The following is a 62,701-nucleotide window of genomic DNA, read 5'->3' as shown; positions in this document are numbered from 1 at the left end:
AATAAACTGGCCACAAGCAGAAATCAACAGGCTAGATATGAAAACAAGGAAATCTCTCGCTCTCCTTAACCTATTCAACAAAATAATTGCATCCCGAGAATACCTGCCGAGACAAGAAGGGGGTAGCAGCCTGAAGGAACTAATTCAAATGCACAGAATTACACACTGCAGGATTGGCTGAGTATGTGAAAAGTTCAACAGACTACCAAATCCAATTTGTTTGCAAACACGAAGACAGCAAGCAAGAGAGGGTATGGATAACCCACCAGCAAAACATTTCCAAAGACAGGTGCGAGCAGAAGATTTCACGCATGAACCCGAAACAGCAGCGGATACAGCCCTGACTATTGCAAAAATGACAAAAGAAAAATATAAAGTGAAATACCAACAGATATACACCCACAACTGGGAGAACAACAAAAGAGCAGGAAGGTCGAAAAAAGTAATTGGACAGAATGGGCATGGACAAACAAGGCTCATTGGAACGGCTAAGAAGAGGTCAGCTCAACTGGGATGGAGACCAAATCATGAGAAATGCCCAAGACCAAGGACACGAAACCAATGGCTTCAAGAAAATGGCAGGACTGAGTCAATTGGATATGTGTAGATTCTGTAAGGTCGAAACGGAAAGAGTAAGCCACCTTCTATCGGGATGTAAAAAAAAACTTGTATCAGAACAGCTGTTCACACAAAGGCACAACAGAGTTTGTTAAATGATCGACTGGCACATCTGCAAAAACTTTGATATCCCAGTTCCAGAAAACTTGTGGAAATATGAATGAAAAGCAATCATTGATAATAAAGAAGTAACTCTCAAATATAACCATCGAGTGTGAATAGAAAAAAGAAAGCATTGTGAAGTACAAAAAACATATTACCTTGATACAAAAAGAAAAGACTGTATTGCTAATTGTGGTGTCAATACCCAGTGGTTTTTGCCTGAACTCCTCAGAAGTCAAGAAGAGGACCAAATACCAGGATCATATAAAGGAAGTCAAAAGACCCTGGAAGCTGAAGAGTGCCAAAGTTGTCCCAGTAGTAATTGGAGCAACAGGAATGATGAAGAAAAACCTTATGGAGATACTGTATTAGAAAACCATATCTGGGAATATTACTATAGATGAACTACAGTTGGAAGCTCTTCAGGGCTCGGAGGCGATCCTGAAAACACCCCTCGGCACAAAACTTTGAGAACAAGAAAACTTCACAGCTTATTCCACAAATCGTGTCCCCCCTTACTGAAATGGAGGTGGATATTTCGAGATCTCGGAGGGCTTCGTTCCACCTACTTAAAACCGCATGTAGAGATAACAATTAATGACGCGCGCGCGCGTGGGGGATCGGGCGTGGGGAAAAACACAGACAATTCCAATGAATATACAGTTCTCAATCCCTCTAAGGCGCCAAGCGCGCACACACACACACACACACACACACACACACACACACACACACACACACACACACACACACACACACACACACACACGATTCATGAGAGACGTACCGTGTCATTTGCAGGCATAACCATTATTCAAAGAAATGTGTTGGGATAGTTTCACATAATAACTTATTGGGGCCATCGCTACCTTGTTCACATACTCTTTGGCAGACTGTCCCAACATCCTTTGGCATTAAATACATATATTTTAATTATGGTTTATTTTAATACACAAAAATGCTTGAATTTTGACCACACCTCCCCTTTTTCATTCTTCCCTGCCTGCCCTTCCTCACCCATTCTGTTTCCTGTTTTCAGTTTCCCATTGCCTTACCACCTTCCCTTTCCACATTGTATACTTATGTATATGATCCTTCATAAACCAAATTGCCATCCTGCCAAATGAGTGCAGGCTTTATGAAACTAATGGCCTCATCCTGCATTGAATTTCCTTATATATCTTTGTATAAACGTCACATTTGGGATTCGTAGCATTTTCTGCACTCAATTAAACAATGAAATGTCTAATCATATGAACCTATCCGTGTGGATTGTCTTATTCCTGAGCTGTGCTCTGCCTGAATGGATGCAGGAGAAGAGATGGTTAAAGTTGGCGAGTACCACGCCGTTGCAGATACCTTGGAGCTAATAAATGGCACAGTTCGCTTTCAAGGTGTGTTATGCTCTGTATTTCACCGAGCCACCCTTCTCACTGGGTTTACATAAGATGTCTGATAAAACACGCAATGTACTTTGCTACAGCTTCTCGTTTATTGTCTATCAAGTGGCACCGTGTATATCCTAATGCTTTAATAATTAAGAGGATGAAACTTCACTGGAACAGGTGACAATCTGTATGTATAGTGGCAAAAGAATAATAATCCATATTTGTTCTCATTAATTCTATCTGTGACAATGTAAAACAGTAATGATGGGTTATTTGAGTCAATTCTATAACAGAACATGTTTGGTGTCCAGTCATGTGATTTGATAATTTTTAGTAATTTAGGTCACGTATTGTTCACAAATAGATACAGGTTACACTGTTTTTATCTAAATATCAATTTCAATAACAGCGAAGTCTATAACAATCATCGAGATTAATAACACGACATACCGGGATACCATCGAAGACATTTGAATATTGCCAGCACACACAGAGAAAGCAACTTCAAAAAGCTTTTGTGTGCTGCTACCTTGTCCAGATTATAAAATCCCATCCTAATATACGGGGTGCTGTTATTTCATATGCAGCCTTGTGAGTGCTAGTTGTATCATTTTTCTGAAAGTGCAGCTGTGCCGCTGATGCAGTGCGCGTTACCAATAAGTTGGTACTTATTTTGCCAACCTCGGAAGGATGACAGACTGAGTCAACCCACCTGGTGTTATTTCAAAGGAACAAAAGGAGTTCAAACTCAAGACCCTGAGATTTTAAGCCAGCCACCTTAACCGTTAAGCCAATGCCAGGCTTACAGGAGTATGAGTGGCATATGTTGACGACAGCAATGAGCTTGGGTTTTTATTTCAGGAAAAATCGTTTGAATACCATTCAAATGAGCAGTCACAAGATAAATTAATTGGTGATGCAAAATGAACAATTGTGTTTGTTAAATGAGTGAGAGTAATTCAAGCAATTATAAATCAGGAGGTCCTTGTAGTATATTTAACATTTCCCTAATGCTGACTTCTTCTTTTTTTAATACAATGACGAAGCTTGTATGAGAGCTAACACACAACTTACAGCAAGGGGGGCATGAGACAAGAGGGGCGGTAGAGGGAAGGACAAAACAGTGGGGAACAGAGACATTAGGAGATCTGTGGAAGGGAGAGGGATTGAGCGGGGAACACGGGGAAACATTCTTCTTAATATCGCTTTTATAATCAAACCTTTGACACTTAATTACAAAGAACAGGAAGACAGAACAATCCCAGACATAACCACAAAATGTGAACTGCTATGTTGGAAGTAAATATTTCTCACAACAGTGGTAATGCATACTCATAAATGGCAGGTTGTGTCATTCAGTGTATCAGTCAGTCAGTATGTGTGTCTCCTCCATCACTCCAAAACCATGAAACCTAGCAACCTGAAACTGTGCGTGAATCCTAAGAAAACTCCAAGGCAGTGCTTGATTGAAAATTGGGTGTTTGGCTTAATTAAACACCCCTTTTGAAGATAATTAACAGCTTTATTTTATTATATCCTTTATCAGGCGCATCCTCAGACAGCTCACTCTCGATGGGGTCTTAAGACACACCCTGGGTAACCTCGCTGGGTTCTTAATTCGCCATTTTGTTCGGCCTGCTCAGCAATGCCTTGAGTTGGAACAGGCCACAACGATTTCTTTACGATAAAGCGCTCAAGATGTTTGTTCCCCCCTCCCCCCCCCACATTCTCTCTCTCACATCATCGAATACCTCATCTACATACCTACAAATTGATGAATGCATTGCTTTTGTAAGTGTTCTAGTTTTCAAATTAGGAGCTTGGAGCGATTTCATGCATTATATGATACAATTTTTCATGACCTACTCTCACGGACAAATTCAAGTACACAACAGAAATCTAATTTGAATTTGGAGGATTGGATCATGTGCACAAAATGACTAGAAATCTGGAGTGAAATCTGAAAATGTTAAGAAATCGGCGATGTTTTTTTTTGCAGGTAGGTGCCATTACCAATCAGCTTACTATTGCTTGCCAAGCCACCCGTTCCTTATCAACCATTTATTTGGAGTGTTTGCTTGAGTGCTTAAGCCACTTGCCAAGCATACTCCAGTCGATAGTGGTCCAGCTCGTGTCCTGATCGGGATGTACAGTCGGCAGTTGCTTCAAGGTAGAGGTACATATCGTTCGATTTGGATCTGTAAAGGGACTCTCCACAGTTGTGTGCATGCCTGCATGCTTCGTTACGGGTGCTCTGGTGGAAAAGTTTCATCCCATATCTTATGTGGATGATGACATACATGGCAATTGACCCATGTTTTGTGGGTTTGACCCGTTTTCTTTCTTTAAACCCATGGACCTGTTTCAGTATTGTGAAAACTCGTATTGGATGGGAAGTACGAACAATTTCAAAAACTCATTGTTTAGCTTCCATTCCACTCACATGGATTCACACACAGAGTGACAGATCTGTAGTGATCTCTAACTGACATGCAAGGTACCGCTCAAGTCTGACGCTTTTGGCTCGTTGACGTCATGAACTTTACCCAATCAACCAATTCCTTCAATCCTCATCTCTATGCATTTTCACTTCCTCTCTCCCTTTTGTCATCACCCCATATCATTTGGTAGGTCTATTTGCTTTCCAATTCACTCTTCAACTTTTTACTATGATATCTTTATTAGTACTTTCGAGTATTTTGAATGGTAGGATTCAATTCAGATCATTTTCATTCGTATACAGGGTGTCCACAAATTACCATTCCAAATTCAAACCATAAACACAGGAGCAATACCCTTGGGTGCTCACCTGGTCGTAGCTTTCTAAGATAACCAGGGAACTACTGGTAGGCATGAATGAACCACTAAATATCTAATCGAGAAGAGAGTAAATACCTATGGATTTTTTTTTAATGCCATGAACAAACTTTGGTGCATCACTGGTGATAAAGATTGTGGTCAAGTTTAATTGCAATTGTGTGTGTGGTTTCGCAGAAGAAAGCAAATACATATTTTGGGGAGCAACCCCATCGAAGACCACCCCAGACCCCAATTTTTTTTAATGTCGTGAACAAACTTTAGTACATCACGGGTGCTGAATGTGGTGGTCAAGTTTCATGGGAATTGTGTTTGTAGTTCCTGAGAAGAAAGCAAATACTCATTTGGGAGCAAACCCCCCCTTCCCCCCTCACCCCCCCCCACCGTTAACGCCTCTAGACCCCGATTTTTTTCATGGTGTGAACAAGCTTTGGTACTTCACGGGTGATGAAGGTTGTGGTCAAATTTCATTGAAATTGTGTGTGTGTGTGTAGTTTCGGAGAAGAAAGCAAATAAATATTTTGGGGGGCAACTCTTCTGACGTCCCCTTCGACCCCAATTTTTTTTTATTGTCCTGAACAAACTTTGGTATATCACGGGTGATGAAGGTTGTGGTGAAGCTTCATTGGAATTGTTTGGGTAATTTTTGAGAAGAAAGCAAATACCTCTTTTGGGGAGCAACCGCCCTGTTGACTGCTTGAGACCCCGATTTTTATCTCACCTGGAACATCGTTCCGGCGAGTTTATGGGATGGCATGTCGTCGGTCCGGCCGTCCATCCACAAATACTTGCAACTTCTTCCCTGAAACTACACGTACAATTTCAATGAAACTTTCCCACAACCTTCATCACTGTATGTACCAAATCTTGTTCATGGCATTAAAACAATTACACCCTAAGGGTGTCTATGGGGGTTGCCCCCAAAATAGATATTTGCTTTCTTCTCAGAGACTACATATGCAATTCTGTTGAAACTTTACCACAACCTTCACCCGTGATGTTCCAAAAGTTTGTTCATGGCATGAAAAATAAAATCACGATCTGAGGGGGTGTGTGGAGGGGGAGTCCATGGGGCGTTGTCACCATTAAAGAGGTATTTGCTTTCTTCTCAGAAACGACACACACAATTCTGATGAAACTTCACTTCAACCTTCATCACCAATGATGGACCAAAGTTTATTCATGACATTAGAAAAATCAGGGTCTATGGGGGCATAATGGGGGGTTGCTCCCCCCCCAAATATGTATTTGCTTTCTTCTCCAAAACAACTCACAATTTCAAACACAACCTTCATCACCCGTGATGTACAAAAGTTTGTTCACGCCATGTTGGATTCAACGAAAATCTTTTTGAAACGATTTCTCTGAATCCGCTTCATCAATCAACGTGAAACGCCACCGTTATGATGTAGTAGTCCTGGGGAATATATATGTTTTAAATTTCGACCTTATTGGATGTATGGTCGGGCAGCCAGAATTATTTAATTTTTGAATCTGGGTTCAGCAATTTAAATCAAACTTGGTGCCAGTATGTGTAATGATGTGATAATGTGGGCGGAGACATATCTGTCGACATCGAAGAGTCTCGTTCTCATTTAAAATCGATCGATGTCCAAACTGGCAGGCAGGGAAACTCCAAACTCCAGGTAATGCACAAACGACAATTGCAGCCTCTGGTATAGCAAGCCGCCCTTCCATTTATGCATTGCAAAGTGCACTGTGCATTGCAAAGCAACTGATGACTGGCTTTTCTTCGTCCCTTCTTCATTTCAAATGCTGTTTTCCCATTTATATGTGCATGGAGAGAGACCCCACCCCCACCCCCATCCCTTTCTACAAACTGCCTTACAGTGCGTGACTTTCCAAATGACGTATGAATGCTTACTGAGGCCTTTTTCCAATGCGCTGTGTGTTTATAGTGACTCGGTTTTACTCACAGTGCATTCACATGCCATCGCTGGTGTAATATCTATAATTCAAATCGTCATTTAAACGTAATTTTCAGCATTTTTTTAACATATGGTCAAGGTTCGTGGAAGAGCGAGGACATGGAACACATCAGGACACAACATAAGAAAGGGAACGACAGGGAAAAGGGGAAACACCAACAACAGTGTGGAGGGAAAATGTAGACTGAGATGAAAAAACAAAGGATGCAGGTAATGATGATGGGTTAGTGAGAAGGCAAATGGTGGACAATATAGATACATTAACAAAATTGTGTTTGACCAGTTTGTGATTCTGGAAAGGTCTGAGGAGAGGGAAGACGCTGCCACCTGTCTGATGCCGTCCAGTCCAGTTTCAGGGTCAGCTTCGAGAGTTGCCAGAAACTTTTCCACCTTCTCAAACAAATATTTTTTAACTTGAATCTTAAACTTCATTTGCTTATAAAAATATAATATCACGATTATTATAAATTAATTTGCAAAGGAAACGTTTGCATTGTGATTGGTGTAAATCATGACAACACGGCAACTCGCGTACTTATCCTCAGTTAAAATAAGCCTGTTGCTATCGTGACGCGTGATGAGGTGTTTTGAATTGCAAGGCAAGAATTGTTTTGAATTACGTTGAGGTGAGGTGTTTTTACTAACATGGCGGTCACGTGGCAGTGAGGTATTTTTAATGATGTAGCAGTTAGGTGTTTTTAATGACGTGGAAGTGAGATGTTTTTAATGAAGTGGAAGTGAGATGTTTTTAATGATGTGGCAGTGAGATGTTTTTAATGATGTGGCAGTTAGGTGTTTTTATTGACGTGGCAGTGAGATATTTTTAATGATGTGGAAGTGAGGTTTTTTTTTTAAATAATGTGGCAGTGAGGTGTTTTTAATAATGTTGCAGTGAGGTGTTTTTATAATGTTGCGGGGAGGTGTTTTTAATACCGTGGCGGCGAGGTGTGTTTAATACCGTGGTGGTGAGGTGTTTCTAATGATGTGGAAGTGAGGTTTTTTTGAAAATAATGTGGCAGTGAGGTGTTTTTGATAATGTTGCAGTGAGGTGTTTTTATAACGTGGTGTGGAGGTGTTTTTAATACCATGGCGGGGAGGTGTTTTTAATACCATGGCGGTGAGGTGTTTTTAATGCCGTGGCGGTCAGGTGTTTTTAATACCATGACAGTGAGGTGTTTTAAATAATGTGGCGGTGAGGTGTTTTTATAACATGACGGTGATATGTTTTTAATAACATGGTGATGAGGTGTTTTTAATACCGTGGCGGTGAGGTGTTTTTAATGCCGTGGCGGTCAGGTGTTTTTAATACCATGATAGTGAGATGTTTTTAATAATGTGGTGGTGAGGTGTTTTTATAACATGACGGTGATATGTTTTTAATAACATGGTGGTGAGGTGTTTTTATACCGTGGCAGGGAGGTGTTTTTAATACCGTGGGGGTGAGGTGTTTTTAATACCATGGCGGTGAGGTGTTTTTAATACCATGGCGGTGAGGTGTTTTTAATACCGTGGCGGTGAGGTGTTTTTAATACTGTTGTGGTTACCAGATTCGCAAACCACCATTCAGGTCCCTTAGGTGAGGTATCTCGGTAAGTGCATGTGTAGTTAGGCCCAAACCCGTTGTCTAGTGGGAATACATGTCATTTATGCGAGCTGCGACTCTTCAGGATAGCCGTTTTTCTTTTACTATCTTTATTTTGGACCAATCGCCATCACCACAACCACAACATCAACCACCAACCACAACGCCGCTTCACCACAACCGCCACGACCTTTACCGTCACAACTCGCCACCATCGCATCACCGTCATCTCGCGCCACTCATGGGCACCGATGCTGGACTCGTGTAGGGCGCACGTTGAACAGCGTGTACAAAATCACGGATTTTGTGCTTCAAAAACGGATCAAAAACGACACACGCCCACTTTTTGCCGTCCAATCGGTGAGCGAGGGGCGACTGGCCCGCCCCAGGGCGATCGATATATGCAAATTTGTGGATCAAAAAGCCTTCACGCCCACTTTTTCTCGGGCCAATGGGGAGCGAGGTGAAAGGTCAAAGGGAGGGGGTCAAAGGCGAAGTTACGGGGGGATAAAAGGACGGTGTTCGTCAGTCAGAAGAAGGAGAACGAGAACGAGAAAGAACGAGAAGGAGTCGAAAAGGAGAACGAGAACGAGAACGAGAAGGAGTCGGAACGGAGGGGACGAGTGTGGAAGTCTGGAGCCCGAAGCCTGCAGTGGCTGGAGAAGCTGAAGAGAGTCGGACGAGGGGGTGCTCGCGTCGGTGCCGGGAGCTGCACGCCCGAGGGAGGCCGGCAGCGCGACCTGGCCGAGGTGGAGACGCACACCAGGGATACAATAAAGATCCTCTATACCCCGAGCATCAGCAACCCCTCCTGTTTCCCCCCCGCGCTGAGATAGTGCGACCAAGGGGGCCCTGCCTCCCACCCCCTACCAGACACCGTCCACGAGGCCCGCGGGTTGCGGGGCCATCGCGCGCTCCGCGTCTCATCACCAGACGGGTAGGCGCGACCCGGTCTCGGCCTCAGGCCCGCCTCATTCTTGGGGATTTCTTTTTCCTTGGTTTTGGGTATGTGTTGTCGGCGCCTGTCTGTGAAGTAGAATTGTATAAGTGTTGCCGTGTGCTCGGTAGTCGGTATTAGCTCTGCACTGTGTTTTCACTTTTATATTTGCTTTTTGTGTAAATGGAATTGTGTTTTCTTTTTTTGTGTGCATTTGGTGGAATTGTATTTGTGTGCTTCCCGTGTGCCGCGAATAAATGTGCTTTTTATTGTTGAACTGTTCTCCCGCTCGCTCGTCTTTTCCCCCCATTGAACCCTCATCTTGCTTCACGTAAAGGGTTGGTAGTGGGCTGAATACGCCCGATAATTAATCGAACCGTCAAGGTCGACGATAACACCGCTCGGTTATTCTGATAGTACGGAACGGGTCGCTAAGTGGCTCCGTGTCCGAAGTCGACCTGCGGCGAGGTGCGATCGCCCCGGTCTACCCTCCGCGTGGGTACTTAGGTAGGTCGAATTTGGCGAGCAACCCTGTCCCACGCGGGGGCTGAGTGGCTCGATCGCGGTGAGACCGAAAGGTCCACCCGTGACTGGTTCCCGGCGTTAGTCCGAGAGGGTCACGACTGGATTGTCCGTCCGGTGGGCGACGTGCCGCGATTCGGGAGTTACGTGGCCGGCCAGCACGCCGGCGGGCGCGAAACCGCAACACTGGTGTCAGGTCGTGCGATACAAATTCATCGCCCTCCTCGCGGCACTGGTATCGGAGAACAGGAAAACGGGCTCTCCTGTCTCCGGCCTAAACCCACGGGAATCGGTCCAGGGGTGAGAAGCGACCCCCGATTCCCTCCAAATTACGAGCGATTCAAATTAACCCTTCACGAGAAGCAAGATGGCGTCTCAAGGCGAGCGGGTGCCGGTGGATTAGGTATGTGTAATAGTAATGTAGAATCCATGGTCCAGGATGGAATCCCGTGCAGGAAATGTTGATTGTGCAGGAACACGGACTCGCCCAACTGAACCCAGGGCCTGAGGTGGGTGCGGCAGCGGCCGCGGTGTATGACACCTCCCCCCTCTCCACCAAGACCCTTCCTCAACCCTTGCCGAAACGGCTCAGCTGAGTGCATCCAACATGGCCCAGCTTTAGCCATGCTGGCGGCAATGAACAAACAAATGAATGAAGTGAAAACGACGATGGATGCGAATACACAAAAGATGGATACAAATACAAATGAAATGAACAAGCAAATGAATGAAGTGAAAACGACGATGGATGCGAATACACAGCAAATAAACGGAATGGAAGCAAACATGAAGGAAGAAATGAAAAAGCTGCGGGGTGAGACGCAGAACATGGGCCGATGCCTGCAGGCGGGCATGAAGGCCGTGAGCAGGGAACTTAAAATGGCGACTCCACGTGTCGGAACAAACGAGCTGGAAGGGGGTGCAACGGCTGACAGGCCCGCGGTGGAGGCGGGTAAGGAAAAAGTAATTCGGGAGACAAGAGACGAGGTGAAAGTAATTGCGAGGGAGAGAAAAGAACAATTAATACGGAGAGCAAGGATGAGGTACGCGGAGATCGTGAAAGAGCAAGGAGTGAAAAACAGGGAAGGACGGGAGCGACTTAAAGAGAAAGCAAGGTTGACCTACATAAAGATAAGGGAAAGACGCCAGAAAGAAGCAGAGACCAATAAACACGATGAAGACGGGGTAAGTGACGCGCACACACACACGGAGGTAGTGGAGGATAATGGGGGTGAGCTGGCGGACTGGGTGGAGACCCAGTGCGAGCACCTGGATGGCCTCCTCCAGGAACGAGGGGAGGGAGTCTGCCCCCTTGAGGTGAGTCACGACCAGGTGGGTTCGGTCGTGCTTTGCGAGTTCGAGGGGAGGAGTGCTGTGGACAGGTGCACGGAGAGCTTGGGGGGTATAGAGGCCCCGGAGACCCTTGTGGGGACACAAATCCCCAGTGTGGTTGTCCCTGTGTGTGTGGTGCAAGGTGTGAGTGCGTCCCCGTGTGTGGAAGCGACCCCGTGTGTGAGTGGTGTGGTGGCGATGGTGCCGGAGTACGTGCTTCCCAGCACGCCGTGTGTGGATGAGGCACCGTGTGTGAGTGTCGCCATGTGTGTGAATGAGGCACCGCGGGTGAGTGCCCTCGCGTGTGTGGATGAGGCACGGAGTGTGGATGAGGCACCGCGGTTGGGTGCCCCCGCGTGTGTGGATGAGGCACGGAGTGCGAGTGAGGCACCGCGGGTGAGTGCCCCCGCACGCGTGAGTGAACGGCCGTGTGCAAGGTCGCTGTGTGCAAGGGAGACCGTGTGTGTGAGAGAGCGGTATGTGAGGGAGATGTCGGTTGGCATGCGGGAGCACGCAGCCGCGTCTCCCGGAGTGAATGTGATGGAGTGGACTGTGTGCGTCGTGACACGCAGGTGTGCGTGGGTTGAATGGCGACGACGGCGACAGAGGAGAGAAAGCCGGGTAGCGGCTGTAGTTGTTTCGCGGACCGTACCGGGTTCACCCGGCAGTGAGCACGCGGTTCGTGCTGTGCAACGCACGAGACCGCCACTGTTCGCTTGCGAGAGTGAAGTCCCGGTCCGGAAACGCACGCGGTGGATTTGCCGATCCCGCGGACGGACAAAGTTTAGGCAGGACTACGGATTTGGACCGGACGGGTTCTCCACGCGATCGTGTGTGTGAAGCTCCAACGGGCAAAGCACATGTGTTCGCGTGGGGAACCCCTCGAGACGTGTGGCTTGTGTTTTTTTTTATGCGCACGGTGACGCCATGGCTGCACGTGGGGTTGGAATCCGGCAGGAGGGGTATCTCTGCCGCATGGTCCCGTCCAAGGAGGGACGAGGAACACGTGCAGCTGCATGACGTCACGGGCAGTTGCAAAGTGCAAAGAGCGCGAGTTGCCGCGCAGGTGCTGCGCATGGAAAAAAAAAAAAAAAGCAAGCCTCACTTTCGGGTGCAGAGGATTCCTGGGCAAGGGGTGGAAGACCCCCTTACCTGGGCACAGGATGGAAACTAGTTAGGGGGAAGGGTTAGCTTAGTTAGACCGACTTCATGGGGCAGGGGTAAGTCCTCATGGAGTCCGTGGAATGGATTAGTTAGAGGGATTGTAGCCAGATTTAGGTTGGGAAATAAAATGAATTTTTGAGTTAGGAGACAGTGACAGACTTGTGAATGTGTAGAGGGGACGTAGTTTAGCTACGTAGTGTTAAATGGAACGTGCTGTAGTTTAAGGGACGACGTGGGAGCACGAGTTAGTTAGGGGAGGTAGTTAGGAGGATGGCAGAGTTCAGTGGTGTGGGTGTTGAAGAGTTGGTGAGTTGTGAGGTGGAGACATGAGTGAGTGAGGCCAGCGGGTCTGTGTGTATGGAGCGAATGGGGAATGCATGGTGCGATGAGTGATTGGGGGGAGGAGTGACTCCCGCCCAAGGGACCCCCGGGGTCAGTGTAGAGTGAGTTAGCTGGGTTAGTCAAATTGAAAAATGGAGGTCGTATTGTTGTTGGTGGGAAAGTAGGCTCGAGACCCATTTGGAGGGGTGCAGGAGCCCTGTTGACGGGCTTGGGAGCGTGGCTGCGAAAGGTGAGTATCGCTGAGTGGGTACCCCGGGCACCAGGCTAGTCGGCCGCGGTAGGCTGCGGGCCCATGGGGGGCCGGGATAGAGTAGTGGGCACGGGTGCGCCTGCTTGGTGCGGGGGGCCCGGGGCGCCATTAGCCGCGTGGGCAGTGTTGTGGGCACGGGTGACCTCGGAAAGGGGCCCGGGAGGCCGGCCTGCCACGTGTGCGTTTCAGGGGAGGTGCCATGGGGGCACTCCCGGTGTTAGGGAGCTGGTAGGCTCGGAGGCAGTGTAGTGCCCGGGGTGCCATAGCGGGAGAATCGGCAGAGGGTCGTGCCTGCCAAAGGGAGCCACGTGTCCCAGCCAGGAGACCGTGTGAGGGCACGGAGAGAAAATTGGGGGGCGAGGCCCGAAATTGTAAGGACACCAACACAGGCGACGGGAATCTGGGTTGTTAGAACCAATAGTTTAAGCGAGAGGCGCTTGTTGAAAGCCCCGGGGTAGTTTAACAGTTAAATGGTTAGGTAGATTCGGGAGATGGACCCCTCCGCACCATCCATCCCCTCGTTGTCGTTGTGGGCCTCTGGACCCACTTTGGTTATAGATCGCTGAACTCTGGGGAGGCCATCCTGAGGCTTCGTTGGGCCTCAGCACAGGACGTTAGCTCTCCCTTGTTCCCCTCCGGGAAGGGAACGTAGGGGTTGGGAGTAGGCTAGGTGACAGGATAGGTTAGCCGAACAAGGACGATAAAGGGGGTTGGGGGGACGATTTATAGTGGGGAAGTAAAAATAAAAACAACAGAAAAAAAATAAGTTGGGGCTAAATTGGGGTTTGACAAATTAAGGGAGTGGGTATGTACAGTGACAGGCAAAGGCGATAGGTTGGGAGGGAGACAGGTAGGTAGGTCCGAGCCCGCCTTCCAAGTGGCCAGCACCACCGCACTCCCTCCACCAACCTCCACGGAACGGCAAAGGCTGGCCAACTTCATCTGCAGCTGCTGTGCTGCAAGGCCTATGCCGGCTGGATCGTGCCTGCAGCTGCTGTGCTGCAAGGCCTGTGCCGGCCAGTTCATCTGCCGGCTGCCTGTTTTTCTTCAAGGCCTGTGCCGGGCCAGTTCATCTGCCGGTTGTGTTTGCCTGCAGCGGCCTTCTTCTGCAGGCTGTGTTTGCCTGCTGCCTTTGCCTTTGCCATGCCATGCCCACTGCCCACGTTCACCAGCCCCGTTCAATTTTGCTTAACCCCCCCCCCCCTGTTCATTTCCATGTGCGCCAGGATCCGCAAGGCAACAGTTTGCAAGCTGCGAGAACTGCCCTGTTGGCAGCTACACGACGGGCCTGCAGTGGCGTCTCGTGCTCCTTGTTTGTGTTCATGCATCCATTCGTTGTGCTCATTGCGTGTGCCACTTGAGCTGGCACGGAGACTGCGTTTGTGCAGCCCATGCACCGTTGTGGTTCACTGCGTTCAGTTCAAAAGGGAAGGCCTTGGACTGCGTGTGAGCAGCCAGCCACGTTCCCTGTCACCTGCATTGTTTTGAGCCAGAGACTGCATGTGGGCAGCCTGGCTCCCTGCTAACTGCTTTCTTTTTGCAGAGTCAATGATCCTGGGCCATGGTTTAGTGTAAAATTTGTAAGTTAAGGTAAGATGTACTGTAAACATGAGTGCGCCCCCGGCATGTTTGTCTTAGCGCCGGCAATTTTATTTAAGTCGTCTGTGTGAGTGAGTTTGTTTAGATAGTTACGCAGCCCTTAGGTTATTTATTTTGGGGACACGAATACCATGAATGTCGCACTCAGGGATCCGTAGGTAAAATGTACTAGGGGAAAACCACATGATGGCACACGAAAATTTGACGACTCGGGACGAGTCTGTAAAAAGGGAAGGGGGTAGTGTTGTGGTTACCAGATTCGCAAACCACCATTCAGGTCCCTTAGGTGAGGTATCTCGGTAAGTGCATGTGTAGTTAGGCCCAAACCCGTTGTCTAGTGGGAATACATGTCATTTATGCGAGCTGCGACTCTTCAGGATAGCCGTTTTTCTTTTACTATCTTTATTTTGGACCAATCGCCATCACCACAACCACAACATCAACCACCAACCACAACGCCGCTTCACCACAACCGCCACGACCTTTACCGTCACAACTCGCCACCATCGCATCACCGTCATCTCGCGCCACTCATGGGCACCGATGCTGGACTCGTGTAGGGCGCACGTTGAACAGCGTGTACAAAATCACGGATTTTGTGCTTCAAAAACGGACGAAAAACCACCCACGCCCACTTTTTGCCGTCCAATCGGTGAGCGAGGGGCGAATTGGCCCCGCCCCCAGGGCGATCGATATATGCAAATTTGTGGATCAAAAAGCCTTCACGCCCACTTTTTCTCGGGCCAATGGGGAGCGAGGTGAAAGGTCAAAGGGAGGGGGTCAAAGGCGAAGTTACGGGGGGATAAAAGGACGGTGTTCGTCAGTCAGAAGAAGGAGAACGAGAACGAGAAAGAACGAGAAGGAGTCGAAAAGGAGAAGAGAACGAGAAGGAGAACGAGAACGAGAAAGAACGAGAAGGAGTCGAAAAGGAGAACGAGAACGAGAAGGAGTCGGAACGGAGGGGACGAGTGTGGAAGTCTGGAGCCCGAAGCCTGCAGTGGCTGGAGAAGCTGAAGAGAGTCGGACGAGGGGGTGCTCGCGTCGGTGCCGGGAGCTGCACGCCCGAGGGAGGCCGGCAGCGCGACCTGGCCGAGGTGGAGACGCACACCAGGGACACAAAGATCCTCTATACCCCGAGCATCAGCAACCCCTCCTGTTTCCCCCCCCGCGCTGAGATAGTGCGACCAAGGGGGGCCCCGTTCCCACCCCCTACCAGACACCGTCCACGAGGCCCGCGGGTTGCGGGCCATCGCCGCTCCGCGCCTCATCACCAGACGGGTAGGCGCGACCCGGTCTCGGCCTCAGGCCCGCCTCATTCTTGGGGATTTCTTTTTCCTTGGTTTTGGGTATGTGTTGTCGGCGCCCGTCTGTGAAGTAGAATTGTATAAGTGTTGCCGTGTGCTCGGTAGTCGGTATTAGCTCTGCACTGTGTTTTCACTTTTATATTTGCTTTTTGTGTAAATGGAATTGTGTTTTCTTTTTTTGTGTGCATTTGGTGGAATTGTATTTGTGTGCTTCCCGTGTGCCGCGAATAAATGTGCTTTTATTGTTGAACTGTTCTCCCGCTTCGCTTCGTCTTTTTCCCCCATTGAACCCTCATCTTGCTTCACGTAAAGGGTTGGTAGTGGGCTGAATACGCCCGATAATTAATCGAACCGTCGAGGTCGACGATAACACCACTCGGTTATTCTGATAGCACGGAACGGGTCGCCATGGCCCGTGTCCGAGTCGACCTGCGGCGAGGTGCGATCGCCCGGTCTACCCTCCGCGTGGGTACTTAGGTAGTTCGAATTCTGGCGAGCAACCCTATCCCACGCGGGGCTGATTGGCTCGACCGCGTGAGACCGAAAGGTCCACCCGTGACTGGTTCCCGGCGTTAGTCCGAGAGGGTCACGACTGGATTGTCCGTCCGGTGGGCGACGTGCCGCGATTCGAGTTACGTGGCCGTCAGCACGCCGGCGGGCGCGAAATCCGCAACAATACCATGATGGTGAGGTGTTTTAAATAAGGTGGTAGTGAGATGTTTTTAATAATGTAGCAGTAAGGTGTTTTTAATAATGTTGCAGTGAGGTGTTTCTATAACATGGTGGTGAGGTGTTTTATAACTTGGCGGTGAGGTGTTTTTAATAACGTGGCGGTGAGGTGTTTTTAATGACTTGGCAGTCAAGTGTTTATAATGACGTTGCAGTAAGGTGTTTTTCATTGTCGCATGGAGGTGAGGTGTTTTAATAATGTGGAGGTGAGGTGTTTTTAATAATGGGGCAGTGAGGTGTTTTTACAAATGTGGCAGTGAGATGTTTTTAATAACATGGCATTGAGGTGTTTTTAATAACGTGGCATTGAGGTGTTTTTAATAACATGCCAGTGAGGTGTTTTTAATAACGTGGCATTGATTTTTTTTAATAATGTGGCAGTCAAGTGTTTTTAATAACGTGGCATTGAGGTGTTTTTAATAACGTGGCATTGAGGTGTTTTTAATAACATGGCATTGAGGTGTTTTTAATAACATGCCAGTGAGGTATTTTTAATAACGTTGCATTGATTTTTTTTTAATAACGGGGCAGTCAAGTGTTTTTAATTACGTGGCATTGAGGTGTTTTTAATAACGTGGCATTGAGGTGTTTTTAATAACGTGGCATTGAGGTGTTTTTAATAACGTGGCATTGAGGTGTTTTTAATAACGTGGTATTGAGGTGTTTTTAATAACATGGCATGGAGGTGTTTTTAATAACGTGGCATTGAGGTGTTTTTAATAACGTGGAATTGAGGTGTTTTTAATCACGTGGTATTGAGGTGTTTTTAATAACGTGGCATTGAAGTGGTTTTAATAACGTGGCATTGAGGTGTTTTTAATAACATGGCATTGAGGTGTTTTTAATAACGTGGTTTTGAGGTGTTTTTAATAACGTGGTATTGAGGTGTTTTTAATAACGTGGAATTGAGGTGTTTTTAATAACGTGGCATTGAGGTGTTTTTAATAATGTTGCAGTGAGGTGTTTTTAATAACGTGGCATTGAGGTGTTTTTAATAATGCGGCAGTTAAGTGTTTTTCATAACGTGGCATTGAGGTGTTTTTAATGACTTGGCATTGAGGTGTTTTTAATAACGTGACAGTCAGGTGTTTTTAATAACGTGGCATTCAGGTGTTTTTAATAACTTGGCAGTCAAGTGTTTTTAATAATGTTGCAGTGAGGTGTTTTTAATAACGTGGCATTGAGGTGTTTTTAATAATGCGGCAGTCAAGTGTTTTTAATAACGTAGCATTGAGGTGTTTTTAATAAGGTGGCATTGAGGTGTTTTTAATAACGTGGCAGTCAAGTGTTTTTAATAACGTGGCATTGAGGTGTTTTTAATAACGTGGAATTGAGGTGTTTTTAATAATGTGGCATTGAGGTGTTTTTAATAACGTGGCAGTCAAGTGTTTTTAATAAGGTGGCATTGAGGTGTTTTTAATAACGTGGCATTGAGGTGTTTTTAATGACATGGCATTGAGGTGTTTTTAATGACATGGCATTGAGGTGTTTTTAATGAAGTGGCATTGAGGTGTTTTTAATAACGTGGCAGTCAAGTGTTTTTACTAACGTGGAATTGAGATGTTTTTAATGACTTGGCAGTCAAGTGTTTTTAATAATGTTGCAGTGAGGTGTTTTTAATAACGTGGCATTGAGGTGTTTTTAATGACATGGCATTGAGGTGTTTTTAATGAAGTGGCATTGAGGTGTTTTTAATAACGTGGCAGTCAAGTGTTTTTACTAACGTGGATTTGAGATGTTTTTAATGACTTGGCAGTGAGGTGTTTTTTTATAACGTGGAAGTGGGGTGTTTTTAATAACGTGGCAGTGAGGTATTTTTAATAACATGGAAGTGAGGTGTTTTTATAACGGGGAAGTGAGGTGTTTTTAATAACGTGGAGGTGAGGTGTTTTCAATGATGTGGCGATGAGGTGTTTTTAATGACATGGCGGTCAAGTGTTGTTAATGACATGGCGGTAAGTTGTTTTTCATTATGTGGCATGGCGGTGAGGTGTTTTAATAACGTGGCATTGAGGGGTTTTTTTAATAACGTGGCAGTGAATGTTTTCAATGACGTTGCGGTGAGGTGTTTTTAATGACATCGCGGTCGTTTTTTTAATGACGTGGTGGTGATGTGTTTTAATAATGTGGAGGTGAGTTGTTTTTAATATTGTGATGGTGAGGTATTTTAATTTTTTTCAATATTTATCATACCAACGCAGCAACTCACGTTCTTATCATCGGTTAAAACAACCCTTTCTCGAACGCAACGTGTGGTGAGGTGTTTTTATAACGTGGAGGTGAGGTAATTTTAACAACGTGGTGGTGAGGTGTCTTTAATAATGCGGTGGTGTTCATCCCACTGTCACAACATGTAGTAAGGAAAGTGCAGTAAGCCGATCCATGATCATATACAGTACACAGTGCCAGTAGAAAGTCTACACCTCCTTTCAAAATTTTCACCTTTTGTTGCCTAATAGCCTGGAATTAAATTGCATTAAATCAGACTTTTTTTCACCTTTCTTTACACATCGTTACCCACAACTTCCAAGCGAAAAACAAATTCAACAAATTCCAGATAATTAATTAAATATACAAAACAAGAATATCTTGTTTGCATGTGTCCACCTCCCTTATAGCAATTGTAAATTGGCTCAGGTGTAACCAATCACCTTCAAAATCACACAGCAAGTTAATTGGCCTCTATATGTGTTAAATTGCAGTGATTTTGATTATTTCAGAATAAAATCAGCTGTTCCTTTAGGTTTCCTCTGCTGGGTAGTGCATTTCACAGCAAAAACTCAACCATGAACACCAAAGAGCTTTCAAAAGACCTCCAGGATAAAGTTGTGAAAAGGCTCAGATCAGGGGATGGGTATGAGAATATTTCAAAGGCCTTGAATATCCATTGGAACCCAGTCAAGACAATTACTTGGAAGTGGAAGGCATATGGTCCCACCAAGACCCTGCTCAGATGAGGCCGTCCCTCCAAATTGGATGACCAAGCAAGGAGGAGACTGATCAGAGTGGCTGCCGAAAGGCCAACGGCAACTTTCAAAGAGTTGCATGCCTTTAAGGCAAAGACTGGTCAATGTGTGCATGTGCCAACAATATCCCAAGTCCTCCACAAGTCTGGCCCGTACGTTGGGGTGGCAAGGAGGAAGCCATTACTCAAAAAAGCCCACCTTGAGTCCCGTTTGAGGTTTGCAAAAAAACACTCGGGAGATTCTGAAGTCATGCAGCAAAAAGTATTTTACTCTGACTAAACCAAGATGGAACTTTTTGGCCGAAATGCAAAGCGTTATGTTTGGCGCAAACCCAACACGGCACATTATCCAAAGAACACCACCCCTACTGTGCAGCATGGTCATGGCAGCATCATGTTATGGGGATGTTTCTAATCAGCAGGGACTGGGGCACTTGTTAGGATTGAAGGGAAAATGGATGGAGCAAAATACAGAAAAATCCCAGAGGAAAACCTGCTGCCCTCTATAAGAAAGCTGAAATTGCGACGGCAGTTCACCTTTCAGCATGACATCGACCCGAAGCACACAACCAAAGCTACACTGTAGCAGATAAGGAACAAAAAGATAAATATCCTTGAGTGGCCCAGTCAGAGCCCCGACCTAAATCCAATCGAAAATCCGTGGCATGACTTGAAGATTGCTGTCCATCAATGCTCCCAATGCAACCTGACTGAGCTTAAACAGTTTTCTACAGAAGAATGAGCAAATATTGCCCAATTAAGGTGTGCAAAGTTGGTAGAGACCTATCCCAACAGACTCACAGCTGTAATTGCTGACAAAGGTGCGTCCACCCCGTATTAACTCAGGGGTGGACACTGATCCAACCAAGATATTCTAGTTTTGTATTTTTTTGTATCAAGGCCTTTGAAATATTCTCATACCCATCCCCTGATCTGAGCCTTTTCACAACTTTATCCTGGAGGTCTTTAGAAAGCTCTTTGGTGTTCATGGTTGAGTTTTTGCTGTGAAATGCACTACCCAGCAGAGGAAACCTAAAGGAACAGCTGATTTTATTCTGAAATAATCAAAATCACTGCAATTTAACACATATAGAGGCCAATTAACTTGCTGTGTGATTTTGAAGGTGATTGGTTACACCTGAGCCAATTTACAATTGCTATAAGGGAGGTGGACACATGCAACCAAGATATTCTAGTTTTGTATTTTTAATTCACTTTCTGAAATTTGTAGAATTTGTTTTTCACTTGGAAGTTGTGGCTTATGATGTGTAAATAACGGTGGAAAAAGTCTGGTTTAACGTAATTTAATTCCAGCAATAAGGCAACAAATTATGAAAATTTATGAAAGGTGGGGTAGACTTTCTATAGGCACTGTACGTGTATATCTGTGCAGTGTCTGTGTTGTGTTGTGACTGAGCTACTCCCTCAAACTTTTGTGAAATCGTACCAAATTTCAAGGCTGCACCTACCTCTCCCATGTGTACGTCCGAAGGGTATTTTTTTTCAGAAATGTTTTTAGGAATTTTTTATTTTTATTTAAGTCTTCAACTTCAATTGCTTTTAAGAATGCATTTTCACGAATATTACAAATAAATTTGCAAAATAAATGTTTGAATTCTGCTTGGTGTAAATCATGACAACAACAACTTGTGTACTTATCCTCAATTAAAACACGGCTGTCTCTTGAGCAGCGTGTTGTGAGGTGATTTGAATTGCACAGCGGCAGTTGTTTTGAATTGTGTGGAGGTAAAGTGTTTTTTTATAACATGGCGACTATGTAGAGGTGAGGTGTTTTTTAACAACGTGGCGGTGAGGTGTTTTGAATTCCTTGGCGGTGAGGTGTTTGTAATAACCTGGCGGTGAGATGTTTTTAATTACGTGGAGGTGTTTGCCCCGATGCAGCGATGTGTGCTGAGGCTGGAGTCGTGAGCTGATCCACACTAGTAGATGTAGATATACTCGCATGGGTCTCCCTCTCATCGGGAAAAGGGGGAAAAGGGGAAAAGGTTAGAGCAGGTGTCTCCTCGGGGGGAAAAAGGGGGCAGGGCTTTCTCTTCGGCTCCTCCATTTGAAATTCGATTCATCATCAAGAATTGAACCACTTGCATAAAAATATTTGTATTCCATCTGCAAAGTGGAAAATTTATGTACAAAGGGTCGACATTCTCTACCGGACGACACTGAGTGTAACGAGTGGTCGCATGATGCTGTACAACCTCAAGCAAGGAAATTAGGCCAACTGGCCCTTCATTGCCGTGTTGCACTCCGAGTTATTATTTTTCTTGAGCTGTAAACAGCAATCTTCTTCCATGTTTTAGTGAAGTCTAAATAACCTGATCTTTATCGGGTGACCCAACTTGTGAAATTATATTATTGGTACAGCCATTTTTAATTGGGAATGTTGCAAAAGCACGAGGGTCAAATGTGTCATCTCAACTTTCTCTGCTTTTGAAATACAATGACAAAACTGGAACGGATGAATTCTAAACCGAAATGCTTCAACAGGACAGTTACATTTCATGTCAAATTATAGTTTAATTGAAACAAACTGCATCCATGACACTGCCAATGCAGTGCTGGCAAAGCACGTTGAAAAAGTTACGATGGTATCTTTGAGTCCAACCCACTCAAATCCACCTTCACGACCTTAAACACGAAAGAAACTTATAGTTACACAGGTATCAACCAGTGCAGTCTTCACTGAGCTCCCATTGCAAACACTAATGGTTCTGCTGACACACAATATATCTAAATGTTTATTTTTCAGAGGCTGAATCATTTTTATGTATTTGTAACAACAAACGTGGTTAAATAACCACAATTTGATTGCTGGGTGCAGCAGATAAAATGGCATAGCCAGGATTTTTTTATTCCTTCAACACTCACCAGCAGTTTCACTGCACGTCTCCAGCTGAATCCTTCCCTCCTGTGTCTCACAGGTGCTGGACCTCCAAGAGATCGTACGATCATAGAGCGCAAACTCCGAGAAGTGTCTTTACCCCTGTACAGCTGCCTGGCTGTGCTGACCTGCCTCGGCATGTTCGTGGCTTCAGCTTTTCTCTTCTTCAACATAAAGAACCGCAATCATAAGTACGTGACTAATTATTAATCATTTGTTTGAAGTTGAAGCTGCTAATTGTAAAATTAGTTGCAAACTTTTAATGTTCATGACAAATCTCGATGAATAAAACCATACTTTAATGGGGATGGATGAAATTATTACGGTCAAGTTGATTCTTCCTTGGAGATAAGAACTAAGAGGAAGCATAGTTCAGATTTTTTTGAATATTGGGTGTGAAATGAGTGGTTAGCATAAAGAAGGATACACCTGCTCTAACCTGGTACCATTATGGAACCATTTCCACCAGACTAGCTCAGTTGAGCTGGCAATAGAGGTTGAGTGTTTTCCTCCAATCAAAATCCAGGATACATGGTTTGTTGGGTCTGTTCTTGGTTTTGATTGGTTCAAAACACTTAGCCCACCCAGCCACCCCCAGCAGCCGGATGCAGTGGAAAAGCCCCAAAAGGCATCCTCTTGAAGCACGGCTAAAGTGTAAACTTCCTTTCCTCTCTCTTTCACTCAGGCTCATCAAGATGTCAAGCCCATACATGAACAACCTCATTATTTTGGGAGGAATGTTTTCCTACATGAGCATATTCCTTTTTGGTCTGGATGGCGCTCTCATTTCACCTGGCACCTTTGAATCCGTCTGCACGGTGGGATGCTGTTCAAAGTCTTACTTGCTGTGTTTCTGGCATTCTTGTTGTGTCATTCCTTATTGATACCTGACTAACTATTATGAGAGCTTGTACAGGTTTCGGGAATAATTGCGGTTAACAATCACTCCATAGACATTTTGTTTTGACCATCCAGTGCTGAGCCTTGTCAGATTAATCTGTTTGATTGCTGGCAATTTTGCACTCCTGACCTTGATTCAGTGCTTTTACACAACATGTTACACATGATCAGGCTGCTAAAAGGCCTATTTTACTTGCATTTATAAACACCAATGCGACATGATATTATATGGGCATTGAACTGCGATTATTTCCATCACATCTAAAGTTATTAATGAATTGAGCCAAAAACTACAGAAACAATATGCTGTGTAATTTCAGACCCACATTTTGTTCAATTCTGTCAAAATTATGACTTTCACACAACATCATGCTATATTTGACACTCTTATTAGAAACAGAATGTAGGGAAAGATTGCAACGGTGAATAATCCTTGAAATGACAGCATTATACTTCCCAGTGGAAGATCTGTATCTTTACATAACCGCACAATGATATGTTCACACTGATACAATTCTACGCTTATTCAATGATGAACATGACCAAGGGCTAAACTGAAAGGTTATTCAAAGCTTCACATTTGTTAGCTCAGTTAAAAAGAAAAGGCAGACGTGTCATTATAATTTAATAGATGTAGCATCCACTGCTGCAATCCCTGTTTCTCTGAACCGCTGCCGTTGTGTCTGAGCATCCCACTTTGGAAAAATGAACAAGGAATACAATTATAACAAGGAGGCTGACGGAAGCAGATGCCTGCTTATAAACCACCCTGGGATGAAATTAAAGGTGTATGATAAATTAGTGGGCATCTGCAGTCGGTAGATTGAGCTGCTGCACGAATAAACTTCTGTTTTATGCATGAACAGAAGGACTCTGGTGATTAACGATGCTTCCTCTTGCCTGCCTCCACTCTTCCTTGAACGTTCTTTTGCTGGCCGTTCTTATCTTTAAATTCTGAGGAGAGTGGTGGGTTGCAGGGATGCTTGCTGCAGAGATGAATTATGGGACGATACAATGCTTGTTGGAAACGCATCATGAAAATAGATCCTTAATCAGAAGTCCCGTTGTTCCATTCATAAACTTGACGATTGTGACTCCATTTATGATGAACAAATGAAGCGTATTCTCCAAGATGTGAAACAATGACTTCAAGATTTATTCGTGAAACTGAAATATAACTTAGGATGGCATGCTTTTTATCTAACTTGATTTATGAATTACAATGACTCATTAAGAAACTGGTTATGAGTTGTCACATTGATTTTGGAATCTCAACGGGAAAAAACCATTGCACTTTATTTTGCTATCTTCATGACAGCCGACAGAACAATATTATGGTTGGTGAGATCCTGAACAAAATTAATATTTTTTGCAAACTTGGACAGGTGTCATTAATGATGTGGTGATTTGCACAAATTACTTATCATCAGCTCTCTTTATGATGGGAATTCTTCTATCCCACAAAAGTGCAACAAATGAGCATTAAATGCAACACCGAGCAAGTCCAAAATATCTGAATCCCAGTAAAGTTTGCTGTGACTTGAAGTAGCTCCTATTGTCTTGATAATGTCACTTTACCTTGATAATATCTCTTAATAACAGTCCTCATTTTCACCTCTGCTGTTAGAAATACACAGCATTTTTTTTTGATAACCAGTGCCTTGAGCCCTGTTCTTATCCCTGGGCCTTGAGCCCTTTCCACAGATGGAATGGAAAGTCAGACAATGCAAAAAACCTTGATGAGTAAACCTTGATTTGAGGAATATATGTGGATATAAAAACAAACAACCATGTTGAAACAAATAAGAACAAGCAACACACAATCAAATACCAAAGTCTATATAAATGAAATGTATAGGTTCTATTGAAACTTGAACCTTTTTGTGAATGAAAAAACAAGGAAGGGTTTAAATATAAATCACTCAGTCTTATCTGAACATCCTGTAAATAATTATTATACATAGTTTGAAAATGATGTGCAACTTTTTTTTCAACTACAATATTTTTAACTCGTGACAATTTTGTTTGTTCTATCTGACAAACACAGTCTGAGTTAAATTTTTACAGTGCGGAGTACAAGTTAAATAACACGGTATTAGTTAAATTTTTGTTTATTATCATGAAAAAGTCCTTCAAGCAATAAGGAGCGATATTATTAGTAGGTGATGAAGTGCTCAAACCAAGCACTGCACCTCTGAATGATAGCTGCCACATGGACACTGAGGTTATCGATTACTCACTGAGGACTGGCGCTGCGCAAATTGGCATGTCAACTTTTTCAGAGAAGCCTGCCAAAGTCTCTAAAATAAGCGAAATCTGTCTTTGAATCTGATTTATATCTGGTGTTATTTTTAAACTCCTGCAGTGTGTAGTTGTTTTCACATATTTTAAAACTCGCAAATACCACCAGTCACTTTGCTGATGGGAACACTGAGATTGGGAGGGGAGAGGGGAAGTTGATATATATATATATATATATATATATATATATATATATATATATATATATATATATATATATATATATATATATATATAGAGAGAGAGAGAGAGAGAGAGAGAGAGAGAGAGAGAGAGAGAGAGAGAGAGAGAGAGAGAGAGAGAGAGAGAGAGAGAGAGAGAGAGAGGAGAGGAGAGGAGGGGAGGGGAGGGGAGGGAGGGAGGGGAGGGGAGGGGAGAGGAGAGAGGAGTGTGGAGAGCGAGTTTGGGGGGGGGGGTGGGGAGGGAAGGCAGTGAGAGGAAGGGAAGGCAGACGTGTGGTGGAGCGTCAATTACGATTCATACTGTCTCATCAAAGTGATTCTGTGTCCAATAACAGTGAAGATGGAAACAAAATAATGTCTGAAATCCATTTTCTACCAGTCATACTATAAATACTACCCAGAGACAAACACTGTTCGGACACGTCCGGAGACAAACTCCCATCCGGACATGTCCGGAGACAAACTTCCATCCAGACACGTCTGGAGACAAACTCACATCCAGACATGTCTGGAGACAAATCCTGCTCGAACATAACCACCGCCCAGACATAATGACTGTCCGGATACGTCCAGAGAGAGAGAGAGAGAGAGAGAGAGAGAGAGAGAGAGAGAGAGAGAGAGAGAGAGAGAGAGAGAGAGAGAGAGAGAGAGAGAGAGAGAGAGAGAGAGAGAGAGAGAGAGAGAGAGAGAGAGAGAGAGAGAGAGAGAGAGAGGTGGGGGTAGGGGAGTAATCAGAGAGAATATATTATGCTTTGTGAACAACACAACACAACACAACACAACACACACATTGCCTTTTATTAGCATAGATAATTAAATTAGAGTAAGAATTAAATTTATTTGAAGAAGGATATTGCATTGCTGTGTTGATTGACTGTCTGAACACAACTTTGAGGTTGTGGGCCTATTGATGTTGATTAATCTACTGAGGTGGACCTGTGACCGGGGTGTGGATCTGCTGTTTGGAGAGATTTTGGGCTGAAAGGATTGAAACCTCGATGAAAAACAGTGCCGAGCTAATGAACCGGGAAGTTGGGAAATCAGTAAATTGCTTAAAAGTTAAGGTTACAACTTCAAATAAAATAGCTTTTGTGAGTACTCACCAGTACTTAATATATCTGTTTGTGTGTTCATATGTGTGGTTGTGCGTGCGTGCCTGCGTTATTATGTCCTGCTTCCTTGTTGGGACAACAGGGCAGTAATTGTTCTTTGGTTTGATTCGCTTTGTGGGACCCCCATAGGTAGAAGTCAGGAGGAGAGAGATCCGGGGATTATGCGGAACCATGGGTTGTCCATCTCTTGATAAATGAGTCGATAACCAGAAAATTACTCATAAACTCCAACGCACCATTAGCTGCAGGCCATTGCAGTGGTGCACCGTCTTGCATGAAGATGACTGAATTCATAGTGATGTCTTGCTTCCTTCTCAGATATGTAGACATGCTGCAGAGCTTTGTTCCAGTACTGTCTGTGTTGACTGTTACTGTTTGTTCAGCTTCGTTTTCAAAGGTCCCATTATTTCACTACATCCGATAGCTCACCAAACCATGACTTTCACAACAGAAATTGGTTGTCCCATATGCTCGTGTGGTTGGTGTTCTGCCCAAAATGGCATGTTCTGTTTGTTCACATGGCCGCTGAGTTGGAAGTGAACCTCATCATAAAATAAGATGCTGTCTCGAATATCCTGGTCTTCTTCTATCCGCTGGGCAATGGAGGCACAAATTTGAACCTCTCCTTATTTCTTTTGATCTGGTGCTGCAGCAACTAAATCTTGTACTGGTACAGATCGTTGTGTATGATTCTGCCAATGGTCACGCGAGAAGTTCCCACCAGCTGTGCAAGTCGCTGCCTCAACTTTTTTGGAGAAGTCTGCAAAGCTTCTCTTGCAGCCTTTAAATCATGTTGGGTGTTCTCACTGAAGGTTTTCGACCACTTCGTCCTTTAATTTGGTCTTTCACACTTACAGTTTCTCTGAATCTTTCAACTATATGTTTGAATGTTTTGTGTTATGGAATTCTTGCATTTGGATAGACTTTACAAAACTGCTTTTGTGGAGAAACATTTGATTTTGTCGCCAAAAAAAAAGGTCTCTAAAATGAGCATTTGCTGGGGCACAGAGCTGTGGTTTGTTATGGTTGAAAATTTTAATGAAAACAAGCTTTAAACGTTGTTCTTTAGGTGACTTGGAAATAAAAAAGAGTTACATTCGTAAAATTATGACTGATTTGAAAAGTTGCAGTCATGGATATTCCACAAAACAAATCCCTTCCGACTCTATAAATGCAACAAGGCATTAAATGCCGTGCGTGCCTGCACACTGCTTCTCCTCCAGCACAGGTGGGCATGTTCAAGTCTGCTTTAAAGACATGGTCGGAAGGGCTTTACTTTGGATTATTATTATGTCCGAGTGCAACCCCACCTCCTGGTTAATTGGCAGTGAGGCAGAGACAATGTGCTTATGTGCAGACAGCCATTGTCACTCACAGATTGCACAGCTCTGGCTGTTATGGGACACGATCTGTGCCTCACTACTCCCTCATGCTAGGAGTTTGAATACTATATACTGTCGGAAACCGCTATTTGTGGGGGATGCACTCCAACAAAATGTTGCGAATGTCGGGGCATTGTTTTTTAATTTTTTAATTTTACTATTTTTTTTTGACATGGTCTTGGCTTGTGGAAGAGTGATTAGACAGAAAACATAAAGACACAACATAACAAAGAGAATAGCAGGAGAAAGGGGAAAAGCCAACAGCAGGGTGGAGGGAGAGTGTAGACGGAGATGGACAAAAAAGGGATGCAGGTAACAATGAGAAAGGGAGAACGCATAGAGTGGACAATATGGATACAGAAGCAAAATTGTGTTTCACCAGTTGGTGATCTTGTCAAGGTCTGAGGAGAAGGAAGAGGCTGGTACCTGTCTGTCAGAATGATGTGAAATGTCAGTTGAGAGTGGAATTATCAGCAAAGAGGCAAAGACGATTTTCCAGTCAGTGAGATGACTGATGAAGATTAGGAATGATATGGGGCTGATAAGACTGCCTTGGGTCTCCAGCCTTGACAGGGAGAGGAGATGAAAGGGTTCCGTTGAGAGCCACACGTTGACTATGACAATGGATGAAGTCAGGAATCCAAGAGTAGAGTTGGCCTTCGTTTCCAAAGACAGATCGTTTGGAAAGCAAGGCATGATGGCAGACAATATCAAAAGCTCGAGATGTGTCCGGGGAGACTGGCCTGATCTCTTGTCTGATATTGAGGGCTTCCACCATTGTCAGGAGAGTAGAAGCAGCATGTCCAAGATAAAGTGATCATGTCTGAATCAGAATTGATAATCTGAGATCAGGATGTTGGAGAAAAGGAATGATTTTATGTCAACTGTGATGATGGATTCCATCACCTTGCTGATGATTGGAAGTACAGAAAGCTAATTCGGCTGTAATTTAGGCGATCCATTTTTATACCTTTTTTATGTAATGCTGTGATGTTGGCTGATTTCCAATTTCTCAGGTGGAGATCGGAGATAACTCCTGAAGTGTAAAAGAAATCGATAAATAAATAAAGATATTTTTGAAAGCGTGAAAACACAAAGGGTGAATGGAGAAGCAGGTCACACTTTATGACCCACAAATACACGGGGTCCACAAATCCACGAATAGCAGGGTCCAACAGTATTGTATATACATATATATATATATATATATATATATATATATATATATACATACATATATATATATATATGTATATGTATATACATACATATATATATATATATATGTATATGTATATGTATATATATATATATACATATATACATACTGTTGTGGTTACCAAATTCACAAACCACCATTCAGGTCCCTTCGGTGAGATATCTCGGGAAGTATATGTGTAGTTAGGCCCAAACCCGTTGTCTAGAGGGAATAAATGTTATTCATGCGTGCTGCGACTCTTCAGGATAGCCGTTTTTCTTTTACTATCTTTATTTTGGACCAACCGCCATGATTACCACCGCCAACCGCGTCTCAACAGTCATCACAACATCAACCACCCACCGCGGCACCGCTTCACCACAACAGCCACGACCTTTTACCGTCAACCCTCGCAACCGTCGCATTGCCACCGTTCTTGCGCCGCTTGTGGGTACCGGTGTTGGACTCGTGCAGGGCGCGCGCCGAACAGCGTGTACAAAACCACGGATTTTCCGCTCCAAAAACGGATCAAAAACGACTCACGCCCACTTTTGTTCCGTCCAATCGGTGAGCGAGGGGCGATTTGGCCCCGCCTCCAGGGCGTTGGAGGGCGGTCGCTATATGCAAATTCATGGATCAAAATGCATTCACGCCCACTTTTTCTCGGGCCAATGGGGAGCGAGGTGAAAGGTCGAAGGCAGGGGGTCAAAGGCGAAGCCACGGGGCTTATATAAGCGGCTGCGTTCGTCAGAAAAGGTCGTCGTCGTGTGCGTTGGTTGTGTGTGCGTTGGAAGGAGTTCGCAGGAGGAAGAGTTCGGAGTTGGAGTCGGAGCGAAGAGGACGGAGCTGTGGAGAGGCGGCGGTGGCGAGGGCAGACGAGGGGGTGCTCGCGTCGGTGCCGGGAGCTGCACACCAGGGAGGCCGACGGCGCGACCTGGTCGAGGTGGAGACGCTCGTCGCGGGACCCGAGACGGAGTAAAAATCCTCCTTTCCCCGAGCATCAGCAACCCCCTCCTGTTTCCCCCCGCGCTGAGATAGTGCGACCAAGGGGGCCCCCTTCCCACCCCCTACCAGACACTGTCCGCGAGGCCCGCGGAGTTGGGGCACCATCGCCGCTTCGCGCCTCATCATCAGACGGGTAGGCCCGACCCGGTCTCGGCCTCAGGCCCGCCACATCCTGGAGGGTGGTTCTCTTTTCTTTTGCTTTGGGAATATGTGTTGTCGGCGCCGTCTGTGAAGTAGAATTGCATAAGTGTTGCCGTGTGCTCGGTAGTCGGTATTAGCTCTGCATTGTGTCTTCGCTTTTACATTTGCTTTTTGTGTAAAATTGCATTGTGTTTCTCTTCTTTTCTATGTGCTTTTGGTGGAATTGTATATGTGTGCTTTCCGTTCATCGCGAATAAATGTGCTTTGTGTTGAACTGTTTCCCGCTTCGCTTCATCATTTCTTTCATTGAATCCTCATCTTGCTTCACGTAAAGGGTTGGTAGTGGGCTGAATACGCCCGATAATTAATCGAACCGTCGAGGTCGACGAATAACACCGCTCGGTTATCCCGATAGTACGGAACGGGTCGCTTAAGTGGCCCGTGTCCGAAGTCGACCTGCGGCGAGGTGCGATCGCCCGGTCTACCCTCCGTGTGGGTACTTAGGTAGGTCGAATTTGGCGAGCAACCCTATCCCACGCGGGGGCCGATTGGCTCGATCGCGGTGAGACCGAAAGGTCCACCCGTGACTGGTTCCCGGCGTTAGTCCGAGAGGGTCACGACTGGATTGTCCGTCCGGTGGGCGACGTGCCGCGATTCGAGTTACGTGGCCGTCACACGCCGGCGGGCGCGAATCCGCAACACTGGTGTCAGGAGTGGGATACAAATCCATCGCCCTCCTCGCGGCACTGGTATCGGAGAACAGGAAAACGGGCTGTCCTGTCTCCAATTAAATTCACGGGAATCGGTCCAGGGGTGAGAGAAGCGACCCCCGATTCCCTCCAAATTACGAGCGAGCTAAATTAACCCTTTAAGAGAAGCAAGATGGCGTCTCAAGGCGAGCAGGAGCCGGGGGTATTAGGTATGTGTCGTCATGTAGGATCCATGGCCCAGGTCGGTTCTTTTTATAATTATAACCCCACCACTAACTGTGGTCAGTGGGAGCGGCTTGAGCACGAACTTTGCCAGCAAACGGAGTCGCACAATGGCAGCGCGATCGCACCTCAGTGCAGCACGGAGCGGGCTGATATTAATGGCACAGCACGAGGCGTGAGCTCCCAGTCACCGGTTCAAGGCACGTGGTCACGGCATGTGCCATGGCAGGCGTGGCAGGATGACTATGCGAGCATTGGCAGGCTTCAGGCACAATTGGGGGATGTCTTGGAAAAGGTGAAGCGTTATGAAGAATATATCGAGGAGGTGCAACGTGGAGTGGACGAGTCACAACGGCACGCAGATGCGCTTCAGAAAAATTATGTGTACGGGGGGACACAGCGATTGGACGATTTACTGGAACGAATTCGGTGGCAAAAACATGACTTGGCCAATAGAGTCGACAAATTACGTGGGAAAAAGAATTTGGTAGTGTTTTATACCCGTCAGTTGGAATATGCAAAGAGCAAACTGAACAAAAGAATAGAGGAACAGCAGATTGGTATCTCCCAGGAAAGGAAACAATGGGAGGAAGAATGGAAAACCGAGCTCGAAAAGAAACAAAAGGAGCACGACTTGGAAGTAAAACAATTAATGGAAAAATTATTGGAGCAAGCAAGGCGGTTCAAAGAACTGGAGGAGAGAGTGAGGGAAATACTGTTGGAAGAGAGAAAATGTGAACACGATGGGGAGTTGGAACAATTGAAGGAAAAGATAAGAACAGGCAATCAGGAAAGAGAAAGCCTAGAATGGAAGATAAAAAGAGGAGAGAGACAGCTCGAGGATAGGTCGGAGGAATTGCTGGAAAAGTCAGAACAGTTCGAAGAACTGCAGGGAGAATTGAGGGAGGAAGGAGAAAGGAAAACAAAGCTCGAAAAGGAAAAACGCGAACAAGATGGGGAATTGGAACTACTGAAGCGAGAGGTAAGGGCAAGCCAGTTTAAAAGAGAAATCCTGGAAGGGGAGATTAGAATGGGAAAGGAATGGCAGAAAAAACTAAATGAATACAGTAAAAAAAGGGACGAATTGAGGAGGGAAGCGGTGGAAAGAAGAGATGAAATGAGTGAAGAAGCACGCAAATTGAGAAAGGAATTGGAAACAAAAACTTCTGAGATACTGAAACACGAAAACAAAGAAAGAGGATTACAAGACGAACTGAGGATGTTAAAAGAGGAAAGGAAGAAAACAGAGAATGAAACGTTAAGGAACCACACTGAGCAGATTGAACAATTCGAAGCCAAAGCAAAGTCGGAGTGTGCGGAGATGAGAAAGGAATTGGAAAAGAAAGCTTCTGAGTTGCAGAAACACCAGAACAAAGAGAGGGAATTACAAAACGAGTTGAGGATGGTGAGAGAAGAAAGAACGACAACAGAGAATGAAACGTTAAGAAACCACACAGTACAGATCGAACAGCTGGAAGCGAAGGCCAGATTAAAGAATGAGGAACAAGAAAGAGTACTGAAAGAACAAGGAATGAGACAGGAGAAGGAAATCAGCCAACTGAAGGAAACCACGAGATTGCAGAATGAGATGCAAGAAAGAGTAATGATGGAAGAACGAATCAGACAGGAGAAGGAAGTCAGCCAACTGAAAGAAATAACGAGATTGCAGAATGAGGAACAAGAAAGGGTACTGAAAGAACAAGGAATGAGACAGGAGAAGGAAATCAGCCAACTGAAGGAAACCACGAGATTGCAGAATGAGATGCAAAAAAGAGTAATGAAGGAAGAACAAATCAGACAGGAGAAGGAAGTAAGCCAACTGAAAGAAATAACGAGATTGCAGAATGAGGAACAAGAGAGACAGTGGAATAAAAACTGAAAGTGTATGAATTTGAAACTGAACGACAAAAGGAAAAAATAGGTTGGAATACGAGGAGAAGTTGAAGGAGCAAGGAATGAAGCAGGAAGGAGAAATCAGGAGATTGAAGGACACAAGGAGATTGGAGAGGGAAGAACGAGAGGAACAATGGAATAGAAAACAAAAAGAACATGAATCTGAGGTTGACCAATTGAAAGAAAAGCTGAGGCTGGAGTACGAGGAGATAGACAAAGAACAGCGAATGAAACACAATATGGAGATGAACCAAATGAAGAAAACCATGAAACTGGAGAAGGAAAAACAGGAGAGGAAACGAGGAAGAGTAATTAGACAGCAGCAAATGAAACACAAAAAGGAGATTAACCAAATGAAGAAAACTATGAAACTGGAGAAGGAAGGACAGGAGAGGAAACGAGGAAGAGTCGTGAGAGAACAGCGAATGAAACACAGGAAGGAAATGAGCCAATTGAAAGAAACAATGAGATTGGAAAACAAAGAGCAAGAGGAACAGTGGGAGAGAAAACAACAACTATATGAGTGTGAAATTGAACAACTAAAACGGAGAGCGAGACTGGAGTCAACGGAGATTGAGGAGCTCCGGAGGGAGAACGAACAGCTAATGGGGCTCAGAGAAAAAGAACGACTCAGATGGGAAGGAAAAAGGAACCAGGAAGAGACAGAAATAAGGAACAAGGAGAGAAAATGTATAGAGACACGGGAGACAAGAGACGAGGTGAAAGGAATTGCGAGGGAGAGAAGAGAACAATTAATACGGAAAGCAAGGATGAGGTACGCAGAGATCGTGAAAGAGCAAGGAGTGAAAAACAGGGAAGGATGGGAGCGACTGAAGGAGAAAGCAAGGTTGACCGACATAAAGATAAGGGAAAGACGCCAGAAAGAAGCAGAGACCAATAGACAAGAGGAGACGACAGAAAGAATAAAATGTATAGAGACACGGGATATAGAGGGTGAATTGGACAAGGTTAGTGACGCACACACACACACACAGAGGTAGTGGAGGACCATGAGGGGAGCTGGCTGACTGGGTGGAGGCCCAGTGCGAGCAGCTGGATGGCCTCCTCCAGGAACGAGGGGAGGGGGTATGCCCCCTTGAGGCGAGTCACGACCAGGTGAGTTCGGTCGTGCTTTGCGAGGTCGAGGGGAGGAGTGCTGCGAACGGGTGCTTGGAGAGCTTGGGGGTATAGAGGCCCCGGAGACCCTTGTGGGGACACGAATCCCCAGTGTAGTTGTCCCTGTGTGTGTGGTGCAAGGTGTGAGTGCGTCCCCGTGTGTGGAAGCGACCCCGTGTGTGAGTGGTGTGGTGGCGATGGTGCCGGAGTACGTGCTTCCCAGCACGCCGTGTGTGGATGAGGCACCGTGTGTGAGTGAGGCCGTGTGTGTGGATGAAACGGCCAGTGTGAGTGAGGCACCACGGGTTAGTGCCCCCGCGTGTGTGAGTGAGGAATGGTGTGTGGATGAGGCACCGCGGGTGAGTTCCCCCGCGTGTGTGAGTGAGGCACGAGTGAGTGGAAGGCCGCGAGTGAATGGAGCACCACGTGTGAGTGGTATGGGTTATGCAAGGGAGACCGTGTGTGTGAGAGAGCGGTATGTGAGGGAGATGTCGGTTGGCATGCGGGAGCACGCAGCTGCGTCTCCCGGGGTGAGTTTAATGGTGAGGTGTGTTAGCGTCGTAACACGCGGGAGTGCGTGTGTGGAATGGAGACGGAGACGGCGACAGAGGAGAGAAAGCCGACCAGCGGCTGTAGTTGTTTCGGGGACCGTGCCGGGTTCGCCCAGCAGTGAGCACGAGGTTCGTGCTGTGCAACGCACGAGACCCCCACGTGCTCGCTTGCGGGAATGAAGTCCCGGTCCGGAAACGCACGCGGTGGATTTGCCGATCCCGCGGACGGACAAAGTTTAGGCAGGATTACGGATTTGGACCGGACGGGTTCTCCACGCGATCGTGTGTGTTAAGCTCCAACGGGCAAAGCACATGTGTTCGCGTGGGGAACCCCTCGAGACGTGGGGCTTGTTTTTTTTTTTTTATGCGCACGGTGACGTCATGGCTGTACGTGGGGTTGGAATCCGGCAGGAGGGGTATCCCTGCCGGATGGTACCGTCCAAGGAGGGACGAGGAACACGTGCAGCTGCATGACGTCACGGGCAGGTGTAAAGTGCGCGAGTTGCCGCGCTGGTGCTGCGCATGAAAAAAAAAAAAGCAAGCCTCACTTTCGGGTGCACAGGATTCCTGGGCAAGGGGTGGAAGACCCCCTTGATCCTGGGCACAGGATGGAAACTAGTTAGGGGGAAGGGTTAGCTTAGTTAGACCGACTTCATGGGGCAGGGGTAAGTCCTCATGGAGTCCGTGGAATGGATTAGTTAGAGGGATTGTAGCCAGATTTAGGTTGGGAAATTGATTTATGGGATTATTTGAGGACATGGACAGACTTGTGAATGTGTTGTGGGGACGTAGCTTAGCTACGTAGTGTTAAAAGGAACGTGCTGTAGTTTAAGGGACGACGTGGGAGCACGAGTTAGTTAGGGGGGGTAGTTAGGAGGATGGCAGAGTTCAGTGGTGTGTGTGTGTTGAAGAGTTGGTGAGTTGTGAGTACGTGTACATGTTGAGTGAGTGAGGCCAGCGGGTCTGTGTGTATGGAGTGAATGGGGAATGCATGGTGCGATGAGTGATTGGGGGGAGGAGTGACTCCCGCCCAAGGGACCCCGGGGTCAGAGTAAAGTGAGTTAGCTGGGTTAGTCAAATTGAAAAATGGAGGTTGTTTTGTTGTTGGTGGGAGTGTAGGCTCGAAACCCGTTTGGAGGGGTGCAGGAGCCCTGTTGACGGGCTTGGGAGCGTGGCTGCGAAAGGTGAGTATCGCTGAGTGGGTACCCCGGGCACCAGGCTAGTCGGCCGCGGTAGGCCATGGGCCCATGGGGGGCCGGGATAGCGTAGTGGGCACGGGTGCGCCTCCTTGGTGCGGGGGCCCGGGGCGCCATTAGCCGCGTGGGCAGTGTTGTGGGCACGGGTGACCCTCGGAAAGGGGCCTGGGAAGCCAGCCTGCCACGTGTGCGTTTCAGGGGAGGTGCCATGGGGGGCACTCCCCGGTGTTAGGGAGCTGGTAGGCTCGGAGGCAGTGTAGTGCCCGGGGGTGCCATAGCGGGAGATTCGGCAGAGGGTCATGCCTGCCAAAGGGAGCCACGTGTCCCAGCCATGAGACCGTGTGAGGGCACGGAGAGAAAATTGGGGGGCGAGGCCCGAAATTGTGAGGACACCAACACAGGCGACGGGAATCTGGGTTGTTAGAACCAATAGTTTAAGCGAGAGGTGCTTGTTGAAAGCCCCGGGGTAGTTTAACAGTTAAATGGTTAGGGTAGATTAGGAGATGTACCCCTCCGCACCATCCATCCCCTCGCTGTCGTTGTGGGCCGCTGGACCCACTTTGGGTTAGATCGCCGAACTCTGGGGAGGCCATCCTGAGGCTTCGTTGGGCCTCGACACAGGACGTTAGCTCTCCCTTATTCCCCTCCGGGAAGGGAACGTAGGGGTTGGGAGTAGGCTAGGTGACAGGATAGGTTAGCCGAACAAGGACGATAAAGGGGGTAAGGGGACGATTTATAGTGGGGAAGTAAAAATAAAAACAACAAAAAAAATAAGTTGGGGCTAAATTGGGGTTTGACAAATTAAGGGAGTGGGTATGTACAGTGACAGGCAAAGGCGATAGGTTGGGAGGGAGACAGGTAGGTAGGTCCGAGCCCGCCTTCCAAGTGGCCAGCACCACCGCACTCCCTCCACCAACCTCCACGGAACGGCAAAGGCTGGCCAACTTCATCTGCGGCTGCTGTGCTGCAAGGCCTGTGCCGGCTGGATCGTCTGCAGCTGCTGTGCTGCAAGGCCTGTGCCGGCTGGATCGTCTGCAGCTGCTGTGCTGCAAGGCCTGTGCCGGCCAGTTCATCTGCTGGCTGTTTTTCTTCAAGGCCTGTGCCGGCCAGTTCATCTGCCGGCTGTGTTTGCCTGCAGCGGCCTTCTTCTGCGGGCTGTGTTTGCCTGATCACCCTTGCCATGCCATGCCCACTGCCCCTGTTCACCAGCCCCGTTCAATTTTTGCTTTGCCCCCCCCCCCCTGTTCATTGCCATGTGCGCCAGGATCAAGGCAACAGTTTGCAAGCTGCAAGAACTGCCCCATTGGCAGCTACAACACGGGCCTGCAGTGGCGGCCCGTGCACCGTGTTTGTGTCCATCCATCTATCCGTTGTGCTCATTGCGTGTGCCACTTGAGCTGGCACGGAGACTGCGTTGTGCAGCCCATGCACCGTTGTGGTTCACTGCGTTCAGTTCAAAAGGGAAGGCCTTGGACTGCGTGTGAGCAGCCAGCCACGTTCCCTGTCACCTGCATTGTTTTGAGCCAGAGACTGCATGCGAGCAGCCTGGCTCCCTGCTAACTGCTTTCTTTTTGCAGAGTTCAGTGATCCTGGGCCATGGTTTAGTGTAAAATTTGTAAGTTAAGGTTAAGATGTACTGTAAATATGAGTGCGCCCCCGGCATGTCTGTCCTAGCGCCGGCAATTTTATTTAAGTCGTCCGTGTGAGTGAGTTTGTTTCGGTAGTTACGCAGCCCTCAGGTTATTTATTTTGGGGACACGAATACCATGAATGTCGCACTCAGGGATCCGTAGGTAAAATGTACTAGGGGAAAACTACACATGATGGCACACGAAAATTTGACGACTCGGGACGAGTCTGCAAAAAGGGGAGGGGGTAGTGTTGTGGTTACCAAATTCGCAAACCACCATTCAGGTCCCTTAGGTGAGATATCTCGGTAAGTATATGTGTAGTTAGGCCCAAACCCGTTGTCTAGAGGGAATAAATGTTATTCATGCGTGCTGCGACTCTTCAGGATAGCCGTTTTCTTTTACTATCTTTATTTTGGACCAACCGCCATGATTACCACCGCCAACCGCGTCTCAACAGTCATCACAACATCAACCACCCACCGCGGCGCCGCTTCACCACAACAGCCACGACCTTTTACCGTCAACCCTCGCAACCGTCGCATCGCCACCGTTCTTGCGCCGCTTGTGGGTACCGGTGTTGGACTCGTGCAGGGCGCGCGCCGAACAGCGTGTACAAAACCATGGATTTTCCGCTCCAAAAACGGATCAAAAACGACTCACGCCCACTTTTGTTCCGTCCAATCGGTGAGCGAGGGGCGATTTGGCCCCGCCTCCAGGGCGTTGGAGGGCGGTCGCTATATGCAAATTCATGGATCAAAATGCATTCACGCCCACTTTTTCTCGGGCCAATGGGGAGCGAGGTGAAAGGTCGAAGGCAGGGGGTCAAAGGCGAAGCCACGGGGCTTATATAAGCGGCTGCGTTCGTCAGAAAAGGTTGTCGTCATGTGCGTTGGTTGTGTGTGCGTTGGAAGGAGTTCGCAGGAGGAAGAGTTCGGAGTTGGAGTCGGAGCGAAGAGGACGGAGCTGTGGAGAGGCGGCGGCGGCGAGGGCAGACGAGGGGGTGCTCGCGTCGGTGCCGGGAGCTGCACACCAGGGAGGCCGACGGCGCGACCTGGTCGAGGTGGAGACGCTCGTCGCGGGACCCGAGATGGAGTAAAAATCCTCCTTTCCCCGAGCATCAGCAACCCCCTCCTGTTTCCCCCCGCGCTGAGATAGTGCGACCAAGGGGGCCCCCTTCCCACCCCCTACCAGACACTGTCCGCGAGGCCCGCGGAGTTGGGGCACCATCGCCGCTTCGCGCCTCATCATCAGACGGGTAGGCCCGACCCGGTCTCGGCCTCAGGCCCGCCTCATCCTGGAGGGTGGTTCTCTTTTCTTTTGCTTTGGGAATGTGTTTTCGGCGCCGTCTGTGAAGTAGAATTGTATAAGTGTTGCCGTGTGCTCGGTAGTCGGTATTAGCTCTGCATTGTGTCTTCGCTTTTACATTTGCTTTTTGTGTAAAATTGCATTGTGTTTCTCTTCTTTTCTATGTGCTTTTGGTGGAATTGTATATGTGTGCTTTCCGTTCATCGCGAATAAATGTGCTTTGTGTTGAACTGTTTCCCGCTTCGCTTCGTCATTTCTTTCATTGAATCCTCATCTTGCTTCACGTAAAGGGTTGGTAGTGGGCTGAATACGCCCGATAATTAATCGAACCGTCGAGGTCGATGAATAACACCACTCGGTTATCCCGATAGTACGGAACGGGTCGCTTAAGTGGCCCGTGTCCGAAGTCGACCTGCGGCGAGGTGCGATCGCCCGGTCTACCCTCCGTGTGGGTACTTAGGTAGGTCGAATTTGGCGAGCAACCCTATCCCACGCGGGGGCCGATTGGCTCGATCGCGGTGAGACCGAAAGGTCCACCCGTGACTGGTTCCCGGCGTTAGTCCGAGAGGGTCACGACTGGATTGTCCGTCCGGTGGGCGACGTGCCGCGATTCGAGTTACGTGGCCGTCACACGCCGGCGGGCGCGAATCCGCAACACTGGTGTCAGGAGTGGGATACAAATCCATCGCCCTCCTCGCGGCACTGGTATCGGAGAACAGGAAAACGGGCTGTCCTGTCTCCAATTAAATTCACGGGAATCGGTCCAGGGGTGAGAGAAGCGACCCCCGATTCCCTCCAAATTACGAGCGAGCTAAATTAACCCTTTAAGAGAAGCAAGATGGCGTCTCAAGGCGAGCAGGAGCCGGGGGTATTAGGTATGTGTCGTCATGTAGGTTCCATGGCCCAGGTCGGTTCTTTTTATAATTATAACCCCACCACTAACTGTGGTCAGTGGGAGCGGCTTGAGCACGAACTTTGCCAGCAAACGGAGTCGCACAATGGCAGCGCGATCGCACCTCAGTGCAGCACGGAGCGGGCTGATATTAATGGCACAGCACGAGGCGTGAGCTCCCAGTCACCGGTTCACGGCACGTGGTCACGGCATGTGCCATGGCAGGCGTGGCAGGATGACTATGCGAGCATTGGCAGGCTTCAGGCACAATTGGGGGATGTCTTGGAAAAGGTGAAGCGTTATGAAGAATATATCGAGGAGGTGCAACGTGGAGTGGACGAGTCACAACGGCACGCAGATGCGCTTCAGAAAAATTATGTGTACGGGGGACACAGCGATTGGACGATTTACTGGAACGAATTCGGTGGCAAAAACATGACTTGGCCAATAGAGTCGACAAATTACGTGGGAAAAAGAATTTGGTAGTGTTTTATACCCGTCAGTTGGAATATGCAAAGAGCAAACTGAACAAAAGAATAGAGGAACAGCAGATTGGTATCTCCCAGGAAAGGAAACAATGGGAGGAAGAATGGAAAACCGAGCTCGAAAAGAAACAAAAGGAGCACGACTTGGAAGTAAAACAATTAATGGAAAAATTATTGGAGCAAGCAAGGCGGTTCAAAGAACTGGAGGAGAGAGTGAGGGAAATACTGTTGGAAGAGAGAAAATGTGAACACGATGGGGAGTTGGAACAATTGAAGGAAAAGATAAGAACAGGCAATCAGGAAAGAGAAAGCCTAGAATGGAAGATAAAAAGAGGAGAGAGACAGCTCGAGGATAGGTCGGAGGAATTGCTGGAAAAGTCAGAACAGTTCGAAGAACTGCAGGGAGAATTGAGGGAGGAAGGAGAAAGGAAAACAAAGCTCGAAAAGGAAAAACGCGAACAAGATGGGGAATTGGAACTACTGAAGCGAGAGGTAAGGGCAAGCCAGTTTAAAAGAGAAATCCTGGAAGGGGAGATTAGAATGGGAAAGGAATGGCAGAAAAAACTAAATGAATACAGTAAAAAAAGGGACGAATTGAGGAGGGAAGCGGTGGAAAGAAGAGATGAAATGAGTGAAGAAGCACGCAAATTGAGAAAGGAATTGGAAACAAAAACTTCTGAGATACTGAAACACGAAAACAAAGAAAGAGGATTACAAGACGAACTGAGGATGTTAAAAGAGGAAAGGAAGAAAACAGAGAATGAAACGTTAAGGAACCACACTGAGCATATTGAACAATTCGAAGCCAAAGCAAAGTCGGAGTGTGCGGAGATGAGAAAGGAATTGGAAAAGAAAGCTTCTGAGTTGCAGAAACACCAGAACAAAGAGAGGGAATTACAAAACGAGTTGAGGATGGTGAGAGAAGAAAGAACGACAACAGAGAATGAAACGTTAAGAAACCACACAGTACAGATCGAACAGCTGGAAGCGAAGGCCAGATTAAAGAATGAGGAACAAGAAAGAGTACTGAAAGAACAAGGAATGAGACAGGAGAAGGAAATCGCCAACTGAAGGAAACCACGAGATTGCAGAATGAGATGCAAGAAAGAGTAATGATGGAAGAACGAATCAGACAGGAGAAGGAAGTCAGCCAACTGAAAGAAATAACGAGATTGCAGAATGAGGAACAAGAAAGGGTACTGAAAGAACAAGGAATGAGACAGGAGAAGGAAATCAGCCAACTGAAGGAAACCACGAGATTGCAGAATGAGATGCAAAAAAGAGTAATGAAGGAAGAACAAATCAGACAGGAGAAGGAAGTAAGCCAACTGAAAGAAATAACGAGATTGCAGAATGAGGAACAAGAGAGACAGTGGAATAAAAAACTGAAAGTGTATGAATTTGAAACTGAACGACAAAAGGAAAAAAATAGGTTGGAATACGAGGAGAAGTTGAAGGAGCAAGGAATGAAGCAGGAAGGAGAAATCAGGAGATTGAAGGACACAAGGAGATTGGAGAGGGAAGAACGAGAGGAACAATGGAATAGAAAACAAAAAGAACATGAATCTGAGGTTGACCAATTGAAAGAAAAGCTGAGGCTGGAGTACGAGGAGATAGACAAAGAACAGCGAATGAAACACAATATGGAGATGAACCAAATGAAGAAAACCATGAAACTGGATAAGGAAAAACAGGAGAGGAAACGAGGAAGAGTCATTAGACAGCAGCAAATGAAACACAAAAAGGAGATTAACCAAATGAAGAAAACTATGAAACTGGAGAAGGAAGGACAGGAGAGGAAACGAGGAAGAGTCGTGAGAGAACAGCGAATGAAACACAGGAAGGAAATGAGCCAATTGAAAGAAACAATGAGATTGGAAAACAAAGAGCAGGAGGAACAGTGGGAGAGAAAACAACAACTATATGAGTGTGAAATTGAACAACTAAAACGGAGAGCGAGACTGGAGTCAACGGAGATTGAGGAGCTCCGGAGGGAGAACGAACAGCTAATGGGGCTCAGAGAAAAAGAACGACTCAGATGGGAAGGAAAAAGGAACCAGGAAGAGACAGAAATAAGGAACAAGGAGAGAAAATGTATAGAGACACGGGAGACAAGAGACGAGGTGAAAGGAATTGCGAGGGAGAGAAGAGAACAATTAATACGGAAAGCAAGGATGAGGTACGCAGAGATCGTGAAAGAGCAAGGAGTGAAAAACAGGGAAGGATGGGAGCGACTGAAGGAGAAAGCAAGGTTGACCGACATAAAGATAAGGGAAAGACGCCAGAAAGAAGCAGAGACCAATAGACAAGAGGAGACGACAGAAAGAATAAAATGTATAGAGACACGGGATATAGAGGGTGAATTGGACAAGGTTAGTGACGCACACACACACACACAGAGGTAGTGGAGGACCATGAGGGGGAGCTGGCTGACTGGGTGGAGGCCCAGTGCGAGCAGCTGGATGGCCTCCTCCAGGAACGAGGGGAGGGGGTATGCCCCCTTGAGGCGAGTCACGACCAGGTGAGTTCGGTCGTGCTTTGCGAGGTCGAGGGGAGGAGTGCTGCGAACGGGTGCTTGGAGAGCTTGGGGGGTATAGAGGCCCCGGAGACCCTTGTGGGGACACGAATCCCCAGTGTAGTTGTCCCTGTGTGTGTGGTGCAAGGTGTGAGTGCGTCCCCGTGTGTGGAAGCGACCCCGTGTGTGAGTGGTGTGGTGGCGATGGTGCCGGAGTACGTGCTTCCCAGCACGCCGTGTGTGGATGAGGCACCGTGTGTGAGTGAGGCCGTGTGTGTGGATGAAACGGCCAGTGTGAGTGAGGCACCGCGGGTTAGTGCCCCCGCGTGTGTGAGTGAGGAATGGTGTGTGGATGAGGCACCGCGGGTGAGTTCCCCCGCGTGTGTGAGTGAGGCACGAGTGAGTGGAAGGCCGCGAGTGAATGGAGCACCACGTGTGAGTGGTATGGGTTATGCAAGGGAGACCGTGTGTGTGAGAGAGCGGTATGTGAGGGAGATGTCGGTTGGCATGCGGGAGCACGCAGCTGCGTCTCCCGGGGTGAGTTTAATGGTGAGGTGTGTTAGCGTCGTAACACGCGGGAGTGCGTGTGTGGAATGGAGACGGAGACGGCGACAGAGGAGAGAAAGCCGACCAGCGGCTGTAGTTGTTTCGGGGACCGTGCCGGGTTCGCCCAGCAGTGAGCACGAGGTTCGTGCTGTGCAACGCACGAGACCCCCACGTGCTCGCTTGCGGGAATGAAGTCCCGGTCCGGAAACGCACGCGGTGGATTTGCCGATCCCGCGGACGGACAAAGTTTAGGCAGGATTACGGATTTGGACCGGACGGGTTCTCCACGCGATCGTGTGTGTTAAGCTCCAACGGGCAAAGCACATGTGTTCGCGTGGGGAACCCCTCGAGACGTGGGGCTTGTTTTTTTTTTATGCGCACGGTGACGTCATGGCTGTACGTGGGGTTGGAATCCGGCAGGAGGGGTATCCCTGCCGGATGGTACCGTCCAAGGAGGGACGAGGAACACGTGCAGCTGCATGACGTCACGGGCAGGTGTAAAGTGCGCGAGTTGCCGCGCTGGTGCTGCGCATGAAAAAAAAAAAAGCAAGCCTCACTTTCGGGTGCACAGGATTCCTGGGCAAGGGGTGGAAGACCCCCTTGATCCTGGGCACAGGATGGAAACTAGTTAGGGGGAAGGGTTAGCTTAGTTAGACCGACTTCATGGGGCAGGGGTAAGTCCTCATGGAGTCCGTGGAATGGATTAGTTAGAGGGATTGTAGCCAGATTTAGGTTGGGAAATTGATTTATGGGATTATTTGAGGACATGGACAGACTTGTGAATGTGTTGTGGGGACGTAGCTTAGCTACGTAGTGTTAAAAGGAACGTGCTGTAGTTTAAGGGACGACGTGGGAGCACGAGTTAGTTAGGGGGGGTAGTTAGGAGGATGGCAGAGTTCAGTGGTGTGTGTGTGTTGAAGAGTTGGTGAGTTGTGAGTACGTGTACATGTTGAGTGAGTGAGGCCAGCGGGTCTGTGTGTATGGAGTGAATGGGGAATGCATGGTGCGATGAGTGATTGGGGGGAGGAGTGACTCCCGCCCAAGGGACCCCGGGGTCAGAGTAAAGTGAGTTAGCTGGGTTAGTCAAATTGAAAAATGGAGGTTATTTTGTTGTTGGTGGGAGTGTAGGCTCGAAACCCGTTTGGAGGGGTGCAGGAGCCCTGTTGACGGGCTTGGGAGCGTGGCTGCGAAAGGTGAGTATCGCTGAGTGGGTACCCCGGGCACCAGGCTAGTCGGCCGCGGTAGGCCATGGGCCCATGGGGGGCCGGGATAGCGTAGTGGGCACGGGTGCGCCTCCTTGGTGCGGGGGCCCGGGGCGCCATTAACCGCGTGGGCAGTGTTGTGGGCACGGGTGACCCTCGGAAAGGGGCCTGGGAAGCCAGCCTGCCACGTGTGCGTTTCAGGGGAGGTGCCATGGGGGGCACTCCCCGGTGTTAGGGAGCTGGTAGGCTCGGAGGCAGTGTAGTGCCCGGGGGTGCCATAGCGGGAGATTCGGCAGAGGGTCATGCCTGCCAAAGGGAGCCACGTGTCCCAGCCATGAGACCGTGTGAGGGCACGGAGAGAAAATTGGGGGGCGAGGCCCGAAATTGTGAGGACACCAACACAGGCGACGGGAATCTGGGTTGTTAGAACCAATAGTTTAAGCGAGAGGTGCTTGTTGAAAGCCCCGGGGTAGTTTAACAGTTAAATGGTTAGGGTAGATTAGGAGATGTACCCCTCCGCACCATCCATCCCCTCGCTGTCGTTGTGGGCCGCTGGACCCACTTTGGGTTAGATCGCCGAACTCTGGGGAGGCCATCCTGAGGCTTCGTTGGGCCTCGACACAGGACGTTAGCTCTCCCTTATTCCCCTCCAGGAAGGGAACGTAGGGGTTGGGAGTAGGCTAGGTGACAGGATAGGTTAGCCGAACAAGGACGATAAAGGGGGTAAGGGGACGATTTATAGTGGGGAAGTAAAAATAAAAACAACAAAAAAAATAAGTTGGGGCTAAATTGGGGTTTGACAAATTAAGGGAGTGGGTATGTACAGTGACAGGCAAAGGCGATAGGTTGGGAGGGAGACAGGTAGGTAGGTCCGAGCCCGCCTTCCAAGTGGCCAGCACCACCACACTCCCTCCACCAACCTCCACGGAACGGCAAAGGCTGGCCAACTTCATCTGCGGCTGCTGTGCTGCAAGGCCTGTGCCGGCTGGATCGTCTGCAGCTGCTGTGCTGCAAGGCCTGTGCCGGCTGGATCGTCTGCAGCTGCTGTGCTGCAAGGCCTGTGCCGGCCAGTTCATCTGCTGGCTGTTTTTCTTCAAGGCCTGTGCCGGCCAGTTCATCTGCCGGCTGTGTTTGCCTGCAACGGCCTTCTTCTGCAGGCTGTGGTTGCCTGCTCACCTTTGCCATGCCATGCCCACTGCCCCTGTTCACCAGCCCCCGTTCAATTTTTGCTTTGCCCCCCCTGTTCATTGCCATGTGCGCCAGGATCAAGGCAACAGTTTGCAAGCTGCAAGAACTGCCCCATTGGCAGCTACAACACGGGCCTGCAGTGGCGGCCCGTGCACCGTGTTTGTGTCCATCCATCTATCCGTTGTGCTCATTGCGTGTGCCACTTGAGCTGGCACGGAGACTGCGTTGTGCAGCCCATGCACCGTTGTGGTTCACTGCGTTCAGTTCAAAAGGGAAGGCCTTGGACTGCGTGTGAGCAGCCAGCCACGTTCCCTGTCACCTGCATTGTTTTGAGCCAGAGACTGCATGCGAGCAGCCTGGCTCCCTGCTAACTGCTTTCTTTTTGCAGAGTTCAGTGATCCTGGGCCATGGTTTAGTGTAAAATTTGTAAGTTAAGGTTAAGATGTACTGTAAATATGAGTGCGCCCCCGGCATGTCTGTCCTAGCGCCGGCAATTTTATTTAAGTCGTCCGTGTGAGTGAGTTTGTTTCGGTAGTTACGCAGCCCTCAGGTTATTTATTTTGGGGACACGAATACCATGAATGTCGCACTCAGGGATCCGTAGGTAAAATGTACTAGGGGAAAACTACACATGATGGCACACGAAAATTTGACGACTCGGGACGAGTCTGCAAAAAGGGGAGGGGGTAGTGTTGTGGTTACCAAATTCGCAAACCACCATTCAGGTCCCTTAGGTGAGATATCTCGGTAAGTATATGTGTAGTTAGGCCCAAACCCGTTGTCTAGAGGGAATAAATGTTATTCATGCGTGCTGCGACTCTTCAGGATAGCCGTTTTTCTTTTACTATCTTTATTTTGGACCAACCGCCATGATTACCACCGCCAACCGCGTCTCAACAGTCATCACAACATCAACCACCCACCGCGGCGCCGCTTCACCACAACAGCCACGACCTTTTACCGTCAACCCTCGCAACCGTCGCATCGCCACCGTTCTTGCGCCGCTTGTGGGTACCGGTGTTGGACTCGTGCAGGGCGCGCGCCGAACAGCGTGTACAAAACCACGGATTTTCCGCTCCAAAAACGGATCAAAAACGACTCACGCCCACTTTTGTTCCGTCCAATCGGTGAGCGAGGGGCGATTTGGCCCCGCCTCCAGGGCGTTGGAGGGCGGTCGCTATATGCAAATTCATGGATCAAAATGCATTCACGCCCACTTTTTCTCGGGCCAATGGGGAGCGAGGTGAAAGGTCGAAGGCAGGGGGTCAAAGGCGAAGCCACGGGGCTTATATAAGCGGCTGCGTTCGTCAGAAAAGGTTGTCGTCATGTGCGTTGGTTGTGTGTGCGTTGGAAGGAGTTCGCAGGAGGAAGAGTTCGGAGTTGGAGTCGGAGCGAAGAGGACGGAGCTGTGGAGAGGCGGCGGCGGCGAGGGCAGACGAGGGGGTGCTCGCGTCGGTGCCGGGAGCTGCACACCAGGGAGGCCGACGGCGCGACCTGGTCGAGGTGGAGACGCTCGTCGCGGGACCCAAGATGGAGTAAAAATCCTCCTTTCCCCGAGCATCAGCAACCCCCTCCTGTTTCCCCCCGCGCTGAGATAGTGCGACCAAGGGGGCCCCCTTCCCACCCCCTACCAGACACTGTCCGCGAGGCCCGCGGAGTTGGGGCACCATCGCCGCTTCGCGCCTCATCATCAGACGGGTAGGCCCGACCCGGTCTCGGCCTCAGGCCCGCCTCATCCTGGAGGGTGGTTCTCTTTTCTTTTGCTTTGGGAATATGTGTTTTCGGCGCCGTCTGTGAAGTAGAATTGTATAAGTGTTGCCGTGTGCTCGGTAGTCGGTATTAGCTCTGCATTGTGTCTTCGCTTTTACATTTGCTTTTTGTGTAAAATTGCATTGTGTTTCTCTTCTTTTCTATGTGCTTTTGGTGGAATTGTATATGTGTGCTTTCCGTTCATCGCGAATAAATGTGCTTTGTGTTGAACTGTTTCCCGCTTCGCTTCGTCATTTCTTTCATTGAATCCTCATCTTGCTTCACGTAAAGGGTTGGTAGTGGGCTGAATACGCCCGATAATTAATCGAACCGTCGAGGTCGATGAATAACACCGCTCGGTTATCCCGATAGTACGGAACGGGTCGCTTAAGTGGCCCGTGTCCGAAGTCGACCTGCGGCGAGGTGCGATCGCCCGGTCTACCCTCCGTGTGGGTACTTAGGTAGGTCGAATTTGGCGAGCAACCCTATCCCACGCGGGGGCCGATTGGCTCGATCGCGGTGAGACCGAAAGGTCCACCCGTGACTGGTTCCCGGCGTTAGTCCGAGAGGGTCACGACTGGATTGTCCGTCCGGTGGGCGACGTGCCGCGATTCGAGTTACGTGGCCGTCGCACGCCGGCGGGCGCGAATCCGCAACAATACATACATACACACACACACACACACACACACACACACACACACACACACACACACACACACACACACGCCACAGAACACTTTCATACAAAACCCCCAGAAAAGAACAGGGCTCGTGAGCCTTTATTTCCACTCGGAGCTTGGATGACCGGAGGCTCACAAGAGGCCAGGCAGGTTACCTTGCCACCCCTTGTGACGGCTAGAAGGTCTTCGGGTCAGTGATCCCTGCTGTCCCTGGCTTGCCCCTCGTGTCACACGCACCGTCACTTGAGTGGCCGGGCGGCTTGAGCAGCTTGGCAAGTGGCTTGCTCAGTTCTCCTTGGTCGTCCGGCCTTCACTGCGGCCTGGGCGGTCGGGCCTGGCCAGTGACGCGCTCGGAGGAGTGAACGGGTCTTTGCTCTTTTAGAGTTGATGCCCTTTTATGACCCGTCCACTGCCTCAGTGCTGCTCGACCATCTCAAGGCCGTTCGCCCGCACCGCGACGTAGCTTGAGCGAGTGGTTCGTGCTCCGTCACCATGAGCGAGTGGTTTGTGCTCCGTCACCATGAGCGAGTGGTTCGTGCTCTGTCATCATGAGCGAGTGGTTCGTGCTCCCTCACCCTGAGCGATTGGTTCGTGCTCCGTCATCATGAGCGAGTGGTTCGTGCTCCGTCACCCTGAGCGAGTGGTTCGTGCTCCGTCACCCTGAGCGAGTGGTTCGTGCTCCGTCACCCTTAGCGAGTGGGTCGTGTTCCATCACCCTGAGCGAATGGTTCGTGCTCCGTCACCCTGAGCGAGTGGTTCATGCTCCGTCACCCTGAGCGAGTGGGTCGTGTTCCATCACCCTGAGCGAATGGTTCGTGCTCCGTCACCCTGAGCGAGTGGTTCATGCTCCGTCACCCTGAGCGAGTGGGTTGTGTTCCATCACCCTGAGCGAGTTGTTCGTGCTCCGTCATCCTGAGTGAGTGGTTTGTGCTCCATCACCCTGACAGACAGAGTGTGTGTGTGTGTGTGTGTGCGTATATATATATATATATATATATATATATATATATATATATATATATATATATATATATATATATATATATATATATATATATAATCACTTCATTTTCTTACAGACAGAACAGGTGAGTGGCCAGCAGAAGGAAAGACCTGGCAGCAGATGTTCTCGTCAGCAGATGGTTGCAGGAATGCATGGTAGAAGCAAGTAAGATGGCAAGCTTCAGCAGGGCTGAGCACCTCGGGAGATGAGCACCCCTGGTCTCCCACACTATTGCCCCCCACTGGCACACGGTGTGCAATTCCCTCTCTCAGGGTGCTAAGCCCACTCAGTGCTTTCCCCGCCCTTCTTGGGCTCTTTGGTCCTGCTTGGGGCCTGGTATCCACCGAGCGCCGGGACGCCCTTCTGCCAAATACCTCACCCAATGAGTCACATTCCCATCCCGCCAATGAACTTTTGCACCTTTGAACTGAAATAACTTCACTGCACCCAACACCAACACAGGAACGGTGTCCAGATCCAAAACAGCTGAATTCCCTTCACATTACGCTAATAAAAGATGAGATTTGCTCCATCGGAGGTTACACCTGCTTCTTCTAAAAACACATACACCCGCTTCGTACCATCCAGTCAATTCGTGATGACGAAACAAATTTTGATCATGCACCTTATTCATCTCATTACATCAACTCATTCATTTATCCTTTCAATCCAAACTCCATCAGGACAAAGAAGAAGAAGAAGAAGAAGAAGAAGAAGAAGAAGAAGAAGAAGAAGAAGAAGAAGAAGAAGAAGAAGAAGAAGAAGAAGAAGAAGAAGGAGGAGGAGGAGGAGGAGGAGGAGGAGGAGGAAAGTTCTACATGATCATCTTTCATTGATAAAGAAATATCCCGAATGTCAATTTAATATAAAGTCCTCCTAATCCCTCTAATCTAAACAGTCGCTGTCAGCCTCCCTGCGTCTCTTACCCTCTAATTACCCCCTGGGCCACGTGGATTATCCACTGACCCAGCAGCCATTGCCTCCATGCCCAGCACTCACACAGCTACACAACCCCTGAGGAATCCCTCCCCATGAGATTCCTCAGGTAGGGTGACCACAGTTGTGGTCACCAAGCCAATTTCGACCACATTCCCTGCACGATTTGCCATGCACTCCACACGACACACTGTGCTCTCAACCCGGGGTCCCCACGTGACCCCTCCCTGCACGTCTTGGTGCTTCTGCCAATTCTCGCGTGGGACACCATGCAAATTTGCCCTATGAATTCACCCTCCCTTTCTATAGGGCTCAAGGGTCACAACTCTTTCCCCCAATTTACCTCTTGGCCCCCTCCTTTTCTCATAGCCTTACGTGGGCAATGAAACACACTCAACCAGCGACGTTTCTTTTTAACCCAACAGGCTCTCTGAAAAGCCTGAAGGTTACCAATTGCTACATAGCTCCATGCAGTATTACAGCAAAGGTTATGAGACATACCTTTCCGATTGTAAGAATTACCCACACTGTAGTGTGACTTGCGTAATTGAGAATATCAACAGACACGGTATATCACAAATCGGGGAGCAGAATCATTGCTCTGTTTTAAGAGCATTGCCTCAAGAGGGGTGAGGGACCATACAGCAGGTTAAAAGATGGGACAGATGTTCAAACCTCTAAAACCTCGAAGATGTGAAGAAGGAGTTCAGCGACATCTTGACAAGTCAGGAAAAAAACAGGTCAAGTTTGTGGAATAAATTCCATGGAAGAGCACAGAAAAAGAGCCAATGTACACAAGCCTTTCATTGTTTTTTGTTTTTTTTCAAAGAAAGTGATTGCATGATGTGGTTCGAGGAATAGACATCCTGGTGCTTCAAAATGTGGAAAAAATATGTTCTATGAAGAAATGAGACCAGTTAGTCAAACATTGTGAAAATCTGATCGTGAGGATTGTGTAATGTGTTGGAATACAAATTATGAGTTTATTATTATATAACCAATCACCTTCAAAATCACACACCAAGTTAATTGGCCTCCACCTGTGTTAAATAGCAATGATTCTGATTATTTCAGAATAAAATCAGCTGTTCCTGTAAGTTTCCTCTTCTGGGTAGTGCATTTCACAGCAAAGACTCAACCATGAGCACGAAGGAGCTTTCAAAAGGCTTCCGTGATGAACTTGTGGAAATGCACAGATCAGGGGATGGGTATAAAATATTTCAAATACCTTGAATATCCGTTGAAGCGCAGTCAAGGCGATCATTAATAAATTAAAGACATATGGTACCACCAAGACCCTGCCTTGATCAGGCCGTTCATCTAAACTGGATGACCAAGCAAGGAGGAGACTGATCAGAGAGGCCACCAAGAGACTATTGGCAACTTTGAAACAGCTCCATGCCTTTATGGCAGACTGGTCACTGTGCATGTGACAACAATATCCAAGCACTCCACAAGTCTGGCCCATACGGTGGGGTGGCAAGAAGGAAGCTATTACTCAAAAAGGCCACCTTGAGTCCAATTTAAAGTATGCAAAAAACCACAACGGAGATTTTGAAGCCATGCGGCAAAAAGTTTTGTGGTCTGATGAAACCAAAATCAAACTTTTTGGCCTAAATGCAAAATGTTATATTTGGTGCAAGCCCAACACAGCACATCACCCAAAGAACACCATCCCTACTGTGAAGCATGGTGGTGGCAGCATCATGTCATGGGGATGTTTCTCATCAGGAGAGACTGGGGCACTTGTCAGGATAGAAGTAAAAATGGATGGAGCAAAATACAGAAAACTCCGAAAGGAAAACCTGCTGCCCTCTGCAAGAAAGCTGAAATTGGGACGGAAGTTCACGTTTCAGCATGAATATGACCCATAGCACACAGCCAAAGCTACACTGGAGTGCCTAAGGAACAAAAAGATAAACGTCCTTGAGTTATGATGTGGAAAATAAAGGTGAAAAAAAGTCTGTTTTAATGCAATTTAATTCCAGGCTATAAGGCAGCAAATGGTGAAAATTTTGAAAGGGGGTGTAGACTTTCTCTTGGCACTGTATGAAATGTTTGGACAGCAATACTTTGTGTTATCTGTTGTCAATAACATCCTGTGTGTCTCATGACATTTGGTTGGCTCTTGTCTAATATATCTTGACTCAATATTATATTTGATGCTGTGGAGTTTGTTTTGAATGACTTTGTGCTCTTCCAATCATAAAGTAAACAATATATATACACAGTATATGTATTTGGATATTGTAAAAGCATGTGACTGTGTGTAGGTGCGAACATGGGTTCTGACCGTGGGGTACACGACAGCATTTGGAGCAATGTTTGCCAAGACCTGGAGGGTACATGCCATCTTCAAGAATGTGAAAATGAAGAAGAAGGTAAGGTAGCATTGGTGAATTTATAAGAGTCCATACATTAAGAGCGGAATATGACTGACTTGCAGAGAAATGAACTCCTCCACAATTATGCTGCCAAAAGTTTGGCAGCATAAAAAAAATTTTGGACAGGTCAGAAAAAATGAAAAATCGACCGAATACTGACAGGTCTAATAATAAATGTATCTACCCTTTACTAAATTGCTGTCAATTATACCAACTTGAATTTAAACTGGGAAGGACATTGTGGATAACGTCCCTTCACATTCTTCCCAGATGAATACTGAGCCAACTAGAAGGGCACTCGGTCGAGCATATACCGCCACCCCGTAACGCCTGATCCACGAGAACATATCTGGCCCAATACATTTTTGAGATATCGTTTTTGAGCCCGATCTCTCAATGGTGACGAATTACTTAAAAATTCTCGAAGTCGGATCCGGATTCGAATCTTAACCAAAATCGAATCATGTCCACCAAGTTTCATCTGAATCCATCCACAACGTTTTGAGATATCTTGTACACAGACAAACAAACAAGCAAAACAGAGAGAAAGGAGTGAAACCATAACCTACTTCACCTTTGGTGGTGGAGGTAATAAATGAATGTGCTGCACAAGAAACTGAGACTTCTGTTTTCTCCGCTGAGTTTCAAATGTAAGCTCGGGTTAAGGGTCCGAGAGAGTCAGGTCCTAAAGTGTCGGGTGCTGGAGAGTATGCTTTCTGGAGGGTGGGAGTAGGTTCAGGGAATACAGGTGGATCTTCCATGCAGTTCCATATAAATCTCATGATTCCATAAAAATACCAATGAAAGTGTTATTATGGAGCTGTGTGGAGCTGAAACCTCTTTCTATTAGTTTCTCTACATCTGCATCACATTTTGGCCAATCAAGTAATCCATCAGAATGCAATCACAATATCGATTGGTGTCCCACTGTATCCCCAAAGGATCGATAGCTCTTTTTATTTTGAATGGGCAGCTCAATTTCTTTGATTTATAAGTCACAATTGGAGAATGGACATAACTATGGGAAATATGTGGCTGAAAGTTGTTGATAAAGCATTCAGAGATGACAGAATGGCATAAAATATGCAACTATTATTTTGGAGCAAACCTGACATGTCGTTGTTAATCATTTGATCCTGATGAGTATGCTCCAAACCAAACCAATATTAACGTGTTGAAAGTAAAAGATCACTGAAAATTTATTTTTTGAACTTTTACAGTCATGATAAACTATCACCGCTTCTATCCAATTTACTCCAGTTGGTGTTCCAGCTTAAGCGCTGTACCGATAATTGTGTGTGTGTGTGTGTGTGTGTGTGTGTGTGTGTGTGTGTGTGTGTGTGTGTGTATACTTACATATTTTCATGTATATATATATATATATATATATATATATATATATATATATATATATATATATATATATATATATATATATATATATATATATATATATATATACCCACGTGGTCTTCAGGTTGTACAGGGTGTAAAGGAGTGAAGCTGTCGCAAAGAAATTACCTCGTATTAGTAAATTAATTAAAGCTGGGGTGCAACAAAGCAATAATGGGGCAAATTACCTCCTCCTGACTGTTTAAACCAATTTCGACCTTTTTAGGTACATCGTGGTTAAAAATCTGATCTTAGAAAGTTTTGTTGTGAATTAACTTTGGGAGCTCAAAGCAGTAAGGTCACAAACAAAAAAACACTTTAGATTTACATATCGAGCTGGGCAATCGATTTTCCTGTCGCAGCCTCTTCTTCATCATCTCAGGGAGGTGGGATCACTTTTTTTTTTCTTACATCGACCAGCGTACAGTGAGATCTCTCGGCAAAGCCATGGTTAATAGAAAAATGCCCAATCAGAACCTCATTCAAGGTTACAGGAAAGCTCACCCAGAAACATCCAAAAAGTACTTAAATAGCTCATTTTAATATTTAACGAAAAAGATTGTCACATAATGGCTCTGGAAACACCCCTAAACCCCCTGCAAGTGTAAAACTCAATCAGGTTTGGACACACCCCCCCCCCCCACCAAACTCGAAACCCCAACCCCCACGCATTACATACGTCATTTTTGAATGCCCCCTCATATTTGACCGTTTAGAGGTTGGAGATATCGATAATACTGTTGCGGTTTTCGCGCCCGCCGGCGTGCGAACGGCCACGTAACTCGAATCGCGGCACGTCGCCCACCGGACGGACAATCCAGTCGTGACCCTCTCGGACTAACGCCGGGAACCAGTCACGGGTGGACCTTTCGGTCTCACCGCGATCGAGCCAATCAGCCCCCGCGTGGGATAGGGTTGCTCGCCAAATTCGAACTACCTAAGTACCCACGCGGAGGGTAGACCGGGCGATCGCACCTCGCCGCAGGTCGACTTCGGACACGGGCCACTTAAGCGACCCGTTCCGTACTATCAGAATAACCGAGCGGTGTTATCGTCGACCTCGACGGTTCGATTAATTATCGGGCGTATTCAGCCCACTACCAACCCTTTACGTGAAGCAAGATGGGGATTCAATGGAGGAAAAGACGAAGCGAAGCGGGAGAACAGTTCAACAATAAAGCACATTTATTCGCGGCACACGGGAAGCACACAAATACAATTCCACCAAATGCACACAAAAAAAAGAAAACACAATTCCATTTACACAAAAAGCAAACATAAAAGTGAAAACACAGTGCAGAGCTAATACCGACTACCGAGCACACGGCAACACTTATACAATTCTACTTCACAGACGGCGCCGACAACACATACCCAAAACCAAGGAAAAGAAATCCCCCAAGAATGGGGCAGGCCTGAGGCCGAGACCGGGTCGGGCCTACCCGTCTGGTGATGAGACGCGGAGCGGCGATGGCCCCGCAACCCGCGGGCCTCGTGGACAGTGCCTGGCTGGGGGTGGGAACGGGGCCCCCTTGGTCGCACTATCTCAGCGCGGGGGGAAACAGGAGGGGGTTGCTGATGCTCGGGGTATAGAGGATCTTTATTATCCCTGGTGTGCGTCTCCACCTCGGCCAGGTCGCGCTGCCGGCCTCCCTCGGGCGTGCAGCTCCTGGCACCGACGCGAGCACCCCCTCGTCCGACTCTCTTCAGCTTCTCCAGCCACTGCAGGCTTCGGGCTCCAGACTTCTTTCGTTCTCGTTTGCGACTCTCTCGTTCCGACTCCTCGTTCTCGTTCTGCTGACTCTCTCGTTCCGACTCCTCGTTCTCGTTCTGCTGACTCTCTCTGACTGACTGACGAACACCGTCCTTTTATCCCCCCGTAACTTCGCCTTTGACCCCCTCCCTTTGACCTTTCACCTCGCTCCCCATTGGTCCGAGAAAAAGTGGGCGTGAAGGCTTTTTGATCCACAAATTTGCATATATCGATCGTTCTGGAGGCGGGGCCAAATCGCCCCTCGCTCACCGATTGGACGGCAAAAAGTGGGCGTGTCGTTTTTGATCCGTTTTTGAAGCAGAAAATCCGTGATTTTGTACACGCTGTTCAACGTGCGCCCTACACGAGTCCAGCATCGGTGCCCATGAGTGGCGCGAGATGACGGTGATGCGATGGTGGCGAGTTGTGACGGTAAAGGTCGTGGCGGTTGTGGTGAAGCAGCGTTGTGGTTGGTGGTTGTTGTTGTGGTTGTGATCATGGCGGTTGGTCCAAAATAAAGATAGTAAAAGAAAAACGGCTATCCTGAAGAGTCGCAGCTCGCATAAATGACATGTATTCCCACTAGACAACGGGTTTGGGCCTAACTACACATGCACTTACCGAGATACCTCACCTAAGGGACCTGAATGGTGGTTTGCGAATTTGGTAACCACAACACTACCCCCTTCCCTTTTTACAGACTCGTCCCGAGTCGTCAAATTTTCGTGTGCCATCATGTGTAGTTTTCCCCGAGTACATTTTACCTACGGATCCCTGAGTGCGACATTCATGGTATTCGTGTCCCCAAAATAAATAACCTGAGGGCTGCGTAACTACCTAAACAAACTCACTCACACGGACGACTTAAATAAAATTGCCGGCGCTAAGACATACATGCCGGGGGCGCACTCATATTTACAGTACATCTTAACCTTAACTTACAAATCTTACACTAAACCATGGCCCAGGATCATTGAACTCTGCAAAAGAAAAGCAGTTAGCAGGGAGCCAGGCTGCCCACATGCAGTCTCTGGCTCAAAACAATGCAGGTGACAGGGAACGTGGCTGGCTGCTCACACGCAGTCCAAGGCCTTCCCTTTTGAACTGAACGCAGTGAACCACAACGGTGCATGGGCTGCACAACGCAGTCTCCGTGCCAGCTCAAGTGGCACACGCAATGAGCACAACGAATGGATGCATGAACACAAACACGGTGCACGGGCCGCCACTGCAGGCCCGTGTTGTAGCTGCCAACAGGGCAGTTCTTGCAGCTTGCAAACTGTTGCCTTGCGGATCCTGGCGCACATGGAAATGAACAGGGGGGGCAAAGCAAAAATTGAACGGGGCTGGTGAACGTGGGCAGTGGGCATGGCATGGCAAAGGTGAGCAGGCAAACACAGCCCGCAGAAGAAGGCCGCTGCAGGCAAACATAGCGGGCAGATGAACTGGCCGGCACAGGCCTTGCAGCACAGCAGCTGCAGACGAAGTGGCCGGCACAGGCCTTGAAGCAAAACACGGCCAGCCGATGGCACAGGCCTTGCAGCAAAACAACAGCTGCCGATGAAGTTGGCCGGCCTCCGCCTTGAAGAAAAACACGGCCAGCCGATGAAGTTGGCCAGCTTTTGCCGTTCAGTGGAGGTTGGTGGAGGGAGTGCGGTGGTGCTGGCCACTTGGAAGGCGGGCTCGGACCTACCTACCTGTCTCCCTCCCAACCTATCGCCTTTGCCTGTCACTGTACATACCCACTCCCTTAATTTGTCAAACCCCAATTTAGCCCCAACTTATTTTTTTGTTGTTTTTATTTTTACTTCCCCACTATAAATCGTCCCCTAACCCCCTTTATCGTCTTTGTTCGGCTAACCTATCCTGTCACCTCGCCTACTCCCAACCCCTACGTTCCCTTCCCGGAGGGGAACAAGGGAGAGCTAGCGTCCTGTGTCGAGGCCCAACGAAGCCTCAGAATGGCCTCCCCAGAGTTCGGCGATCTTAACACCAAGTGGGTCCAGCGGCCCACAACGACAGCGAGGGGATGGATGGTGCGGAGGGGTACATCTCCTAATCTACCCTATCCATTTAACTGTTAAACTACCCCGGGGCTTTCAACAAGCGCCTCTCGCTTAAACTATTGGTTCTATAAACCCAGATTCCCGTCGCCTGTGTTGGTGTCCTCACAATTTCGGGCCTCGCCCCCCAATTTTCTCTCCGTGCCCTCACACGGTCTCCTGGCTGGGACACGTGGCTCCCTTTGGCAGGCACGACCCTCTGCCGAATCTCCCGCTATGGCACCCCGGGCACTACACTGCCTCCGAGCCTACCAGCTCCCTAACACCGGGGAGTGCCCCCCCATGGCACCTCCCCTGAAACGCACACGTGGCAGGCCGGCCTCCCGGGCCCCTTTCCGAGGGTCACCCGTGCCCACAACACTGCCCACGCGGCTAATGGCGCCCCGGGCCCCCGCACCAAGCAGGCGCACCCGTGCCCACTACTCTATCCCGCCCCCCCATGGGCCCTTGGCCTACCGCGGCCGACTAGCCTGGTGCCCGGGGTACCCACTCAGCGATACTCACCTTTCGCAGCCACGCTCCCAAGCCCGTCAACAGGGCTCCTGCACCCCTCCAAATGGGTCTCGAGCCTACTTTCCCACCAACAACAAAACGACCTCCATTTTTCAATTTGACTAACCCAGCTAACTCACTCTACACTGACCCCGGGGTCCCTTGGGCGGGAGTCACTCCTCCCCCCAATCACTCATCGCACCATGCATTCCCCATTCACTCCACACACACAGACCCGCTGGCCTCACTCACTCACCATGTACTCACCTCACAACTCACCAACAACTCTTCAACACACACACCGCTGAACTCTGCCATCCTTCCAACTACATCCCCTAACTAACTCGTGCTCCCACGTCGTCCCTTAAACTAGTAGCACGTTCCTTTTAACACTACGTAGCTAAACTACGTCCCCTCTACACATTCATAAGTCTGTCCATGTCTCCAAATAAACCATTTTATTTCCCAACCTAAATCTGGCTACAATCCCTCTGACTAATCCATTCCACGGACTCCATGAGGACTTACCCCTGTCCCATGAAGTCGGTCTAACTAAGCCAACCCTTCCCCCTAACTAGTTTCCATCCTGTGCCCAGGTAAGGGGGTCTTTCACCCCTTGCCCAGGAATCCTGTACACCCGAAAGTGAGGCTTGCTTTTTTTTTTTTCCATGCGCAGCACCTGCGCAGCAACTCAGAGCTCGCGCACTTTGCACCTGCCCGTGACGTCATGCAGCTGCACGTGTTCCTCGTCCCTCCTTGGACGGGACCATCCGGCAGAGATACCCCTCCTGCCGGATTCCAACCACACGTGCAGCCATGACGTCACCGTGCGCAAAGAAAAAACACAAGCCCCACTTCTCGAGGGGTTCCCCACGCGAACACATGTGCTTTGCCCGTTGGAGCTTAACACACACGATCGCGTGGAGAACCCGTCCGGTCCAAATCCGTAGTCCTGCCTAAACTTTGTCCGTCCGCGGGATCTCCCCATTGGCTCCCATTGGCCCGAGAAAAAGTGGGCGTGAAGGCTTTTTGATCCACAAATTTGCATATATCGATCGTTCTGGAGGCGGGGCCAAATCGCCCCTCGCTCACCGATTGGACGGCAAAAAGTGGGCGTGTCGTTTTTGATCCGTTTTTGAAGCAGAAAATCCGTGATTTTGTACACGCTGTTCAACGTGCGCCCTACACGAGTCCAGCATCGGTGCCCATGAGTGGCGCGAGATGACGGTGATGCGATGGTGGCGAGTTGTGACGGTAAAGGTCGTGGCGGTTGTGGTGAAGCAGCGTTGTGGTTGGTGGTTGTTGTTGTGGTTGTGATCATGGCGGTTGGTCCAAAATAAAGATAGTAAAAGAAAAACGGCTATCCTGAAGAGTCGCAGCTCGCATAAATGACATGTATTCCCACTAGACAACGGGTTTGGGCCTAACTACACATGCACTTACCGAGATACCTCACCTAAGGGACCTGAATGGTGGTTTGCGAATTTGGTAACCACAACACTACCCCCTTCCCTTTTTACAGACTCGTCCCGAGTCGTCAAATTTTCGTGTGCCATCATGTGTAGTTTTCCCCGAGTACATTTTACCTACGGATCCCTGAGTGCGACATTCATGGTATTCGTGTCCCCAAAATAAATAACCTGAGGGCTGCGTAACTACCTAAACAAACTCACTCACACGGACGACTTAAATAAAATTGCCGGCGCTAAGACATACATGCCGGGGGCGCACTCATATTTACAGTACATCTTAACCTTAACTTACAAATCTTACACTAAACCATGGCCCAGGATCATTGAACTCTGCAAAAGAAAAGCAGTTAGCAGGGAGCCAGGCTGCCCACATGCAGTCTCTGGCTCAAAACAATGCAGGTGACAGGGAACGTGGCTGGCTGCTCACACGCAGTCCAAGGCCTTCCCTTTTGAACTGAACGCAGTGAACCACAACGGTGCATGGGCTGCACAACGCAGTCTCCGTGCCAGCTCAAGTGGCACACGCAATGAGCACAACGAATGGATGCATGAACACAAACACGGTGCACGGGCCGCCACTGCAGGCCCGTGTTGTAGCTGCCAACAGGGCAGTTCTTGCAGCTTGCAAACTGTTGCCTTGCGGATCCTGGCGCACATGGAAATGAACAAGGGGGCAAAGCAAAAATTGAACGGGGCTGGTGAACGTGGGCAGTGGGCATGGCATGGCAAAGGTGAGCAGGCAAACACAGCCCGCAGAAGAAGGCCGCTGCAGGCAAACATAGCGGGCAGATGAACTGGCCGGCACAGGCCTTGCAGCACAGCAGCTGCAGACGAAGTGGCCGGCACAGGCCTTGAAGCAAAACACGGCCAGCCGATGGCACAGGCCTTGCAGCAAAACAACAGCTGCCGATGAAGTTGGCCGGCCTCCGCCTTGAAGAAAAACACGGCCAGCCGATGAAGTTGGCCAGCTTTTGCCGTTCAGTGGAGGTTGGTGGAGGGAGTGCGGTGGTGCTGGCCACTTGGAAGGCGGGCTCGGACCTACCTACCTGTCTCCCTCCCAACCTATCGCCTTTGCCTGTCACTGTACATACCCACTCCCTTAATTTGTCAAACCCCAATTTAGCCCCAACTTATTTTTTTGTTTTTATTTTTACTTCCCCACTATAAATCGTCCCCTAACCCCCTTTATCGTCTTTGTTCGGCTAACCTATCCTGTCACCTCGCCTACTCCCAACCCCTACGTTCCCTTCCCGGAGGGGAACAAGGGAGAGCTAGCGTCCTGTGTCGAGGCCCAACGAAGCCTCAGAATGGCCTCCCCAGAGTTCGGCGATCTTAACACCAAGTGGGTCCAGCGGCCCACAACGACAGCGAGGGGATGGATGGTGCGGAGGGGTACATCTCCTAATCTACCCTATCCATTTAACTGTTAAACTACCCCGGGGCTTTCAACAAGCGCCTCTCGCTTAAACTATTGGTTCTATAAACCCAGATTCCCGTCGCCTGTGTTGGTGTCCTCACAATTTCGGGCCTCGCCCCCCAATTTTCTCTCCGTGCCCTCACACGGTCTCCTGGCTGGGACACGTGGCTCCCTTTGGCAGGCACGACCCTCTGCCGAATCTCCCGCTATGGCACCCCCGGGCACTACACTGCCTCCGAGCCTACCAGCTCCCTAACACCGGGGAGTGCCCCCCATGGCACCTCCCCTGAAACGCACACGTGGCAGGCCGGCCTCCCGGGCCCCTTTCCGAGGGTCACCCGTGCCCACAACACTGCCCACGCGGCTAATGGCGCCCCGGGCCCCCGCACCAAGCAGGCGCACCCGTGCCCACTACTCTATCCCGGCCCCCCATGGGCCCTTGGCCTACCGCGGCCGACTAGCCTGGTGCCCGGGGTACCCACTCAGCGATACTCACCTTTCGCAGCCACGCTCCCAAGCCCGTCAACAGGGCTCCTGCACCCTCCAAATGGGTCTCGAGCCTACTTTCCCACCAACAACAAAACGACCTCCATTTTTCAATTTGACTAACCCAGCTAACTCACTCTACACTGACCCCGGGGTCCCTTGGGCGGGAGTCACTCCTCCCCCCAATCACTCATCGCACCATGCATTCCCCATTCACTCCACACACACAGACCCGCTGGCCTCACTCACTCACCATGTACTCACCTCACAACTCACCAACAACTCTTCAACACACACACCGCTGAACTCTGCCATCCTTCCAACTACATCCCCTAACTAACTCGTGCTCCCACGTCGTCCCTTAAACTAGTAGCACGTTCCTTTTAACACTACGTAGCTAAACTACGTCCCCTCTACACATTCATAAGTCTGTCCATGTCTCCAAATAAACCATTTTATTTCCCAACCTAAATCTGGCTACAATCCCTCTGACTAATCCATTCCACGGACTCCATGAGGACTTACCCCTGTCCCATGAAGTCGGTCTAACTAAGCCAACCCTTCCCCCTAACTAGTTTCCATCCTGTGCCCAGGTAAGGGGGTCTTTCACCCCTTGCCCAGGAATCCTGTACACCCGAAAGTGAGGCTTGCTTTTTTTTTTCCATGCGCAGCACCTGCGCAGCAACTCAGAGCTCGCGC

At 48.2% G+C, this 62,701-nt stretch overlaps 1 protein-coding gene across 1 annotated transcript; it reads left to right on the top strand.

Annotated features, from left to right (window-relative positions):
• Positions 1-2,008: 2,008 nt before the first annotated feature.
• Positions 2,009-53,920, top strand: LOC147028311 (gamma-aminobutyric acid type B receptor subunit 2-like). The gene is made up of 4 exons (XM_085878599.1): positions 2,009-2,114; positions 22,540-22,690; positions 23,185-23,317; positions 52,817-53,920. The coding sequence occupies exons 1-4, from the start codon at positions 2,024-2,026 to the stop codon at positions 52,931-52,933; spliced, it is 492 nt and encodes a 163-aa protein (XP_085734725.1). The 5' UTR covers positions 2,009-2,023; the 3' UTR covers positions 52,934-53,920.
• The last annotated feature ends 8,781 nt before the right edge of the window (positions 53,921-62,701 follow it).

The sequence above is a fragment of the Eptatretus burgeri genome, chromosome 4 (genome assembly GCF_056783735.1).
Source record: "Eptatretus burgeri isolate ZD-2024b chromosome 4, Ebu_testis_v1, whole genome shotgun sequence".
Taxonomy (NCBI): domain Eukaryota; kingdom Metazoa; phylum Chordata; class Myxini; order Myxiniformes; family Myxinidae; genus Eptatretus; species Eptatretus burgeri.
Note: the sequence above shows the minus strand (reverse complement) of the source record. Positions and strands in the feature narration are given on the sequence as shown.

Bases quoted from the DNA above. Each gene is read 5' to 3' on its own strand.
- LOC147028311 (XM_085878599.1), top strand. From the start codon at position 2,024: ATGGATGCAGGAGAAGAGATGGTTAAAGTTGGCGAGTACCACGCCGTT. The intron at 22,691-23,184 runs GTACGTGACTAA...TCTTTCACTCAG, and splicing joins ATAAAGAACCGCAATCATAA to GCTCATCAAGATGTCAAGCC. The intron at 23,318-52,816 runs GTGGGATGCTGT...GACTGTGTGTAG, and splicing joins CCTTTGAATCCGTCTGCACG to GTGCGAACATGGGTTCTGAC.